The sequence below is a fragment of the Nuphar pumila genome, chromosome 14 (assembly GCF_984573655.1).
Source record: "Nuphar pumila chromosome 14, dmNupPumi1.hap1.1, whole genome shotgun sequence".
Lineage (NCBI taxonomy): Eukaryota > Viridiplantae > Streptophyta > Magnoliopsida > Nymphaeales > Nymphaeaceae > Nuphar > Nuphar pumila.
In genome coordinates this window covers 3,863,564-3,935,652 of record NC_143262.1, presented here as the reverse complement: position 1 = coordinate 3,935,652, position 72,089 = coordinate 3,863,564, and the positions used below count along the sequence as shown (strand labels likewise).

The 72,089-nt window shown below is 36.8% G+C and overlaps 4 protein-coding genes and 1 pseudogene across 6 annotated transcripts in view; 3 read left to right on the top strand and 2 right to left on the bottom strand.

The window, feature by feature from the left end:
• LOC149816114 (uncharacterized) overlaps positions 1-500 on the bottom strand; it is a 2,104-nt gene extending 1,604 nt beyond the window's left edge. The window contains exon 1 of the mRNA XM_089987363.1: positions 1-500. This exon is cut by the window's left edge and continues 1,604 nt beyond it. Within this exon, the coding sequence (XP_089843489.1) occupies positions 1-203 (203 nt within the window). The 5' untranslated portion in view covers positions 204-500.
• Positions 501-6,274: 5,774 nt separating this feature from the next.
• On the top strand, positions 6,275-22,000 carry LOC149816113 (wee1-like protein kinase; annotated as a pseudogene).
• A 1,491-nt stretch (positions 22,001-23,491) lies between these two features.
• On the top strand, positions 23,492-46,268 carry LOC149816112 (mitogen-activated protein kinase 9-like). Its single transcript, XM_089987155.1, has 11 exons — positions 23,492-23,638; positions 34,136-34,544; positions 34,638-34,765; positions 34,973-35,032; positions 36,679-36,828; positions 37,031-37,186; positions 37,297-37,434; positions 37,539-37,612; positions 45,280-45,381; positions 45,464-45,707; positions 46,000-46,268. The coding sequence occupies exons 1-11, from the start codon at positions 23,609-23,611 to the stop codon at positions 46,087-46,089; spliced, it is 1,581 nt and encodes a 526-aa protein (XP_089843281.1). The 5' UTR covers positions 23,492-23,608; the 3' UTR covers positions 46,090-46,268.
• A 1,604-nt stretch (positions 46,269-47,872) lies between these two features.
• LOC149816111 (uncharacterized) lies at positions 47,873-59,827 on the top strand. Of its 3 annotated transcripts, none has more exons than XR_016427609.1 (6): positions 47,873-48,091; positions 48,539-48,798; positions 49,942-50,161; positions 50,279-50,961; positions 51,444-51,528; positions 59,362-59,827. XR_016427609.1 is itself a non-coding variant. In XM_089987156.1 (5 exons), exons 1-4 carry the CDS (start codon positions 48,064-48,066, stop codon positions 50,959-50,961), a joined length of 1,191 nt encoding a protein of 396 aa, XP_089843282.1. In that variant the 5' UTR covers positions 47,873-48,063; the 3' UTR covers positions 59,362-59,827. The 3 variants fall into 3 exon arrangements, 1 of the variants encoding a protein (XP_089843282.1); XR_016427608.1 differs by having other exon boundaries at positions 51,314-51,528; XM_089987156.1 differs by lacking the exon at positions 51,444-51,528.
• An 8,186-nt stretch (positions 59,828-68,013) lies between these two features.
• On the bottom strand, positions 68,014-69,073 carry LOC149816110 (putative GPI-anchored protein At4g28100). The gene is made up of 2 exons (XM_089988044.1): positions 68,483-69,073; positions 68,014-68,361 (listed from the first exon to the last, which is right to left on the bottom strand). The coding sequence occupies exons 1-2, from the start codon at positions 69,071-69,073 to the stop codon at positions 68,014-68,016; spliced, it is 939 nt and encodes a 312-aa protein (XP_089844170.1).
• Positions 69,074-72,089: the final 3,016 nt, after the last annotated feature.

Below are 72,089 nucleotides of genomic sequence, written 5' to 3'. Positions count from 1 at the left end.
AGGTACGAAGTGAACGCCGGCTTCTTCCGCAGCAAGGTGGAGGCGGAGGGAGCGGCCGCCGCCGCGGGATTGAAGAGCCTGTTGGCGGGATCGAGCGAGGGAGAAGAGGCAGTCGCCAGAGATGAAGTGAGGGTTTTCTTGTACCCATCACGTCTCGAGAGCTCGTCTGAGAACGAACTAGAGTCCCTCTTTCTTACAGACATTATCTTTCTCGCGTTTACCAACAAAAATCGGGAAAATAACGCAAGAAAAAGAAAGCGGAAGAGAAAGAAAGACGGAGAAAATAGATAACCAAGAAACGATAACTACGTCAGATATTTCAACGATTCAGTAATTTGCAGGTTGAGATGAGAGAGGAAAACCATGAAAAAGGAATAACAAGAAGAAGAAGAACCCTAAGTGGTTGGGTATAAAGGTGAATAGGTCCGGCTTCCTAATGCTTACCTGTGCCGGAAAACCACTCTTACAGTCGATAGAAAACCACTTCTGGAGGGTCGGAGAGTCTGGTTCCCGGCGACGAGCGACGGTGACGATCCGGTACTGCTTGAGAATGAAAGCGAAGAGGCTAAGAACGCAGTTATATGACTATGGAACGGGCAGAGCCCAACGAGTCGCAAGTGGGCTCGGTTGTTGGCTCGTTCACTTGCTGGAGGCGCAAGTGGGCTCGGTCATTTGTAGTCACGAATCACATTATTAGGAAAAAATCTCGGCAAGAGAAAATCTCATTAGCTCGCAAACAGTTTTTATCTCTTAGACATTTGCGATTTGGGAGCTGCCGAACATGCCCTTAGATTTTTCATTTGGAGGGCCTTCCTCTCTAATGTCTGATTTGTTTATTGTCATCAATAACGTGAATAAATAGGTGGATTGGTGTCCACATTTGGGCATATCAAGTGGTACGGTGTTATAATTCATTGATTGTTTTTTTGGGGGAATTACCCTAGCAGTGTTAGAATAAAAAGAACAAAAAAAAAAACTCTTCACTCACCTTCATTATCTCTAAAGCCTTGGAGATTTTCGACTTTTGAAAAAACTATAAAAATTTATTAAAATTGCCAGCAAAAACATTTTTTAATAGGGATCAAACCCTTGATGGGTTACGTTGCACACAAAAAAGATTATACTAAATTTAAAATATGATAACATAACACAAATAAAATACTTTTGTTCAAAATAATGATAAATTATTTAAAATATTACAAAACTAATACAATGTTATGTAGCTGAATTCAGTGATCGATAAAGAAAAATGATTAGCTCGATCAATAACACTGCATTTGCTCTGCATCATAATCTTTACAAGCAATAATTTGCCCATAAAAAGGGTCAAACTTGTGACAGTCTAGTAGGTATATATCAATTCCAAATAACTCAAGATATTAAAAGCATATTCAAGTACCACAATTTATATCTATTTGTGCAACTCAGATGCCACAGTTGATCAACAGTTTTTACATAGATTTATTTCACAAAAAAGTGCATGTGTTACAATAATAATACTGATAATTACATGAAAGAACATATTTAAATAATTGCATTATGAGACATATTTTCATTTTATGCATAATATTATTTTTTGATGGACTAACTCATCGTCTGCAGCAGCTCTAGGCTCTACTATTGAGTTATGCAACTATTATTGTAAACTTCTATTCATATATTTTGTATCGTACGAATGTTCACTCAAGCATTTTAATCACCAATTAAGTATTTAATATAATATAAATGACCACCCATGCATTTGATATAATGCAAATGTTCACTCAAGCATATAATAAAGATGACCACTCATGCATTTAATATAATGCAAATGTTCACTCAAAGAATATAATATAGATGATCACTCATGCATTTGTTATAATGCAAATATTCACTCAAGCATTTTTTTATCAGGATATATTTTCGTATCAAAATTCGTGATTCAAAAGGTTTGTGTTTTGATATTTATTCTCTATGCAGGTATTCGCAAAGCTACTCATCGTCGTATTAGTGAAGATCATTCAAGTGTTTATTATGCCATGTATTTTCAATTATCCTAAATGACTAATTGAACAAATACTAAGAAAAATAGTTTGTAATCGAGAGAGAAATTCTGAAATGTCACTCACTTAATATGCATGCAACTTATACTATTGTAGTAGTTGATGATCTATCACCTAAGACACATTCATAGCTCGAGCCTCAAAAACCTACGTGTGAATTGAGACTACTAGGATGTCTTGTTACTAAAAACATATCAACATCGCTCGAGGCTTGCACCACCTACCATCTCCAAGGTAAACTCACTCTGAATGGGTATAAGAGTTGTATTTTTAACGAGATTCATCATTTCTTATGTCTCGAAACAATAGGCAGATATCAAAGTTGAGTAACCCAAGTGTCCATTCAAGGTAACCCCTCAATTTTGTTTCACTCATATGTACCCAACCCATGTGGTATTGTTCTGATGTCTTTAGCCTGTTTGAGCAACTTGTCTGTGAAGGTGAATAACCACTCATTTATTATGTATGTGTTTTTTATAGCTTAGTGCATGTTCGCACCTCATGGATTCTTATCGAACCCCCACTCATTATACCAGCATGTCTTGATATCTTACAGTACAATATCAATTATTAAAATGTCATATGCATAAATGAGTCTAATGACATTATCGATGTTCCTTGAGCCTCCAGGCTCCTACATGAGCCATACCAATTTATACATGTATGTTATGAAATTTCAACATGCTAACACAGTCAGTGGGGTGTTGTGACCCATCGCTTTATTGAGCAAAATTATTCATTGTATATATCAGTTATATGATGCAACATTTTAATAGAAAAACAAAATTATCACATAACTCAAAACATGCATATTTCAAAATGTGAAACATATAAACCTTTAGCATTCATAATTCCTACGCATTTGGAGTAATTTATATATGTTATGTCAAAAAGCTCATAAGCATACGTAAAAGCTTGTATACACGGGTAAAAGCTTATAATACATGTAAAAAAACTCGTAATATATATTGAAAACTTGTAGTACATGTCAAAAACTTGTAATATATATTAAGAGCTCACAGTGCATGTTGAAAGCTTTTAATACATGTTGAAAGCCTGTAATATAGGTTATAAAGCTCGTATTACAGGTTGAAAGTCTGTAATACAAGTCAAAAGTTTGTAATAAAGGTTGAAAGCCCGTAATATAGGTTGAAAACTCATAATATGAGTTAAAAGATTGTAATATTGGTTAAAAGCTCATAAAACAAGTTAAAAGCTCATAATATAGATTGAAAAGCTCATAATACAGGTTGCAAGTCTGTAATATAGTTTAAAAGCTCATAATACAGGTTGAAAGCCCGTAATACATTTTAAAATATCACAATATAGGTTAAAAGTTTATAATATTAGTTAAAAGCTTATAATACAGATTAGAAACTTATAATACAAGTTGAAATCTCATAATACAGGTTAAAAGCTCATAATACATATTCGAAGTCCATAATAGAGGTTAAAACTCATGTTAGAAGTTCATAATATCGATTAGAAACTTGTAATATAGGTTGAAAGCCTATAATACATTTTAAAAGTTTATAATACAAATTTAAAACTCTTAATAAAGTTTGTTGAAAGCTCATAATACATTGTGAAAACTTAGAATACAGGTTGAAAGTCCATAATACAATTAAAAAACTTATAATATAGATTGAAACTTTATAATACAGGTCAAAAGCTCGTACTATGTGTTGCATAAACTAAAACACGTGAATAAACTTATAATTTTATGTGTAGCGAAACAACGCAAGTACACATCCAATATATTTCTCCATAAATCAATGATAACATATTTTTTTGAGAAATATGAACATATAATGTATTTTCCAATGAAATTCATGTGTATATATTCCTATGAATATATATATTTTTACATATTTTTCCTAATATATATGTTATAAATATATATTTACTCATGTATTTTATATGAGAAAATATATATTATTTTATACAGCATATCGAACGCATGTAAAGTTATTGAAACATAAACAAATCATATATAAATATAAATGCAACAAGAATATTAATTTTAACATTGAACTATGAACATTTGGTATAGGAACATACTTCGTAGAGTGTGTCAGAAAGAGACAAAAAAAATCCAAAAATATCTTGAAGGAATTCTCCTAAAAAACCTAACTCTGACAAGTGTAATAGAATGGAGTCGAGCCACCAATGGCTATACCGATACGCAGAGTGATGCATGAGATGAATCAAAATGGACTCACTTTATGCGAAACAAGGCAAAGCCAATGAGTTAACTATGAATTTGGGTTTCTAAAAGGTTGAATCGGGTCAAAGAGGTGTGAACCGAGATAAGGTTATGGACACTGGTTTGGGTTGAAGTGGTGACTAAGAAGGAGCTAAGAGAAGGATGTAGTAAGGAGAGAGAGAGCACTTAGTAATAGAAGGGAGAGAGCTACTAATGAGTTAAAATAAAGGGAGTGAGGGTGCTCTTTAAATAGGGGAGGGAAAGAGCATTTAATTCTTAACACTTGTTAATATATTTTAAAAACATGGGTACACAAGCAAAACCCTGATACTTTTGAGCATTGAAATTGTGTATCTGGATCGTATGTAAGATCTAGATCTAATTGATATTGACCCAACCAGACCAAGTTCGGTCGGTTCAGCTTAGTTTAAGTTTGTTTGATTTTATCTAGGGGTCTAGTTTTTTCTAACTATATCCTTACACTTGCATAATTTCCTTTTAATTATAAAAAAATATAATTTTATTTATAAAAATGATGATTTTGTAAAGGTATGATTTGACATAATTCTTTTAAATAGATGATTGAGTTTAGTCAACAAAGGCTTGAACGACTATAATTCTAAGGCAGCTACCAACCTTGAAATCTATTCAAATTATTATTATGTCCTTAACTTGCCCAGCCTATTATGAAAGAATTTCAACTCTGATTTCAAAGAAATCAAAACCACTAATCTTAGATTTTTTATACAAATGTTTTCATGTGTTCAAAAATTATAAAATAAACACTAAAAATTATGATTTTGCCCTTCGTGTTATTAGGCACATTGAGGACTTGTACTTGAATTTCGATGAAATCACTTTTTTTTTTTGGATGCAACCACGCATTTTAAAAACATAAAATGGGTCATTAAAAGTATCCAAAATATAGATATTATGATCGATAAAAAATACCAAAAAAATTATAGGTTATTACATTAACATTAACTCTCTCTCTCTCTCTACGAATCTTACTCAACGACTATTGGTTAACCATGGAATGAAGTTGAGTTTTAAATAGAAAGTAGGTATGTTTTTGCAAATATGAAGATTCAAACTGTCTCACTGAAAACATATCTGGTCATAACGTAATATCGTGAAAATTTTAAACAGCCAATATCATATAAATGACGTCATCCTTTCAATTTTTTATCAGTGCCCCCAATATATCACGATAAAATTCCATTACTGAAGACGTGGGCGACATTTGTTGGACATCTTAAAAAAACAAGGGCGCTGGTAGAGCTATGGAAACTCGTTTCCCCAAAATATCCTTCATATGTTTCTCACTTCCCCAAACGCCCTTGCTCTAATACAAACGGAGGCATGAAAGCTGTGGCCTTGATTTATAAGTTTTATTTCCGGTCACCTTCTCACATATTTTTGAGTCCTCGCAAATCATCGAGCTTTCTTCTCTTCGGCCTGTTTGCAACCCACCCAAAACTCGAGCCAGGATCACCTGGCCGACTGCCCTCTATCTGTTACAAGTGACACTGTCAGTCAAAGATGGACGATACTAGGTGCAGCGGCACACTCAAAGTGAGCCATGTGATGGCACTTGATTCTGGCTCCCCAAAACCTCACAACCAAATTGGACTTTCAATCATAGCTGGATACTAAAAACGGTAAAATATCGAGAATTTCCCAGGATTTCCTGGTCTCTCGGTCACAGCCAAACACCTGAGTGGCAAAACGCTCCAATCCCCATTTACCATGAGAATTTCATTCCCATATTGCCCATGGTAAAAGGACACAAAGCAGCTGTACAAACTAGCGATGCTCAATTGCTCATGAGTAGGACATATCCGTAGCCTCGAGAACTATCAAAGGATAAATTCGGAAATACGGCATCTCGAAAGCGCGGGAATTTTGAAACGAAAAGGAGGAGAATTGCGAGCCTTTTCTCACTTCTCCCTGAAGAGAGAGAGAGAGAGAGAGAGGTATCATTTCTCAAGGCAGCATCTCTCTTTGCATCTAGAGGCCGTGGAAGATGACGAGCTCAGTGACCAGCAACCTGACCGAGAATCTCGGGCAGGTGTTCTTGCTGCCCGACGGCGACGACGCCGCGTTTCCGGCCGACGAAGACGACAAGGATTTCATCCTCAGCCAGGATTTCTTCTGGTAGCTTTCGCTTTCTTTGTATTCCGACATTTTTTTTTCGAAAATTTCTTTGATCCGATTGCGTAAACCTTCTCATCTCGGCCGCCTGATATCCTATTTTCAAAATCAATTATCGAAATGACTGTTTTCTAATCTAGGGTTTCTTATGTCCACAACGTTTGATTCTGCATTTTGTTACATCGACCGTGTTTGGATGCACCGAGTTATCCAGATAGATTGGGTAAGTTGGGATTTTTGTATTGTTACAGTATCCCCACTTACCAGATTTTCCTGGATGAGTGAATAGATTCAAATCCCCATTCCTTTGTCCCTCCGGGATAATAGTAGACAGGAGACCGACGAGTGGAAGAATGGAATGAAAAGAATTTCATTTATGCAAAAAAACGTGTTGAGATTTGGGACGGAAGGTAGGAAATGGGAACAGCTCGCTATAGTCATGCTATGCCGGTAAGAGTGTCTCTTTTGTGACATTTACCTTTAGTAGCGTTGTTGCCTTCTTAGGTGGAGGGAGCTCCTGCTCCCGACTCAGTAAGCAAGCTAGTGGTAGTGGGTAAGTCAGTCATGCCTGCCTTTCCTGTCGGTCAGTCAGTCAATCCTTTTCTTACCATTTTTTCAATCCAGAAATGATAAAGGGGTTTGATTTGGAATAGTATTGGAAAGTTTAGCATTTGTTCTTAATTGTTTTCTTTTTCAGGACACCGAATTATATCACCCCGGATGAATAACAAATCTGCCGGATCTCAGATTTTGATAAGGTATTTTCTAATCGGTTGTTTGAATCAAGAGCAGCACATACCTTTGTTTTCCTATCGTAGTTTCTATCGTTTGGTTTTCAGGAAAATGTTCCGTGCCCTAGATCACCTGTAAAATCAAGCATAAACAGAACCAAAAGACACCGAACTGGTATGATTTGCTTATCGTATACTTTTGTTTATTTATTTATTGTTTAATTTTCTTTTCCTTCCAGTTGAAAATGTGATGAATGGATGTATATCGAGGCATTCTAATAATTTTCATTATTTATTTATTTTTCGGGGTTAATTCTAGTGGTCTTCCCGAACAACAAATTTGAGTCCAAGATACAATGTCCTTCACGGGCAGCAGAACTTCACAGAGAAACTTCAACCCTAGAGGATTCAAAGTCAGCGAAGCAATCGATTCATGGAACACAGAGGAAGCAAAGTTATGTCTCCCGATCAGCGGTGGCTCTGCGGTTTCGACTGATGCCTCCCCTATGCATCAAGAACCCATAAGTGGAAACATGGGGGGTGAATCCGGACGTTCTTTGCACCCAGAAATATAAACCTGCAGCTGGAATTCTGAACCAGCTAGTACACATATCTTCAGTTAAAATGTGAAATATGCATAGTTCTGTCATACAATTGGGGGGTTGACTGGACTCACCCACTTATCCGCAAAAAAAACGGAGAATGCCTGCTTAATGCCCTATCATAATACCCCAATTCAACAAAAGCTACTAAATAGAAGTTTGACATCATTAGTCATCCGGGGCTCCGACCATATTATAGGAGCAGATTGTGCAAGTCACCATGTGACGTGATGCTGCAAGTTCGAACCCCACTGGTATATGGGTGGTTGGCTTAAAGGCTGTTTGTAAAAGGGAGGGGCCCTAATTCCCTCAGATCTGTTATCGAAAAGAAGAAGAAGCTTGGCATCATTCTTAATGATTTGTTATGGTTCTCCTTTGTGATGGTATCTAGTTTGAGCATTGTCGTTGTCGTTGCTATTATTTTTGTAGCGGTAATGCTTTTCTTGTTATTTTTTGTTTTCTACACATCTAACGATGCGGATTCTTACGTGAAGCAGCTTTGTTCCCCTCAGTTGTTGGTGGTGATGGTCTTTCACGGTATCATACTGACTTCCATGAGCTTGAGGTGTAATTGAATTCCCATCTGCAGCCTCTTGCTGTGATTAATAGTTACTCCTTTTATACTTTCTGGAGCTATACTATTGTGGCTTATAATTGTTCCTTCTTTCTTTCAGGAGATTGGATGCGGAAACTTTAGCCGTGTCTTTAAGGTATTGAAGAGAATTGATGGTTGTATGTATGCAGTGAAGCGCAGCATAAGGCAGCTGCACCAAGACACTGAAAGGTAGGCCTTTGAATCTCTTTCTGGTTGTTGCAGAAACACACACAACATACTCATTCACTAATTTGGCAGGAGGCATGCATTAATGGAAGTTCAAGCTCTAGCAACTATAGGTATGCGAATAGAAGTACCTTTTGAGATATAATATTATTCCAAAACTAGAAACAATGCGTTTTCTGCCATAAGAGCGTGAATAGTTTCTCACATGTGCTTTCTGTTTTTGCATGGGGAATCGTGTAGGGTTTCATCGTAACATAGTTGGGTACTACACTTCGTGGATTGAGAATGACCAACTCTATATCCAGATGGAGCTTTGTGACCACCGCCTATCATTAAGTAAAGCTGGATCGTTGTTGTCGTCAGAAGGGGATGTTATCAAAGCCATGCATCAGGTCCTTGACCATGTTTTTTCTTCACACCCAAGAGAAATATGTTATTGTTAGTGATAAACTTTTACTATATTTTTATTGATTTTATGTGTTAAGAGAACCTTGATCTTTCAATTTGATACTGATAAATAAGTAATTTGTTTCATAACCTCATTGTAGGTAAATTGTGTATATATTGTTGGGAAGCACACATTCTTTTAATATGACTCTCCATTTGGATTCAATCCTGTTTCCTTAATGACATGTTATGCATTGTCTTGTTAGATAGTTGCATGGTTCTGCACCTAAATAAATATCACAAACATTGTTTGTTCATAAGGTTACAAGGGCATTGTCCATGATGTTCCTCTAAATGCTGTTATTAGTGGTTGACCCTCTGTGTTGGGGTTTTATGACCTGCATCATTCTCAATGTTGTCTCCTTTCAGTCGATTTGATCTCTCATTCATCTGATCATTCTTAAATCTGTTGCTTCCTATCAGTCAATTCGATATCTCCATCTGATCGCTCTTAAAATCTTCCAAGATTTAGTTTGCTTACCTCAGGAATCAGAATAAAAGAAACACAAATAGCCATCTCTCTCTCTCTCTCTCTCCATGTGTCCTTGTCCATTGCTTGCGTGCATATGCATGCACATATGCTTGTGTGCTGAATCTTTAAAGTTTCCTGATGTGAGTGTTATAGATTGTCTGTTCTATGGTCAATGTTTAATGTGCAAATTGTGTCCTGTTACATTCACATATATCTGTCTTCTGTCATGCAGCAAGTGGGTATGTTAATCTTGTTAGAAATTACAGCTAAAACACGTATTGTCTATGTGTAGTGATGACGTTCATGTATCTTGCATTTTCCATCAATTTCTGCCCATTCTAGCATTATGTCGAGCATGTTGTGAAAATGAATGATAACCAGCTCCCATGTACGCCGTAAAAAGTATGTATGTGCTGTATCATGTCAAGGTTCCATGTGTGAGCAGTTGAACCCCACATATGATATCATGTGCTTCTTAAGTATCTTGTCTGAATCATGATTATGTGCAGAATGTAATCCTCTATTCCCAGGCAATCTGCTTACAGTCTCTCCCGTTAGAATTGCACTCTCATCATATGAAACTTGTGGAAGTTAATGCCACAACACAAAGTACGAGATATAAAAAAGGCATGGTATATCAACATTGTACACTGCAATTGAGCTTAAGATGAATGGAATTAATTATGATATAAGGAATAAGGCACATATGGTCACCATGTCCTTTGTGTAAGGGCTAAGCCTTGAGTCTTTGCAAATACAAGTTATAATTTATAAACTTTCTAAAGTTGATGGCTGCATTCCGTGCCCAATCATTTGGTAACTCGAGGCTTTTATCAGAACGAATTTGAAAGGACAGGTACCTGAGCTAGTGTTGATTATGGGCATATGTATGATTCTGGTGTATCTTGTCAAAATGCAACTTGCTCACTAACTCCTATTGCAACCTTGATTGCACCTGGCTGCTCAATATTAAGTTTGAATTTTGTTACATCTGGGTGTTTTTTCAACCCAAAAAACTTGTGATTTGAACTTTTTGGCTTAAAGGAGTGCTTGCAGTACTTGTAGTACACTGGTCTATCTTTGCCAAAGTAAGCAACTGTTTTCTTTTCCGCAAATTCATTTCATAATCCATGCAATCATGGTGCACTAGGAGTCTGGGGCATGCACACAACTTGTATAACCTCAAAAATTATTTCTTGTGTGGCAAAGACTTGGTATAATGTGTCATACAGCCTTATCCATGTTTGATATTTAATTGGTTATGTAGGAAAGCAGGAATATCTCATTGCAATGTTTGTATTTTGAAAATAGTTAAGTACATCAACAATTAGCGACTATGATATAACCATAGTCACAAATATCGCTGATATTTCCAAAACATCACAATATTATTGTTGTAAATTCAGCAAACGATAGTATAGGTAAAATATCATCAATTTGATGTTATCACGATATTATCATTATATTATCAATTAGTTTTACTGCTTTATTTATTTTTTACATTTTAAATATATTTTTTCTTTGTGTTAGATCAACTATGGAAGATATACATCTTCTTAGACAACTTATTGAGAGATATAGAGAGAGGAACAAAGATTTGCATATGTTTTTTATTGATTTGGAGAAGGCATACGATAGAGTACCTAGGGATGTTCTCTGGTGGACAATGATGAAGAAATGTGTTTCTCTAAGTACATTAGTATAATTAAAGATATGTACGAAGGAGTAGTAACCAATGTCCGGGGGTGACAACCAATTTTCCTATAACGGTTGAGTTACATCAAGGATTTGCATTAAGCCCTTTCCTATTTGCTATAGTGATGGATGGGCTTACGAGATTAATTCAAAAAAATGTGCCGTGGAGTATGTTGTTTGCTGATGATATTGTTTTGATTGATGAGTCTAGAGCTGGGGTTAATGCTAAGTTAGAATTATGGAGACAGACATTGGAAGCAAGAGGTTTTAAGTTGAGTAAGAGTAAGACAGAATATATGGAATGTCGGTTTAGTAAGCAACAAAGTAGTGATGGGAGTGTAGTGAAGCTTGGTGAGCAAGAAATATCGGTGGATGACTGTTTCAAATATTTGAGATCTATCATTCAAAAGTATGGAGAAATTGATGGAGATGTAAATCATAGGATAAAGGTTGGGTGGATGAAATGGAAAAATGCAACTGGAGTGTTGTGCGATCGTAGAATGCCATTGCGGTTGAAGGGAAAGTTTTATAGGACGACAATTAGGCCCGCTTTACTATATGGTACGGAATGTTGGGCTTCCAAGAGACATCATATTCAAAAAATGAGTGTAGCTGAGATGTGTATGCTTAGATGGATGTGTGAAAATACAATAAAAGATAAGATTCGAAATGAGGAGATACGTAAGAAGGTAGGCGTTACATCCATTGAAAATAAGATGAGAGAGAATCATTTACGGTGGCTTGAACATATTCGGCGAAGGCCTAATGATGCTCCAGTTAGAAGGATGGAGAAATGAGAAAATATATTAGTTAAAAGAGGTCGGGGTAGGCCTAAGAAGACTTGAATGGAGATGACAGGAAAGGATATGAATGCTTTGAACCTCACCGAGGACATGGCATTGGATAAAAATGATTGGAGGAGAAGGATTCATGTGGAAGACCTAGAATGATTTTCTTTTTTGGTTCATATCGCCGACCCCAATTGTTTTGGTATGAAGGCGTAGTTGTTATATTTTTACTTATTTATTTTATTATTTATGTATTTTTTGTCTAAATATGATATTTCTTACTTATTTTTGTTATTTTTTATATTTTTTAAGCCCCATGATTTTCCTGAGATTTATCACCAAATCTGTAATATCGTGAGAAATAGCCTCGCCGAGATATAGCCGATACCGATATTTGTGACTATGGATATAACATCAACCATATTCAATTTGCAACTAGTTGAAAATACTAGTGTTCAAAATTTGGAAATAAATTGTGCTCTTAAAAATCCACTTCTCATGTTATTGTTCAGAACTATTGATTCAAAACTGTGTAGTTTGGTTTTATTCATTTAAAGTAAATTCCCTTGATTTTGGGCTTGATAAATAACTATAATTTCCACATCTCTGGCTTTTTTACAGATCGCTGATGCCTTGCAATTTATACATGAGCGTGGAATTGTGCACTTGGACATAAAACCTGATAACATTTATGTCAAAGATGGTGTCTATAAGCTTGGGGATTTTGGATGTGCATCACTCAAAGATGGGAGCCTTCATTTTGAGGAAGGAGATGCACGTTACATGCCATTAGAGATACTAAATGACAAACATGAGTATTTGGACAGGGTTGATATCTTTTCATTGGAAGCCTCTATATACGAGCTTCTGAAAGGTTCTCCATTGCCAACTTCTGGCTCACAGTTTTCAATGCTTAGGGAGGAAAAATTATCTTTGCTTCCTGGCTACTCTCTGCAATTTTAAAATTTACTGAAGGTAAAATTTGTTCCTGCCTGATGCCTCGAGTATATTGTTGTCATTGTTGTTTCCTGGAAGTAAACATAAAACATATCAGTGTCAAATATTAGTGTGTGCTTCAGTTTTTTGTCAAATTGCCATGTGCAGAGAATGAATTTATGCAAATATACAAGGGTAATATAAATATGGGGAAAATTAAAGTTGTGATTAAATATGCATGCAGTGGGAATATGAACTATCATGCATTGTGTCAGCATATCCTTCGCGGTTATTAAGTCTTGCATGAGCATTGATCTGCAAATTTGTAATTAGCGTTACTTCTAAATAAAGAAGTCCCAAAGTCGCTAAAATGGGCTTGGAAATATGTAATAAATACCGATAGTTGTGCGTGTATGCGTTTTTTTTATGAAAAAAAACAGTAAAATTCAAGAAAAAAATAGAACTGCAAAATTCAAGAAGTCTCTACTCTCTTTGCCTTTCATTGTTGAGTTAGTAGTTTTCTTCTTGATCAAGGACTAATTTTCTCCCTATACAGTGATACTTAGAAATGCTCTTTGACTTAGACGTGCCTTAGCAAAATTTGGAAGCCATTTTAAGCTCTTGGTTTTGGTTCTTTGTAAAATATTTCTTGCAGGGACAACAAATTCATTAAAATATTTTTTTGATTCATCCATAATTGGCTCACACTTTTTGTTGAATCGTTTAAGCTGAACAAGCATTTACATTTTTTTTTGAATTATTAGGTTATGATGAACCCTCAGCCTATGAAGAGGCCTTCTGCTAAACAGTTGCTGGAGAACCCAAACTTAAAAGTTAATAAGGAATGCAAAGCTTCAAGGTTCAAGTAGTGTTCCGGTTGGGCATCTTTGAAGTTGCTCAGTTTTGACAGCAAAAGCAAAATTAGCGCACGCCGTTGCTGTCAATTTTGTATCAACAAGCCTACAGCAACTGCAGGGGACAAGCAGAGTTTGACGATTATGGGTCTTTCATTCAATTATAATGAGATCAAACGCAGATTGATCCATTTTGAGTATATGGGCTTTGCTTGGTGAGAGAAAATCTGCATATTTTGTAAAAAAGGCTTGTACCTCCCTATGTAAAGTTGTAAAAGTCTGTTCTTTTGTAGGATCAGGGTTTTGTTTATCCTGATACATTGTTATAAACATTATTATATCACGATTATGAGTAGTGGTCAGTTTCTGCCTTTCTGCTTTACTTTTTTGTTTATTTTTTATGATGAATGTCCCTGCCGAATCAGGGTAATCATTGAGTGGGGTCACCGACACTTAAGTCCTAAGTGAGCCTGCCAGTGAAAGCCACCTGCACGCCTGCTGAGAGGCAAACCTGAAACAAAGGGGTCAGCACCTTCTTCTCAGGGTTGGTACCACTCGCGGTGGTTGGTGGTGGGGGGGGGGGGGGGGGGCTTTGCAAGTGAAGTTAAATTTCTACACTGGGCCTCTTTATTGTATTGCATGGGCTCGATTTATTAGAAAACTATGTTTACTCTTAAGCACGAAAAAGTGAGAAAAATAAAAAATACTGAAAGAAATTGCATAAAGTCAACCAAATTAAGAATTTCATTCGTCAACTTTCAATTATCTGGTGTAATCTGAAAACTTTTTTGTATTTATAAAAGAAGAATTTTAATCCTAATAGACTCAATTTATCATTTTGATAAACACCAATTAAGAAAGAAATACTAATTCTACAAGGAGATATGGATCAATTATTAAAATCCAATATTCATTATAATAATCCAAAATAAAAATACTCAAACTAAACTATCATGGATCTCAAATGATCCATTAGACTGCACGGATCCAGATATGTGTTGCTCCGCTCCTGCATCACAATCCCTTACCGAGCCCAGCAATAACCCATAAGTTTTGGGAAAAACCGAGTTTTTCTGCACTTGGTGAACTGTTGGTGGTCGTTACTCATTTGAGTTACCGAGTTTGCCAAGAGGCAGGATGAGTTGCGACATAATGGCATACCTTCAGCGTGCTGCTTCACTTGATCACCGTCCATCATTATTTGACCCCACAGCTGGCAGAATGCATACCAAAGATAATGTGCGGTCATGTGCAGAAGCACCCTAAAAGTGTGCAATCACATTGCACCTGATCCTCCTTCGTTTGCCAGCCACGTAAGCAAGTGAAACATAAACAATGGGTGTATAGTAGGTCATAACTTGCTCCACTCGGCTTGTTTTCAAGTTGATTTGAACTGGCTTAGTTAGGATTTTAATAAGAAAAGGAAATGTTTCAAGTCAAGTGTATTCTAGTCTCCTGTTCTGGTCAATATCTTTCTTGCACCTTTCATTTCAGTATCAGTGCTTGCCAACTCTTTCTCTCTCTTTCTTTGTGGGAATGGTTTGGTAGGACCATAATTGACCCAACATAACCTGAATGGATTCCGTCGGTTAAATCTGTTACTGTCGGAAAAAAAAGAAGGCCAATTGAGCGAATTTTAGTGGCAAATTTTGAGGGGTACCACACCTGCCCGGGTTGCCCGAGTGGCTGTGGGCCTGGAGAGAAGATGCTCACCCCTTCGTACCAGGTTCGACTCCCACCAGGTGTGCGGGTGCCACTAACTAGTGGGCTCTGTAAGGGCTTGGGCGTCGGTGACTTACTCAGGGTTTGCCTCGAAGGGGCAAGCCCATTAAGCGACTCTGTTCTTGGCTAGGGTTCCTCGTCATTAAGAAAAAAAAACTTTGAGGTGTACCAATAGTCAGCCCTAATAAGATATATCATGGCTTCTATGATTGCTTTTGGTGAGAGTGTTTTTTTCTCCTTAATACATTTTTATTATTATTTTTCTTTCTGGTTGATAATCTTGTTATTTTAGTGCTTTAGATAACAAAAAATGACCACACAGAATAATTGACACGTTTTTTTAAAATGTCTTTCAAATTTTGAAATCCCCTTGATGTCCAAATTCACAACAAATTTTCTCTCAAATATGAGTATATGCCAACTTCATCCCAAATATGATATTTTCACTCATGACTTGTGAAGGTCCTCAAAATATGCACACATTTTTTAACTAAATACTTCCACATCATATGTACGCCCTTACACATTTGGGAACGTCCTTCCAACTGTGCCCCTTATACGATTTTGGTAAAAAGAGGCATCACTAAAGGCTTTAGCGATGCTTTTGAAGTACCACTAAAGGTGGCTTTTGTTAATCTTTAGCAATACTTTTGCAAATACTATAAATGCGGCCTTTTGCCTAACATGACGATTGCAAATACATTACGACATTTACAACCATGAGTTGCAAAGGTTATCAAAATGTGTGAACTTCTTTTACTAAAATCACATAAAGGCACAAAGAGGACATTTGCAAATGTAGGAAGAGTAATGTTGGGAACATTCACAATCATTAGAAAAATCACATATTTGAGAGAAAATTCATATATTCTCGTATTTGAGTAAAAGTTTATATATTTGAAAAAATATATATTTTATAGCAAATTCACATATTCTCGTGATTGAAAGAAAATTCACATATGTGGAGGAAATTCCTTCGTTCAAAAGGTAAAAAGGTATTTTTATAATTAAAAATTTGAGAATTTGGGAATGAAAGAGATTTTGAAAATTGCAAGGTATTTCATAAAACTCATCATTTTTGTCATTACACTCATTTTCCGTTTAGCTAATACCCATCTTTCTTTTTTTCTTGTTTAGTTTGAATACTCATTGTCAATTTTTTGCTTAATTTTTCTTTTGGTTTTTCCTTTTGGAATATTGAATATGTTTTATTTTAGTCATATTTTAGTATTTAGATACGGCTACTTCATTGCCATTATTGTTTTTCAGTGGATTCTGTAAATTTAGTTCCTAGGTGGCACTTGCTAACTTTTTGGGGGTTGGTTTCATCTTTTTCAGTTTCTTCTTCAATCATAATTCTATTTTATTTTTATAAACGATTTTATGTATTTTTATATTTAAGTTCATTATATTAAAAAAATCCCGAGTCATTTTGCCTTGACTCGTTGAGTCAAATGGGCTGCAGCTTAAAACGGTTATCAGGTCATTGGGTTGGTCAACTGAGAGAGAGACGGGGGCGCACAAATTGGTCACAGGATAAACACGTGTCTGTCACCGAGTCTTCCTTTCTTTGGGCTCAATTAAAATCAGGTGCTTTCTTTGGTGGTCCCCTAGGGCTGCACATTGACCCGAGCTAGGTCGAGTTTGACCGGTTTAAGCTCGGCTCGTACTCATCTAAAATTTTTAACTAGCCGAGCTTGAACAGTGGTCTAGGCTCGACATAGATAAATGAGTTGAGCTAGAATATGCAGTCTAACTTGGTAAAGCTCGATTAGCACGATTAAGCTCGGTTCATATATATAGGTATATGATGCCTTAACTCAGTATATGTACCATTTTTGTTGAGAAAACTAATAAAAAACAAACGTCCTTACCCTTCTGGGTTAGACTGTGGGCTTTATTGAGCGAATCCCAGCACGTATCTGCTGATTACACAAATTTTTTGTTAAATAAAAATGATTAATTTGAGCCGAGCGGACCATGTACATTTGCTTTTTAAGCTCGGCTCATGTGCCACCCTAGGTCCCTCTTATATCAAATCTATCTTAGGTGACTTGATGCGAGAATTTAGTTGGTCATACCACTGTTGTCAATATCGGTTTCAGACTTGAATCGATTAAGAGAATCGATCCCTTCTCGGTTTGAGTCTGAATCTAGCTGAATCAGCCATTTTTACTTTTTTTTTAATGTAAAAAAACATTCAAAATTAAAATGTATATTAAAATATTTAAAATTTATTAATTTTTTAATATTAATATATTAAAAATCAATTAATTGAGAGCTGAATTGGCCCTTATAGAATCGATTTTGGGCCGATACTATTCGATTCAGGCTAGATACTGGCAACACTTGGGTCATACAAATTTCTATCTATTTCAAAGGATATGGATACATTTGCAATTAAAAGTGAAAGTGCTCCATGACGAAATGGTTTTCTAGGTATTTTCTATCAACACTTCTGGCATGTCATACATTAGGATGTTTGTAATGCAGTTAAGAACTTCTTTCGTACGGGTAGATTGCTGAAGCGTATCAATGCTACCAACATTGTTTTGATTCCTAAATTTCCTGGTGCGAACAAGCTTAAAGATTTTAGGCAGATTAGCCTCTGCAATTGTGTTTACAAAATAATTTCTAATATTACTGTTAACAGAATGCACACGCGACCAAAAGTAATTTCTCAGAGGCAGAAGTATACAAGAAAGTATTAGATTTCACGAGTTGGGACGTTATTTCCATAATAGTTCTAAATGTCATGTGCTCCTTAAATACGATATGTCGAAAGCATGTGATAGGTTTCACTGGCCATTTCTTTGTAGCTCGCTTAATTTGTTGAGTTTTAATGATAATTGCTCTTATTATGACATGTGTACAAACTCCAAGCTTTTCTATTTTCAAGAATAACCGGCCTGAGAGGTTTTACATAATACTTGGGGGCATTAGACATGGTGTTGTCATGGGCATAGAATTTTTTGCAAACCTGCAATATGTCAGATTGTCTAGTTTGACCAGCCTAACAGCCAGCCAAAGGTCGCGCACTTTTTTATATGCTAAATTATTTCATTAGCCCTACACACTATCTAGTTTGCAGCTGCGTAACAAAAGCTAATCAAGCACATCTCCAAATGTGTATTCTATATAGTCCATGCCACTTTGTGTATAGTCGTCTCATACTAACTATCACTTCCTAAAAGGGTATATAACCTTGCGTACCATGAAGCGTATTGCGATTTCATGCGCACGCTATAACAAAACATCGCCACTAAAGGGACAAGTCCTTACGACCCCCAATTCGAAGACCAGTTGATGATTGAACACAATAACAAAGAGCACCACCCGAGCTTAATCACTGATGCCTAAGCATTTACTCGTCTAGCCTGAGTCACTTAAGGTAAACCTTGGAGAAATTAGCCCTAACCCACACGCACCCCGTGCATCCAAACACTATGCATGAAAAACTTCTCAAAGTCAAGATGTGCTTAACCAAATCTCCAAAGGAAACATCCTCTGATCCGCTAGCACTGCATAACCAAACAACACTCTATGTTTGTGCAGTCATACAACAATGCAATAACGTTGATATTGTTACCTATCGCGTGCCATGCTATCACCATACATCACTGATCAAGCCAACCCATACTACACGTTTCAACACTTGATGAGTTTTTCACTCAGTAGAGCTCTGCATTATACATGCCCCATTCTGAAGGCTCAATCCGAGACATTCTCCCCCACTGAAACTATTGTCATCCTCAACAATGCTGGTGTAGGTAAGAATACAGTCTTAACTGATATGTCAATTTTTCTTTGCCCTTATCTTTGGTCTACTTATTTTCTTCACCCTACTCAACTTGTTATGGTTTTTATCCGCCATCACCATAACATTTAATCTGCCAAGTCTCTTTCCTTAATGCACCTTCAATCACTTAAACAATGGTTTTTCGCAACATCAACATCGAGCATTCTTTGTTTGTGAGACTCCAGTACAGTTCCATACACAAGCAGATCATTCTCGTCCGAACAACAAACTTGTTATCTTCATGCTCATGGTTGGGGTGCCTTCTGATCCCAAGAAGAGCAATTATAAACCTTTCGTGGTTCTCGCAGAGAAAGACAACTACCAACACGTGCCACAGGGATATCAACTCCCTTAAGGCACCAAATTACGGTTTTCCAACAGTCCAAACTAGTCTTCAAGTAGAAGACGCCTACTTGCGTATCACTCCAAAGCAGTCATTCAAAGCTTTTTCCTGGGCACTCGTCCACACAAGGGGAAACACAACCCAACACTACAACTCTCATCCGGAGCCAGCATGCTGTAACTATCATCCAGAGCTAGTAAAATGTTCCCACAGGAACTAAACGATGAGCCACAAAGAACAACTTTTTCAGCATAGATAATCTATAGAGAAACCTCCAACTCAAGGAACCAAAACAACGAGTATTCTGCTTAAGATGAACACTCCGCTAACCCACAATCTTGTGAGAGAATATAGAAGTTCAATTGAGTCTCCCATACCCAAAGATGCAAATCCATCAAACTGAATATAATGTGCATTCTCTGCATGCATAAGGCAAATGTCATGCTCAACTTGCGAGCTTAACACATAACTTGTTGAAATCTTTGGATCATCCACATTCCCTTAGTCAACTGAATAACAACTTTACACTTATTCTTGCCATCGACAAGATGACCCATACCACCCTACCGATATTTTGCTTTTGTGCTCGGTCAACAACACTTTAGCTGCACAAATTTGCGCAACCAGGATAAACCATCACTATCGCCTTCAGTGTCACACTCAATGAACAATAAAGTCTCCGTGAATCCTTTTGATCTAATGTCAATTTGTTATGAGTATAATTTTTTTTTTCAAACCTGCGATATGCCAGACTACCCAGTCTGACAAGCCTAATGGTGACCAAAGGCCGCACACCAACACTTTTTCATGTGCTGAATCATTTCATTGGCCCTACGTACCATCTCGTACGCAGCTAGCTAGCAAAAGTCGATCAATCATATATTCAAATGCATATTCTATCTAGTCCATGCCACTTTATGCATAGTTGTCTCATACCAGCTATCACTTTCGAAAAGAGCACAAACTTGTGTTAGCCTTGTGCTATGGAGTGTATTGCGGTTCCATGCGCACGCTACAATAAAACCTCGTCACTAAAAAAATAAGACCTTGCGGCCCCCAGTCTGAAGACCAGTTGATGATTGAACTTTATACTGAAGAACACTACCCAGACTCATTTGCTGGCTCCTAGGCATTCACTTGTCTAGCTCCAAGTCAGCATACTCGGTTGAAATCACCTAAGGTGATCTCTGAGAAAATTAGCCATAACCTACATGCACTCCGTGCGTCCAAACGCTACGCATGAGAAACTCCTCCAAGGAGAAGTGCTTAACCAAATCTCTAAAGGCAACATCCTCTGTTCTGCTGGAACTGCTTAACTAAACAACACTCTATGTTTGTGCTGCCACACAACGATGCACTAATGATGATACTGTTGCCTATCGCGTGTAGTGCTATCACTGCACGTCACTGATCAAGTCAACACATACTACACGTTTCTACACTCGATGCATTTTTTGCTCAGTAGAGTTTAGCACTGCACATGCCCCGTTCCGAAGGCAGGGTTTGGGACACTTAGTTTTCTTTATTATTTCTCATAATTATAGAACATTTATCTAGGAGATTGGTTACAGCAGGGCAGCAAAAACAAATGTTATTGGCGTCAATAAAAGACTTTTCTTAGAGTCAATTTTTTATGCGGATGGTGACCGCTTTTTTTATAAGGGATAAAGGTGATAGTGTGCGCAATTTCTTATTGATCTTGCATGAATTTCAGATTCAGGTCTCCTTGTTAGCACTGAGAAATCATCTTTTCTCACCTTTGGTTGTTCTCTAGATAGAGTTAACTATATTCATTGCATTTATGCTTAGCATCAGGAGTATTTACCTTTAAAGTATCTTGGAGCTCCTGTTTTCACTGGTAGATTAAAGCATATTTTTGCAGTGGTTTGTTTTCTAAAATGAAGCAAAATCTTCAATCGTGGAGTGGTAAACTGCTTTTAATGGCAGACAAAGTTATTTTAATCATTTCAGTTCTCTCATCCATGCCTATTTATCTTATGTTATGCTTCAAGATCCCTAAAACTAACATTAAAAATTTGGAAACAATCATGAGCAAGTTCCTTTGGTAGGAATCTGAACATAAACAAGTGCCTCACTTAATTGGGAGCTTCTTTGTAGCCCAAGAGACGAAGGCGGCTTTGGTATTAACACACTTTCTCAGGTAAATATTGCTTTATTAGTTAAGTTCTACTAGATACATTCCTTATTTCAAACATTTTCTCCCTATTTGTTTTATCCTAAAACTACTCTTCAAATCTAATTGCCCATTTTATTTTGCAGGCAATCCTACATGGTTCAGACCAGGTCCGGCAAGAAGACCGCATCTATCCAGCATATCTATCACTCTTCCGCATCTGAACAGGAAATGTCGTCTCCACGAACTCCGCGGAGTCAGAGTCAGCGAGACAGTGATGATGTGGATCCTTAGATGTATGCATTGTTTTAGAAAATGATAAAAAAGATGTTGACTGAGCAAGCAAAGGCTAGTTCAGGTAAAGTCAAAAAAAAGGATAAGGGTCGGACAATGAAAAAGCATATAAAGATATAAAAAAGCAGAGTCACCATGAAGACACCTCTGATGAAGCCGAATCAGTGGGTGACACCGATGAAGAGTATGATATTCAATAGACACTTCGAAAGTAGACTCAGGGGCAAGGGTCGGCCTATAAGTCCAATGATCAATCTGTTAATGACTCTGATCAGCCACAGCTCAAAGACGTGGTCAAAATGGTTAAGGATTTGCAAGCTCGTGATAAGAGCAAGAAGGTCTTCACGAGTGAAGACTTTTATGATGGACTAGACGGCGATTACAGTCTTGACAATCTTCTCAGGAAGTTCAAGCGAGACAATCGAGCCTTATTCCTTTGCTTCCCTCACAGTATGGAGGAAATAATGGTCAAATGGTATTCGAAGCACATCAATCCCATTGAGTTGAAGGAATTCGACAATGTCGTTAATTTTTTCATTAAGCGATTTTTGTTCAACACAGAGGCGCTACCAACCCTCGATCAAATCCGGATATTCATGAGATTCAGTTGTAAAAAATAAAAAAAACGAGTATGGTTTAGGCTTACCGAATTGAACTGAGCAAAGTTGGGTTCGATCAAACATCAAGTAAAATCCAATCCAAGTTGGGTTAGATCAGACATCGAGTAAAATCCAATCCATTGACATCTCTAGTTGGAGTTTACGACTCTACTCGTCAATAATATCAGATTCCTCACCAACCAAGGAAGCCCAAACCCCGGTCACGAAAACTCGATACCAACAGCCCGTTAGGAATGACAGTGGATCCAGAGGAAACGGGACTCCGTCCCACTTCGCCCTGTTTGGACTGGAGATGGAAGACATGAAACGAGGATAAAGGCAGGAATGAAGGTTAAAAATCAAAATCCGTGCTTGCCCCGCCCGTCTCCCTCCCTCCCTTGCTTCGCCTCGTTCCCAATCTTTCTTTAAGGATGACAATGAACCGAGGAGAAAAGGCGCCCGGCCCTGATAGCTCTGTTTGGATCGGAGATGTAGACATGAAATGATGATGGAAGCGGGGATGGAAGTTAAAATCAAAACCGGGATGAAGGGCAGGATTTTGAGGCGCCCCGATCCACTGCCATCCCTACAGCCCGTGATTTTCAGTCCCGCCTCAAAAACGGTGACGAACGTCAAACCGCGTTGCCTGGCCGAATATAATAGCGAGACTGCGAGAGCCAGTTGACCGAACGACGAGCTTCCCTTGTTTTTAAAGAATCTGAAGAAACGGTTGCGCGTTCTCACCCAATAACACGCGCAAGACGAGCAACCGGAGCCCAGAGGCGTCGCGTGGTGCTTGGCGGTGGCGGTGGCGGTGGTGGTGGCGATGGGAGGTGCGTAGGAGGAGAGGTGGGTTGGGGTTGCTCAGCATATGGGGGGGGCTTTAGTGGAAGGCATTCGTCGATGGTTGCAACGCCGTCTGAACCACAAGGGCGACCCTCGCTTGCGATCGCAGACCCACGACTCTCGCGCCGCCCTTAAGCCCATCCTTGTCGCCGAGCGCGTCCGGATGGCGGGGATCGGGTCCCTTCAGAAAAAGGTACGGGGGTCGGAGTAATATTCTCTGTCTCGTTTGGTTGGCCATGATTTTAGGGGATCAGTCGGTGAAATGTTTTCGTCTTTACGTGTGTGTGTGTGTGTGTGTGTGTGTGGTGGGGTGGTGGTGGTGTGGTGGTGGTGTGGTGGTGGTGTGGTGGTGGTGTGTGGACTCTCTTATTTCGTGAAAAATTTTGGGTTCTTTTTTTTTCAAGGGCACCGGTAAAAGTTGGGGGAAATAGAAAGAGAAAAATGTTCGGAATTTATGCTGATTTCGTGATTCCATTTTTCTTTTCTTTTTTTTTTTCTGATATTTTTTGTGATTTTTTTTGCCTCTTTTGGGGATAGCCTTTTTTTGTCTTTTTTTCTAATGTTGGTGGTCGATTGCTATCTCTTTAAGAACACAAGATCTTGGTTTTGTCTGTTTTGAGACTTCATGAATTGGTATGGGTCGTCGACCATATGATTTTGGTTCAGCTGGTTTTGATCTCAACAAGAAATAGATTTCGACCATAGTGACGGCAATTTCTCGGTTGTGCATTTATCGTGAGATTTTCAACTTTCTGAATATTTATCAAGTTGTTTTTTGGAAAAATCTTGAGAAAAATATAAAAAAATCAAATAATTTCTCAAATATTCTAAAAAAATAAAAAAATCAAATAGAAATAACACAATTAATTTTACATGAAAAAAATCTATTTTCAATTCCACTAACCATATCTAGGAAGTGTCAAACATCAAATAAGTAATAAGTATCAACTAAACTATCAAACATAAAATATATCAAATATATAGCAACTAGCAAGTATTAACTAAACCAACAAACATCGTAAAACTAAACCATCAAACATTAAATATGTAAGTATCAACTAAACCGTCAAACATCAAATATGTAACAACTAAACCAACACACATCATATATATATATATATATATATATATATATATATATATATATATATATATATATAAAAGTATCAACTAAACCAACAAACATCAAGTATCAACTAAACCAATAAACTTATATATGGAATTATCAACTAAACCATCAGACATCAAATATGTAAGAAGTATCAACTAAACCAATAAACTTATATATGTAAGTAACAACTAAACCATCAATCATCAAATATGAAAGAAGTATCAACTGAACCATCAAAATAAAATATGTAAGAAGCATCAACTAAACCATCAAACATTAAGTATCAATAATCAAGTATCAAACAAAAGTAAAATGATCACACGTTCATAAGAAAAAAAAACATTATAAAGTTTCAAGTTTATACAAAAAGACCATTCACTTACTATTAGATAAGAAATCAAAATTGTAATAAAAAGTGTTTTCATCCATTTCTTGGCCTTCAATGTTTTCATCCTCCTCCTCCTCATCTTCTATTTCCTCTTTTTCATTCATTTTTTCAATTGATCCATATACAAATGCTTCAATGTCTTTATACACAATAGGGCGAGAATCTTTTGCTTCTTTTTTTTTTAAAAGGAAAGCTCAGGTTAGGCAGACCCCCACCAGTTCTTATTCAACATATCTTTAGGGTTTGAACCTGCAATGTCCCACCACAAGGAGACAGTGACTGTCAATTCCTACCAACCACGCTGAGCCCTTTGGTAATCTTTTGTTTCTTTTCCAACTGAAGTCTTTTGCATGTGCATGTTCATGCACACAGACACTAAATCAGTATGAGTTGTTGGCTAAAGATGATTCCTCTTTTTTGTATGTGCCGCATCAAGGATTGTGATTTGTACATGAAATTTACAATCATTTTTACATCCAATAATGTACGAAAAAAATTAGGCAATCTATCACAATCCTCAAGCATTAGATCAACATAGTGTGCAACACGAGATGATGTAAAAATATAAGGCTATCTTACCTCAACAACAATTCTTGATTTTACGTAATTTGACCCATTATCTGTCACAAACTGAACCACTTTGTCTGATCTAATTTCTTTAATAGTAGATGATATATACTCCTCAATATATTTAGCAGTTTTTAGCCCTTTAACACATTTAGATTTCAAAAAGACAGTGTATTTAGGGCATGAGGCTAAAATATTTGTGTGGACGATTTTTCTTGTCAGTCCATATATCATACATTAAAGTGCATCCTGATATAGATTAAGGTTTTTTTACCTCATCAACAAATTTTACAACCACCTCATCAACAAATTTTACGACTTGCCCTTTTAGGTCTTAAAGTTATTTTTCTCTAATTGTTTAACTACTAGGAGATGTATAACTAAGTCCAGAATTTGCAATGACATTAACCATCTCCTTAAATGCATCATCTGTAGCTAACATAAAGGGCAAATTGTTCATGACAATACATTTTGCAACACATATTTGCATGTGCTTTTTCCTTCTTTATCAAAGCATTTATGATATGTTGTTGATCTAATGCACCGAACCTTGACATATGTACCATACCTACAGCTGGAGAAGTAGAAGAAGTGCCTACTCTGAGCCCTATGTCACAGGGATTCGGCTAGCAGGGTGCTGCACCCGCGTCAACGCGACTCGACGCCGGTGCGGGTGCGGCACCGGTTGTGGTCAACCTGACCCTAGGTGCGGTCAATGCACCCAGGGTCATTTTGGTCCAATTCTCGGACTTAAAAAAAAATTTGCCAAGATTTTTTTTTGCCCTATATGTCACAAGGATTCTCCAACTAGGTGCCGCACCCATGTCGCACCCGCACCCGATGCGGTCAACCTGACCCTGGGTGCAGCCAATGCACCTAAGGTCATTTATGTTCAACTTTTGGACTATATATATATATATATATATATATATATATATATATATATATATATATATATATATATATATATATATATAATTTTTTATATTTTTGCCGCACCCTCGCACCCAGGTTTTTTGAAAGTGCCGCACCCGCACCCATGTGACAGTCTGAGCCGCTTCTAGTAGGAGACAAATAACTTGTGATCTTTGATTTATTTCCTGATGGCTTGGACTCAAATTTATGAATTGAAGCTAATGCTAGATGTTTCACGTCTGACTTTAAGTGCTCACATACAACATCTCTATTTGGTATGCCCGCAATATGATACTTAAATTGTGTTATTCTACCATAAAATTCTATGTTACAAGTGACAACGTAATCAACCATCTGATAGTAGTGTAGCATGGGTCCATAATGCATCTTTAGGTCTCCCTATCCTTTTGCCTACATAGAACGACCGGTGTAAAATATATGATATGAATAAATATCAAAAAATAGATAGAGAAAATTGTCAATACTAATAAATCATAGACAAAAACCATAATGATTAAACATTTGTTACTATGCACACAATAACACAGACAAAACATGTATGAAGAAAGAATTCAAATATATATATATATATATAAAAGTCTGGAGACATTTGCTGGTTTCACCCAATCAAAATTATCAACTTTCAGCTCCAGCTCAGCAAGGTGAGTGTATTCCTAAATTCCATCAAGCTAAAACCAAATGTATTTTGCCTGTAACTTAAAGAAGTACTATCTGCTCAAAATTAGCAAGATAGTAGCAATCATCTTATAAATGTGAATGGATACATCTAAAAAATGTCTAAATTTACTATTCTAAAAAAGTAGATATTTCTCATACAAAAGAGTTTCCCAAAACATAACAACGGGAATGTAAAAAAACTAGGTCATTAGAGAATAAAAATCACCTACATGCAATTTTGTCAATTTCTGGAGTATTTGGGTGAAAGATGCTCAGTGATCTGATAAATTCTCCAAACTCAATTACCCCATTATGCTTGACATCAAACAAATCAAATACCAGCAATTATTAAAGAGGATTAAACACAGAACCAGCAGGTGAAAAATTGTAAATACAAAATGCTGGTATCATGTCAATATGAAGTATGAAAATGGAAAAAATATAAAATCATCTACTCTGTAGAAGCCTACTCGCCAGAAAATTTTACATGTAAAAAGTTACCAGCAGTAATAAAATACATTTCTTCAATTTATATTTACGAAAATATATGAACCAAGAGCAGCAACGGAGTCATCTTGACAGAAACATTAACAGGAAATAGAACTACAGCTACATGTGGTCATGGGTCAGACAGTGCAAATCTCAATATGTTCAAAGACCCACAACCTTAGGGATCAAATAAGATGGATGGATGGCAAGATCACACTATCATAACCCACATGGGCTATCCCAGATCTCCTTCAAAGGGGGGAAAAACAGAGCGACAACTATAACCATGCTACCATGAAATCTTCCTTTACTCACCCAAAAAAGGGCCATAAAACAAGATGGCACCCCAAAAAGGGCCCAGCCTGAAGCCCTTTTCTTGCTGATGCACAAAATAGGACGGAGAAGTCTGTTTCCTTTCCCAGCCATAGAAGAAGAAGATGATGATGAGAAGAAGTAGGCGAAAATGTGGAGAGGAGAATGAAAAAGATGAGAGAGAGAGAGAGTCACCGTCACCACGATGGCACACTTGCAGCTGCAGATTGTCTTCTCTTGTGCGAATCTGAGACAGAGAGAGCTGTGAGAATCTGAGAGAGAAAGAGGTTAGGGACTTAGGGTAACTGGGTAACTTAGTGCTCGGCTCAGTCAGCAGCTGTGGGGGCTTTTGGTTAAAACGAAATACAAAAAAATTGTTACAAAATGACCTGCGATATCTCACGATATTTGGTTACAAATGATAAAATCACGAGATTATACCGTTTTTAACTTTTGGAATATATATCACAAAACACACACTAGATTTTCATAAATCTCGCGATATTTGTCACTATGATTTCTACGAGTTTTTTCTTGCAATTTTAGGCACAGGTGTGATCTTGTATGTGTTTCCTGACCCTTTTTTTATCATTTTTTGCTTTAATGATGAATGTGAAAAAAGGTGGGTACATTTCATTTCAATTGATCATTGAGCTGGATTTTGATTGTTATAAGATGTTATCTTCGTCTGTCGGATTGTTGAGAATATTGCCAAGCTACTTGAAAGCTGAAATTATAGTCATTTCCCGATTTTTCTTTGGATCCTTAGCACATGATTGCGACACCCAATTTCTTTCTGTTGCCTCTTTCAGAAAACTGTGTTTTTCTTGTTGAAGTCTTGGACTTTATGCTCATCAGCCTCACTCGTTTTCGGTTTCGTCTGATCTTTTTTGCATGTTGTTCTTGGTAGTTGGGGTTGTTAGAAAGTGACTTGGAATACCTTGGGTTCAATAATGAACCCATACTTATGCACGTAAAGTGCAAATATACCCATTAAAGGGAAACAACACATGCACATAATGTGCCAATACATAAAACCCATAAAAAGGGAAAAATATGACTTAAAGTCATAAGTTACATATCATTGAAGAATAATGGAGAAGGGGTGAAAACCCCATTACAATGGAGCATAAGCTCCCTCAAGAATTCAAAATACAAAGGGGAAATCCCCTATTTATAAGCATGAAAAGGGACCACCTTGGGGGCTCCCAAAGGGGACGTTGGAGAGCCCCCAACGGTCACATTTGTGACCGTTGGGGGCTCCCAACGTCTCCATTGGGAGGCCCCCAATGTGGTACGAAACCCAAAAATATAAAAAACAAAAAACTAAAAATAAGACAAAAATTACAATGCATATTCCAATTGGAATATGCGTAAAATGCTAAATTACAAGAATACCCTTGAGGGTATTTTAGGAAGATAAAAAATATATATTTATATATATATATATATAAATAGAGATATGTATACATATATATATATATATGTATATGTATCTTTATATATATATATATATAAATATATATATGTATATTCAAGGATCAACATATTTTAACACCTCAATCTTTGCGGGGAAACGAAAAGATTGAAAAAAGGGCAAGACTCCATGAGGCTTCGGCGACTCCAAGAGGCTTCGGCAAGGATGCAATGAAACTTGAAATAGCCTTCCTCTAATTGTCTTCAAATGATGAACCCATTTCCCGAACCATCCAGGGTACTTCCCTTTGTCCTATTGCCAAGATCCTGAGAAAAGAAAACAACAAAGAACAAGTAAAAAATATCTTTGCACTTTACTCAAAAAGGAATATTCCTAACAAGATGCAAAATTTATGCATAATATGATAGTTACTTTATCATGGAACCAAAGTTTCTAAATCATACATCATGTTAAAACAAAATGAGCGGAAGCAAAATTATGCAAAAATAAATTGCAAGGATGCATAATGCATTCATAAGGTCCACCATTGGACAAATATAACCCCATAATGGGGAATAAAAAAATGATCCACTAAGGGATACCACAAGAAGTCTACGAAGAGGCATAACATACATATGCTTTATTGAATGAGAGCCCAAAAAAGGGCATAAAGAGCATATGCATATACTTATCATTAATACTCAAAGAACTCATTAATGATCATGCTTTAAACATGTAATGAAGTGCCAAACAAGAGAAACGAAGTCTCCAAGCATACTTTAGGCAAAATAAACCCAAGAGTTCACAAGGTTTTAAAATCATTTATGAAAGTCATACTTAATTGACAAAAAACACATTTTGTATATAAGGGTGGCAAAAGCCATAAGCACTTAATATATAGATTAAATGCTAAGAGATCAACTTGATATGCATATCAAAGATATGATTTACTTGAAAAACACAAGTCATGAATGAAATTTTGCAAATTTCAATAATAATTTATCCATTACAAACAACTTCCTCATTAGTCCTCCAAAACCCATAAATCAAGTGTATAAGCTACTAGATCAAGAATATAAAGCCATTAAAGGCCAAAGACACACACAAAGGTATGTAAAAGATCCTCTTGTCTACATATAATAATACTTGAAATAAGTGCATCTACGATAAGAACAAGAGAATACATGCCAACATGGACTAAAAAGTATCTCTTGTCTACGTAAAAAATACACTTAAAACCAAGTATGTTCAGCTACTAGAACAAGAGAAATAAGCCAACCATGGGCTAAAACATAATACATCTTTTGTCTACATATGATGACACTTGAAATGAGTGAAATAAGCCAACCATGGGCATACATCTAAGCGACTAGAACAAGGACACAAACGCCAACATAGGCTAAAAATCACACACCATGGTGTGAATCAACGTGCCTTGTCTACATATAAAAACACTCAAGACAAGTTTGTTCAGCTACTAGACCAAGAGAGCAAAAGCCAACAAAGGGCTAAAAACACACGAAGGTGTAATAAAATTCTTGTCTACATATGATGACACTTAGATAATGGGCATACAAGAAAAAGACTTTTGAGGCAATAAACTTGTATTGAAAATAAACCTCGAATGAAACAATATTCCTTTTAAAACATGAATACTCATAACAATAACATTTTGGAATAATGCATGTAAAAGTATCTTCAACAAGATGATAAAATAATATTCTTTTAGAACAAATGTGTGAACATACACACACCAAGAACACTTGTGAAAAAACACAAGAACACATGTGCACAATAAGCACAACATTCGGAATCACAAATGTGCAAATGCACTCATAAGATTCATAAATAAAAGGTTGGGCTATAATCCCAAAACACCTTGATTTTAAATATACCTTAAAGCATTTAAGGTTTCAAACACCATATGTCCATCACATTTACATAGAAGCATCCATAATATCAATGGCCACAAGAGAAAAAATGAGTGACACACTCATAATTAGAGATCAAATAACAACTCATTTTAGAGTCCCAAGGTGCCCATAACTCACCTCAACAACCATCTATAATATGGAAGGTGGACAATCTAAAATGATACAACACGAGGTGCCCATAACTCACCTCGACAAACATCTCTAATATGACAATAATAAGGCCAAATAAATGATGCATTAAATAACATGTGATGGACAAATATAAATGCCACAAAAGGGCAATAAACACATAAGGAATCATTTTCCAAAAAGTTTTTACAAAGAGGACCGATTAACAAATTGAATCAAAGGTCCAATATAATCCATCAAAAACAATTTTGCATAAACACGAATTATGCCTAATCTTTAAAAGAAGTCTTGTATCAAAAAAACCACAACATAAAGAATTCATCAAGACAATCAAGCTTTTAATCAAAGAAATCATAATAACCGTAATGGTTCACAAAGAAGGCTTTAACACAATACTCAAGGAAAAAGTACTTGAAAATTTATAGATTTGGGATTAAATCCCATACAACAAGTTTTAAATATTCTTTGATTGAGATGAGATATGCGGAAACGTACAAAGTGCTATAAGCACTTACAATGATTTAAAAAGGACTCAATATCTAAATTCATTATGTTTTTCACAATAAGAAATGTGCATAAATGCTCCATAATGCAAAAATGTCTACGAAGAGACAATACACATGTAAGCACACAAGGCTTTATAAAAGATGTGCACGAAAGCACTCATACAATACTTGAACAAATACACACCAAGGTGTAAACAAACATGCACTAAGGCATGTATATCATAAAAAAGAGGGAATGCATACAAGCGCAAATATTTTGAGAAGCAAATGTGCACAAAATACAAAAATACACAAAAGTGAGCAAGTATGCACTTTATAAAAAGAGCAATGCTTGAAATTCTCAAGTTTTAATTATGTAATTAAATGCTTGACAAGTGCAATTGAGGACAACTAAAACTATATTATGGCCAATGTAGGCATTTTTAAAGATATTATTAAGAGATTTCGAAACCTTATGAAAAATACAAACCAACAAGTTTATAAGGATGAAAAATGAAATCATTTATACCAAAAAAGGATGCAATAGATGAACTATGCATTCTATGTGGGAAATTCCTTTTTAAAAACAATCTTTCCTAATGGTTTATCATAAATAATTTTTCAAAAAAGAAACATTGAAAAACTTTTTAGGAGTTCTTATAAGTTATCATTAACAAGAACTACTTTAGGATTCAACAAAGATTTTAGATGTGAGAGATTCTCATATAATGATTATATCGAATTTTTCAAAAATGCACTAAAATCCATAATCAAGAGAGGAACTCAAATCAAATTAGGGTTCATATGAGAGTTAAGAAATTTTAAGCAAAGATCATTATTTTAGCAAGAGATCATATATAATTTTAAAAGTTAACTTATAGGTCAATCATGAAATACTTATTTAAGAACTATAAATCTCACATAATTGAAGGTAATTTTTAAAAACATAAATTACTATTATATGCTATGAGTAGTTCGATAAATAGACACGAATTTTATATTTGGACAACAAACGATTTCACCAAATTTAGGAGATATTTTCAAAATATATGAGCACACGAAATGTGAAAAGAAATAATTCAACTATCATGACCATCAAACAAACAAACTATATGCAAGAAACATACTTTCAAATGCATAATACTTTTTGAGAAAAGGGATACATACCGAATAACTTCAAAAGCATAATACTTTAGGAAGAGCAATATGTGCGTGTGTGGTATCAGAGCAATGAATACTTCACCATTTCTTGAGCGACACGCTTTCCGTTGCACCAAGAGACAACCCCATCGTGACCTTGCTTTGATACCATGTTAGAAAGTGACTTGGAATACCTTGGGTTCAATAATGAACCCATACTTATGCACGTAAAGTGCAAATATACCCATTAAAGGGAAACAACACATGCACATAATGTGCCAATACATAAAACCCATAAAAAGGGAAAAATATGACTTAAAGTCATAAGTTACATATCATTGAAGAATAATGGAGAAGGGGTGAAAACCCCATTACAATGGAGCATAAGCTCCCTCAAGAATTCAAAATACAAAGGGGAAATCCCCTATTTATAAGCATGAAAAGGGACCACCTTGGGGGCTCCCAAAGGGGACGTTGGAGAGCCCCCAACGGTCACATTTGTGACCGTTGGGGGCTCCCAACGTCTCCATTGGGAGGCCCCCAATGTGGTACGAAACCCAAAATATAAAAAACAAAAAACTAAAAATAAGACAAAAATTACAATGCATATTCCAATTGGAATATGCGTAAAATGCTAAATTACAAGAATACCCTTGAGGGTATTTTAGGAAGATAAAATATATATATTTATATATATATAAATAGAGATATGTATACATATATATATATATGTATACGTATCTTTATATATATATATAAATATATATATAAATATATATATGTACATTCAAGGATCAACATATTTTAACAGGGGTATATGATATATCTCTTCTTTAATTTGCCAAAATTTGCTATTTTTGTTTTTTTCATTCATAGGAATTGCTTTCACTGTGTAATGTGTAAAATTTTGTTTACTGTTGCTGCTTATAGGTATAAATAGGGGCCCTGCAAATTGTATTTAGCATTGCCAAAATAACTATTTAAAAAGTTTAATATGATACTGCACCATTTCAATTGCATTCTTTTCTGTGATTATTGATAATTTGATTGTTAGAGTAATTTATGGTTTGTTGGTATTTGATGTCACATAACTGGCCTCCAATGATTCATTATTTTTGGTATCAGAGCATGCAAGACACAGACTTCTTCACAGAGTACGGTGAGGCGAGCAGATACCATATACAGGAGGTTATTGGCAAGGGAAGCTATGGTGTTGTGGCATCTGCAATTGACACCCATACTGGGGAGAGGGTAGCTATAAAAAAGATAAATGATGTTTTCGAGCATGTTTCTGATGCCACTCGCATTCTGCGTGAAATCAAGCTCCTTCGGTTGCTTCGACATCCTGATATTGTTGAAATAAAGCACATCATGCTTCCTCCATCACGCCGAGAATTTAGAGACATATATGTGGTGTTCGAATTGATGGAGTCTGATCTCCACCAAGTAATCAAAGCGAATGATGATCTTACCCCTGAACATTATCAGTTTTTCTTGTACCAACTTCTTCGAGCGTTGAAGTATATTCATACAGGTTACTATGAGCCTTGGCAAACATATGTTTTTTCGTATGTAGACATTTTACTAGGATGGAAAGTTTGATGGTTGCTATATTCACTGTTTTCAGCAAATGTGTTCCATCGGGATCTAAAACCAAAGAACATACTCGCCAATGCTGATTGCAAGCTAAAAATTTGTGATTTTGGCCTAGCTCGCGTGTCATTTAATGATGCCCCATCAGCTATTTTCTGGACAGTAGGTTCCTTCTTCATGCAACCTATATCTATTTGCTGTTTCTTGTCATGGCAGAATTCATGATGTTGGATTCTGATATGGTCATTATCATCAGTGCTGTTATTATTGCTTTCTGTTGTTTTGGTCATCCAGTTTATTTTTTTATTTTGTTGCTCAATTGAGTTTACATTTGTTTGTAGGTGCTGACATATTTTTAATGTTTTGTAGGATTATGTGGCAACCAGATGGTACCGAGCTCCCGAACTTTGTGGTTCATTTTTCTCCAAAGTAAGGGGGTTACCCTTGATGTGCAGTTTTAATATACGGTTCCTTTATCTCTTTCACTGGCTTTTCCAATGGCTAATTGGCTGTGTATTTTGCTTGTCAGTCGCATAACCATCACTATTTGTTCTTAGTGATGCCAGCTACGACTTAGCTGTAAATTTTTTTATGCTAGTCTTCTTGTTCAAGTGCATGTTGGATTCATGATACCAGTGGCTGGCAAATTTCTTATTTTATAGTGCAACCTATCCTGTAGCAATTTGCAATCATAAATCTGGTGTTCTGTGTATCTTTGAATTTGCAAGTGCTAAATGTCTCATGCTTACATACAAGATAAAAAAACAATTTAGATTCCTTAAACAGGATATACAAATTGTTATGTGAGTAATACTATCCGCTTTGTCATGCTTAAACCAAAATGAGGAAATTCAACTCACTAGAAGAGATCGCATTGTACAAGAGTGATGATCACATTTCTGGAGAGTTGATGCTGAACTTCTCTCTCTCTCTCTCTCTATATATATATATCTATATATATCTATATATATAATATATATCTGTGTTTATGCATGCATGTGTGTGTCGGTGTGATTGTGCACTTGGTTAGGATATCAAGGGTTCAGATTCTGGTTGGATATCTCACTGAATTGAATCAATTTAATTGGGCTTGATAAGGTCTTTCAGATCTAATTAGTGGAATGTAATTCTATTTTCAATTTTCCCATTAAATTATTTTTTAAGTTGAACCCAGTTGCGTGTGAAAACAATTAAGGCAAATGGCTAGTAGTTCATGTCAGAATCTGACTCCAAGCATGGTTTGGCCATGTCTGATTGTTTAGGATTCTGCATTTCCTGCATCGAACTGGGTTACATCCATGTGTTATGTGCATTTTTGAGCCTATGGCTGAAGCAGTCACAACAACTTTCATGCTATTACTTGATAAGTATTATTTCTTGCTGCCAGTTTATGATGCTTGTATTACTTGATGGATTATGTTTGGTGCTCTTGTTCTTAGATTGACTTCACTTCACTTTTTCTTTTTGGTGGACATGAGAAACTGTGCAAGGTACTTCTGCACATGTTTTTGTCATGAAATTGCATGGAACCCGATACACATGAAACACGAAAATGACAACATAAATGGAGTCCAAATGCATTATTAAAATGAATTTGACTAGATACAATAAACCATGTACAACCATGAAGAAAAACAAGACATAAAAAATTAAATATTTTATTAATGAAAAATGTACAAAAAATTAGACAATATCACCTTACTGACCTCCCTCCAACTAGCCGTTAGGCACAGTCCTAACGGCTCGTTTTGGTCAACCTGATTTGACCAAAAAAAGGAAAAATAATAAAAACAAAACAAAAAATACAAAAATCAGTCATTTTAATAATGACTGAAAATACATGCAACAAATGAGAAATACCTATTCTACCCCTATTAAGTCTACTTACACTACTAAGGACAAAAGCCAATAGGTATACCAAAAGTATACCTTAAGTACAAAAGAAAAAAATACAAAAGAATAAGAATACAAAAAGAAATACCAATAAGTATACCTAAGTATACTTAGGTACATACAACAAATACAATATGATATTATATATCTTAACAATTTTAACATCTCCTGTTATTTTACAGTATACCCCTGCAATTGACATCTGGAGCATAGGATGCATATTTGCAGAAATGCTGACAGGGAAACCATTATTTCCTGGAAAGAATGTTGTGCATCAACTGGATCTCATGACTGATCTGCTTGGCACTCCTTCTGCAGAATCCATTGCTAGGGTTGGTTCTCTCATCTTAAGATTTTTTGGCTAACAGCATTCAAGTTTGTCTATCCAGTCACTATTTTCTGCAATATACAATTGGACTTTATTTTTACTTGTTTTAACCTATCTAGGGGACATTTCCCATTTTTATTTTTCCATCTTGATCTTAATTTTCAAAATCTCTAACACATGGTCTGTTTATTTGATGAAATCTACAGATTCGAAATGAGAAGGCAAGAAGATACCTAAGCACCCTGAGAAAAAAACCACCAGTTCCTTTCACGCAAAAGTTTCCTAATGCTGATCCTTTGGCTCTTCGTTTACTTGAACGATTGCTTGCATTTGATCCTAAGGATCGGCTTACAGCTGAAGAGGTCAGATTTAGTTGCTGAAATCCTTGTAGAACACAGTGGTCTATCACTGAATTTAATGACACTGCAGCCATCTTGAGTTTTTTTTCTTTTCTTTTCATCTGCTTCTTTAGGCACTGGCAGATCCATATTTTCGTGGATTAGCAAACGTGGAACGTGAACCTTCAACACAGCCAATCTCGAAACTTGAATTTGAATTTGAAAGGAGAAAGTTAACAAAGGATGATGTTAGAGAGCTGATTTATCGAGAGGTATGGAAATGCATACAGCTTGGAACTAGTATTCTATACTGCAGTTTAACCTTATGAAAATATGCTTCTGCTCAATTACAACGGTTTCCTTGTAAAGCATACAGATCCTAGAGTACCATCCTCAGATGTTTCAGGAATATCTTCGTGGTGCAGATCAGATTAGTTTCATGTATCCAAGGTTGGGGCCTTTTTCCATTTACCTGATAAAGTTGGCACTGGATTTAGCTTTGACAAAAAAAGGATTAAATTCATATGCTGATAATTTTGTTGTATTAGATTTGTTTGATCAATTAGGAAATTGCTTGTTTTAGTATTGGTGGGTTAGCTAGTTGATTACCTCTAATTGAGCTTATTTAGTATAGGAGTTGTTTTAGATCCTTACATTAACTTGACACTGAAGCTCGTTAACAAGTGTATTGCTACTGAGAATATTTAAAGGGGGGTGGGGGGGTGGGGGGGGGGTGGGGTCAGGCCTCAGGGGGCGTGGTGGGGGGAGCTTATGCTTCCTTTATGGTTTTCGCTTTATTATGGTTGATTTCTTTTGAATTTGATTCTAGGAAATTGAAAATCCTTTCGTCTCACTTAATGCACTTTCTGGTAGCGGATATTGAAGTTGTTCTTGTTAAGACTATCAAGATGGATCCAGATCCAAAACCTGTATTCTTTGTATTTACTTCATACTCTAAAGGGTAATAGTGTAATCTGATGTAAGTATTCTTTATATAAAAGAAAGGACGTCACCCTAGAGTCGGTGAGACGTCTATTCAGCCTCCAACATTGCTTTTCTTCTCTTCTTTTTGTCTTGTATATTTATTGTGCAGGATCAAGCTTCCAAGGGTTATTTCACATGGTATCGCCAGCCTAGAAGAGGTAAGTCTCATCTATCCTGGCTACTCCCTTCTTCCTATTCCTAAATCAAAATCCTTCCTTCAGGTAAAAAAAAAAAATTTAACAGACCTAAAAGTATTTCTTCTACTTTATTTTTGTGTCAGATTTGAAACAAATCAGATCTACTTCCATTCTAGCTTGTTAGATCAAATAAATCTAGATTTGACAATTCATCACGTTAGATCTGATCAGATCTAACGACCTTAATAAAAAAAAATATTTTTCCCAAAGTCTATCGATCTTCCTAAATAAAAAAATTCTTTTCTTACCCATCATGTCAGATCAAATCTGACATGATTTCTTCTGTCTTGTTCATCACGTCAGATCAGCTCTGTCGTGATTCATTCCCTTTTTCTCTTATATATATATGTTTGCATTTCTGGATCAATAAAAACGAGCGCCAATATCTCTCTGATTTGTAGTTTCTGATCATCTGCAAAAAAAAAAAAACTGCATTAATCACTCAGATCAGAATAACCAGAAATACAAAATCATTAGAAAGATTCAGCACGTCTGACTGATCATTCTTTCCCTTCCTTTCTTTTCATCATATCCTAATGCCCGCCACCAATGCCTCTTTTCTTAGTCATTTAGTCATTGAGAAACTTGATTCTTCTGGTTTCATCACCCGAAAGAAACATATTATTCGTTTTCTTTGCCACCATGATCTGATGGGTCACCTTGATGGGTCGATTCTTGTGCCTTTGAAACTTGTTTCCCAAACAATTTCAGTGCAGGATGGAAGCACAAAGAAAGCCTCGAAGATCATGATCAGAAACCCAGAGTTTATTGCGTGGCAAAAGAATGATCAATCAGTTGTAGCATTTATTACAACTACTCTTTCCCGTGGGGTCTTTTTACACATCCCATCTGGAGTTCCAGCGCGAAAGAGTTATGAGATACCTATGAGTGGTGCGAGGAGATTTCTACTCCTAGGATATATCAACTAAAAGTAGAGTTTCTTGCCTCGTTTTCTGTGGCAAGCTTGCAAAGATGTTTTTATCACCTTGGTTGGGGTTTTTAACGCCTCTTTTGAAGGAAGGAGAGAAAAGAAAGGCTCGTTGCATCAAAATATCGTGTTTGCTTTCTCTTACCCTCTCTTTCTTTATTTTTTTTCTCCTTGTTTTATCACCTTTGTAAACGATGGATAATCAAGATAAAATCACCATCATACCCATGAAGCTAAACAACACAAATTATGTAATGTAGGCTTTAATAATGAAGCACCACATATGAGGAAAAGAGTTGTGGGGCATAGTAGATGGTTCCGATTCGGAACCTAAACTTGTTCTCACCAAAATAGAAGGTGATAAAGAAGTTCCCTTGACCCAAGGTGAAAAAAAGCAAAGCCTTAGCCAACTATGAAAAGTGTTGGAAAGAATGGAGAATAGGGCATGCTAAAATTATGTTATGGCTAATCAATAGCGTTGACATAAAAAAATGTTCTAATCTTGCCAAGTTTGAGCATGCCGACAAGGCATGGGAATATCTAAAAAATATGTATTCCCTAAAAGATATTGCACATGTGTGCAATCTTCAAGAAATGGTTAGATTAATGACCCAAGGTGACAAAACTATACGAGAATACTATAATGAATTATCCGAACTTTGGGGTGAGTTGGCTATTCTAGAGCCAAAATGGCATTGTCCAGAAGATATTGAGCTCCGACAAAAACAACTTGATATGGAGCATTTTTATCAATTTGTAAACGATCTAGGACCGAAATTCGAGTCAACGAAATCGACTCTTCTTCATCGAGGAAAAGTTTCCTCTATTGTCAACACTATAGAGGAGTTAACTATGGAGGAAAACAGAATCAATAAATATACTCCAAAGGCTGAAGATGATTATGTTCTTGCTGTATCCAGACTAGGGAATCATGTACGATCATATAGACCACCCCATTTTAACCGCCAAGGTAGTGATTATGACAAGAAAAAGGTTATCTGCCATCATTGTCGTGAACCGGGACACTACAGGCCTCAGTGTCCTAAGCTTAAGGAGCTTATAGAAAAGAGAGCTGCGATTGCTGGATCAGAGCCCAAAGATCAAGATCTACCAGTCTCTATGGCCTAGTTAATGGAGATTCTCCAACCTCTCATCAAAGGAGCTTTCTCCTCATCAGAAGCTTTGACTGGGGTAGCTGCTTCATCTTTTTTCGATCCAGGTAACTTCCCTTGGCTTCTTGACTCTGGTGCTTCATTTCATATGACCATAAATGATAAAAGTTTATTCGAATGTGTTAAAAATAAAACAAGTGTGTCAAAAGTTTTTACAGTTGATGGAACTTCTCTTGAAATAGAAGGAATATAAAATTTTGAAAAAATCTATAAAACTGATAATTTTTTTGTTCCAGAAGTAAGATTTATTCCTAAACTAAATTTGAATCTATTATCCGTTTCTCAAATATCTGACCATGGTGTAATATTTCTTTTTCTTCACATGGTTGTTGGGTACAAGATCGCCGGTCAGGAAAGCTGATTGGGGAAGGCCTTAGAGAAGGAGGACTCTATTACATGAATTTTTTAGAAATGCCAAAGAAATCTTTTTGTTATAACATTCAGAAAAATGAGTTGGAGTTATGGCACAAAAGACTCGGTCATTCTCATATTGCCAAAATCCAACATTTTCCAAATCTAGGAAAATTTTGTAATTCTGAAACATTTACTTGTAAAGATTGTATTCTTGGTAAAATGAAAAGATTATCATTTCAGAATAGAACTTTTGTCTCGTCAAGACCACTTGACTTAGTTCACTCGGATGTTTGGGGTCCTGCACCAATAATTTCTAAAAGAGGATTTGCTTATTATGTTATCTTTGTTGGTGATTATTACAGACATACATGAATTTACTTTCTAAAACATAAGTCTGAAGTATTTTCATACTTTCAAACATTTCATAATATGGTTAAAAACAAGTTTCAAAATGAAATTCCCATCTTTTGCACATATTCGAGGGGAGAATTTTTGTCTACAGATTTTAAAAATTACCTTAACTTGCATGGAATCACACATCAAAGGTCTTGTCCATATACACCTCAACAAAATGGGCTGGTAGAATGAAAACATTGTCATATTATGGAAACCACTAGGACTCTATTAATAGCAAATCAAATCCCAAAAGATTTCTGGGCAAAAGCTGCCTTGACTGCCACCTATCTGATTAATCAAATGCCTTCTTCTTCTTTGCAAAATATAACACCAATCGAAAAACTTGTGAACCTTTCTCCAAATTACTCTAGACTGAGAGTATTTGGATGCAAATGTTTCATATTTACGGACAAAAATGATAAACTTTTTCTCCGTGCGATTCCTTGTGCCTTTTTAGGATATGCTGAAAATAAAAAAAGATATAGGTGTTTTGACTTCAAAAATAATAAGTTATATGTATCAATAAATGTTTTTTTTTCTAGAAAAAGAGCGCTTCTTTGATTTTGAAAAAACCAAAGGAAGTCATATATTACTCCTTTTTGTTAGATCTAACATGAAAATCTGATGAATAGGATCATGACTATAACTTTGATGATGATCAAGGTATTATTGACCTTGATTACAATGTTGACAATGAAGAAGTTCATAGAGATACTAGTATACAATATTCAAGACGACGAGAGCCTAATCTTCCATATGCACTTGAAAGATATTTTGAAATTCCAACCAGAAGGTCATCTCGAGTCTCAAGGCCTCTAGAAAAATTTGTGTCATACGAATCTTTCTCTCCCACGTACAAGACAACTATTGCATTAATTCACTCATATGAAGAACCATCTTCATACTATCAAGCAAAGAATGATGTCAAATAGGTAGAAGCCATGAAAACTGAGTTAGATGCACTTGAAAAACAAGACCTTCTACTTGGGAAGAAACCCATAGGATGTCGATGGGTTTACAAGGTTAAAAGTAAGAGTGATGGTACTCTTGAAAGATATAAAACCCGTCTTGTGGCCAAAGGTTATGCCCAAGAATATGACATTGACTACGAAGAAACCTTTGCACTGTTGCTCGTATGACAACAGTCAGAACCTTAATTGCCTTAGCTTCTATCAAGAAATGATCCATATTTCAGATGAACGTAAAAAATGCATTACTAAATGGAAACCTAGTTGAAGAAGTGTACATGGAAGGCCCTCCCGATCTCAATATTCCTAAGGGTAAAGTTCTTCTCTTGGAAAAAACTCTTTATGACCTTAAGCAAGCACCCAAAGCATGGTATGACAGGTTTAGTCATGTTATGATTGATATTGGTTTTCACTTCTGCTTGACTGACACTGCTTTGTTTATTAAGAGTTCTGATGCATGGATCATTGTGCTTCTTCTATACGTGGATGATATGATCATCACTGAAAGCGATAAACAGAGAGTTGAAAACATAAAAAACCTTCTTAAATTTCATTTTGAAATGACTGATTTAGGTTTATTAAGACATTTCTTAGGTATTGAAGTTGCTTACTCTCCTAGGGGTTATCTACTATCTCAAACTAAATTTGCTTCTGATATTGTTTTCAGGTCTGACATTATCGATGATAAGAAAGTAGATACTCTAGAAGTTGTCAATGTAAAAATGAAGATTGATGATAGAGAACTCCTTGAAGACCCTACTCTTTACAGACAACTAGTCAAAGCTCTTTTCTATCTATCCATTATCAAACATAGCACATGCTGTGCACACAGCAAACCAGTTTCAGCATGCCCCCACATCTGTTCATATGGGAGCAGTTTTGCGTATCATCAGATACTTCAAGACCTCTATTTCGAGAGAGTTCTTTTTGTCTTCTACTTCCTCACTTGATTTAATTGCATACATTGATGCTGATTGGAGAGGTGATCCCAACAACCGACACTCAACCACTAGTTTTTGTATCTTTTTAGGTGAATCTTTGATATCGTGGAGATGAAAAAACAGTAGAAGGTCTCTCTCTCGTTCACAGAAGCTGAATATCGTGCCATGACAACCACGACCATAAAAGTAGTTTGGCTCAGACACCTGCTTGCTGATATGGGAGCAGAAGCAACACAAGCTTCACGTATGTGCTGCAACAACAAAAGTGCGATCTATATTGCAAGCAACAAAACATTTCATGAATGCACCAAGCACATTGAAATGGATTGTCACTACGTCAGAGAGGAATATCTACATGGGACAATTGATCTGCCATATGTTACTTCAGAATATCAGTTAGCAGATTTCTTTACAAAGCCTCTCGCTGCTCCCAGATTTCACTTCCTCTTCAACAAACTTTTGCTCATTGTACCGTAAGTTTGAGGGAGAGCGTTAAAATGTAAAATATATATAATAATAATATTCATATTATTATATATATATATTTATGTAATTTTATTTTTATTTTTATGTATTTTTTTGCTGTTTTCTTTTTAGCTTTTTGAGAGTCTAGTTCTAATAGAACTAGACTTACATTATTAGTTAAGTTCCACTTGGAACTTAACTAATAATGTAACCGTACGGTTACATTTATAACCGTTGGACTAATCCAACGGTTACAAGGAGAGCTCCTTAAGAGCTCTCCTCTCCCACTTGTATATAAAGGGGTGCATCCCCTCGTGTATTTTATTCCAATGCTTCTTAAGCATTTGGTGTTTCATATCAATAAAGAATAATTTTTATTTCCCATTATACCCTTTTTAAAGGTTATGCTTTAGTGTCTTTTTAGACACCTTCTCATGCGGATCTAAGTTCGTGTTTGGAAGATCCTCATTTCATTTCAACCTTCACACCCCTAAACTTGGTCTTTTCAATGAATCAAGTATCACAGATTGTGCATAAGCCCCAGGTGAAGCATATGAAAACTGTAAAAAGAATTCTTAGATATATTAAAAGAACCCTTTTAGATGGCCTTATATGTCAGACCTGTTTCGATGAGCACTCAAGTATCTATTAAAGTGATTGTATATTCCAATGCCGATTGGGCACATGATCCTTTTACAAGACGCTCTGTCACTGGTTATGAGGTTTATCTGGGTTCACACCTAGTATCTTGAGTTAGTCGAAAGCAGAAAACGGTGGCTCGTTCAAACACTGAAGCAGAATATCGGGCTGTGGCAACACTTACTATAGAAGTTGCGTAGATTAAACATATCTTATTCAGCTTACATCAACATATATTGTGATAACCCAAGTGCAGTGGCCATCTTTACCAATCCTGTTCAACATGGTAAGATGAAACATGTAGAGAGAAGCCAAAGAAATCCAACATGTTTTTATTCGAGAAAAGGACCTGGTAGCTGATATTTTTACTAAAGTACTTACTTTGCATCGCCACTGACACTTGAAATCCAAACTGTCCATGGTTGTTAACAATGCTCGGTTTGAGGGGGTGTGTTAAGACTATCAAGATGGATCCAGATTCAAAATCTGTATTTTTGTATTTACTTTATATTCTAAAGGGTAATAGTGTAATCTACTGTAAGTATTCTTTATATAAAAGAAAGGACATCACCCTAGAGTTTGGATCAAGCGTCCAAGGGTTATTTCACAGTTCTCGGTGCAAGATGTATTCAAGAGCCTGCAATTTATTGCCTGAGATTTGTATTGCTGTATGATGTGTTTTCTGCTGTGCATTTTTGTAGGCAAGCTTGACAGTGCCATTTCCACCAACGTAAAATTTATATTGAGTGGTGGAGAGTTGTAATGTTCATGTGATCAGGGCATGACTAATACTCGGAACATATTGCTGCCTCGTCTGTTATGTATATATATATATTGTCCATCTGCTTGCCCCATATCATAAACCTTTTGTTCTGAGACTACTAGTTGGTGAAAAATTGCTACTCTATCATGAGTTTGAATAAGATTGCGTTTATGCTGTCATGGTTTTTGTTGAAAATTTCCAGTAAATGCATGTGCCATACTAGCAAAGTTTTTTGAGGCATTCTATTGTTTAGATGAATATCTACTAAAATAAGTGGGGCGTGTTTCCATTTCTTTGTCCGTCTTAACAGTGGTGTTGATCGCTTCAAGAGGCAATTTGCACAATTAGAGGATCATTATGGCAAGGGCGAAAGAAGCACTCCACTACAGAGGCAACATGCATCATTGCCTCGGTACATTTCGGATCCTAGTAAAGTTATTGACCCTTATGTACAAGGTTCTTTTTAATCTTGACTATTCTCCTGTTCCTCCTAGAGAGCGCGTGTGCATACCCAGAGATGGTAGTTCCAATGACGACAATGAAAATGAAAAGCGAACCACTGAATCTGTTGCTCACACAACCCTTGGAAGCCCTCCAGGTCCCCATCAAGGTGAAGGTGCAGGAATGGCAGTAGCAAATGGCTCGATAAAAGCAAACCACAGCACAAGGAACTTGTTGAAGAGTGCCAGCATCAGTGCATCAAAGTGTGTGACTGTGAAGCCTAAGAATGAACGAGAGGTTTGTGAAATATCATGGTTCCATCAAATTGACAATTTCCTTGAACTTCTTTTGTCTAGATAATTTACTTTTGGCTAAACATGAAAATTTGTAAGTTCCAATGTGTCATTAGCTTGCAGATTCATTACTTTTAGGGCACATTGAGAAGTGAGAAAAATATCATAGGGAAAGAAAATTTTATGTATGAAAAGTTTTCCTATGAGAACTTTGTATGAAAAGTTTTCTCTTGTTTGTGTGAGAGCTACATGTTTGTTGTAAATAGTTTCTAAATTTGAATATCTCTGATGCGCAGGAGGAGCTCATTAATGAGAACATGGATGAGATGGTTGATGGTCTGTCGCAGAAAGTATCAGCAATGTATTCTGGCTATGCTCATCCGTGAATCATCTTGGGGTACCATTTGGAGTTGTTGCTGCCCCCCTCCTTTGTCTAGGGGATGCTTCATGTTGCAGATGATCATCCTAAACACCATTGTACTATTTTCTCCCCCAACTGCAATACTGACCCACAAATCTAATCAATATTGGAACCTTAACGTCATCATGGATTCATGATAGTTAACGAGAGAGAGAGAGAGAGAGAGAGAGAGAGAGAGAGAGAGAGAGAGATCACAATTCTATACCGTTAATTTTTTGTATGCACTACCTAGAGAGAGATCACAAATCTGTACCTTTAATTTTTTGTATGCACTACCTCAATATCTAAATAGCTTGATATGAGGAAGGTTAAGTTATTTGATCTTCAAGACCTGCTTGTATTTCTTATGTTTAACAGAAGGAGAATATGTTTTCCTCTGTTATGTAAAGTTTGTGATAGAAAACATCAGTATCGTTTAGGGCACAACTTTCTAAAGTGGTTCATTTTCACAGCTTGAAAGAAGGTGCTTGCAAACGTGCCCTTAAGTTGTTATATGACGTGGATATAGAGATGCATAAGGTATCGACTCAGGAAACTGATACTTGATTTTTATAAAAGCTAAGACAGAGGTGTATCTTTTAATTTTTGTTTTTTGGTTCATTATACGGAGAAACTGATACGTGATATATCCCATCAATTTGGTGATATTCACAAGTCACCCCTACCGATGAGCAAAGCCCTTGTGATAAGCCAACACATTTGTGTAAGGATGGCATCCGGTTTAGGATGGACCCTCTATCAACCCTGGCCTTGCCCTGCAAGCCATAAAGAAGGTACAGGTCACATGGGCTTAATCTAGTACCAGGTTGGCTCAGGCTAGGTCAAACCTAGACTATGGAGTTTGTGACATGATGGAATTCGTGTCCAAAGGATAAAAGCATAGGTAGGTCCCGGACAACCCATGGTGAGTGAAAAACAAAGCTTACTGCAAAGGATCCAGTACAGTAATTCTGCGCATGCATCTTTGAGATCAACGGTTTGCAGGGATCAGAGTTGTGACCTCAGCTGTCTCACATTTGAGACCATCTATCTCTATGATCAACATTTACGGGAGATCAAATATGGTTAGGACTGGTAAACGAGTCGAGCGAACCCAACAGGGCATGTTTGGTCTTGGCTCGTTTACCAATGGGCTCTGCTTGTCCCTGAATGAGACGACCCAAACATGAGCTGGCTCGTGTAAAAACATTTTATTGCTCTTTATATATTATACTAAATATATATATATATTATACTTAATATTTTATATTTTTAGTATATATTTTTTATACTTAAGATATAAATAAATAAAAGTATATATAGGCTCTCTGGAACTGAACAGCCTGTGTTCGGGCTCGACTCGTTTAAGCTAGACCAGCTGCTCGTGGCTCGGCTCACCAGCTATACGAACCGACCGTGAACGAGTTCACGACGAGCTGCTCGGTTCGTTTACCAACGCTGAATATGGTGATATGTTTTACCAACCCACGAATCAGAATACTGTCATCGTAGTACCGTACGGCCTCTGCAGCGATAAAAGCGACGACTGCAGAAAATTCGTTCAGGATCTTCCCTTTCCCTTTCCTTCTGCTTCTCTTCAGAAACTCGTCTTTTTTTTTTTCGCACGATGCAAAGGCGCTTCGAGGGAAATGCACGAGAGGGCATCCTCGTCATATCGCTCCTTTTAACTGGATACATTCGTAATTTTCCAATACTGGGATTTTGTCCATCGTTCGGAAGGGTTAAAAATAACGAGGGAAAGAAAATAAGAGGGCGGAGAAAAACTCCGGTGGCTTCGTCGTGCTCCTTGCAAAACTTCCGACGGCCAGAGCCGGTAAATCCGTGAGCCTTCCTCCGGCAGACGCTCTTCTCGTTCTTCACAGAAACCCTAAATCGTACATCAACGCCGGTTTCTCTCCCTCTCCGCTCGTCCTTCTGCTCCGGTCCTCAATCTGCGGCGATGGCCGCGCCGGCACCGTCGAGCTCTGGTGAGATCGCTTTGTTTTTCCTTTTTTCCCTTCTTTTTTCTCTCTCTTTTTGTTGTTTTTTTTTCCTTCGGAAAATGAACTCATCACATATAAACCCTTGTACATCCATTTCCCGTAAGGGTTTTGTGATCCAAACAAGGAAACAAAATCCCTGATTTCACCGATTTTGGCAATTTTCATCCAAACGCCTCCTTAATGGTTCCTCACGTTGTAACTGTATCAGAAGTTCCGGTTTTTGGTGACCTAGATGCCCGTTGTCAGCTTTAAAGTGACAGTAGTGTAGCTTTTCTAGATTTTGTTTTAGTTCTTTGTCTTCTATATGACCTAGTATATTCTGGATTTTGTATGATATGCTTATATTTTGTATGTGTATTTTCTATGCAAACTCTCAACTTCCTTTTTTTTTTTGTGAAAAGTTGGCATTTATCCTGTTTGAATCATGTTTAGGTGCTCCTGTGCCCGCCATGTTCAAAAATCGCTTGCAAGAATATACTCAAAAGTTGGGTCTTCCGCTTCCTGTATATCAAACGGTTAATCAAGGGTTTCACCACGCGCCTCTGTTTGTAGCTACTGTGACTGTTGATGGAGAAACCTACCAGTCACACCAAGGTTTCAACCATCGAAAGGATGCTGAACAGGATGTTGCAAGGGTTGCACTTGAGTTTATATCGAAGAAGATGCAGGATGAAAGCATAATCATAGTTCCTGTGTGTCAAACTCTTCTAAGGCATTGATTATGTAGATTGTTGCTTTGCTTTGTGTTACCTTGAACTAATTAAGTGTATGTTCTTAAGCATAAATATTGAAGTAAAAGTTTTCCATCCCACTTTATGCTTATTATCCTCATTACCTCCTTTTTTCTTTTAGGGTTTATATCATGATGATCAAGTAAAAATTCATAGTCATTTTTGTTTGTGTTTTCTTTTTCAAACATTATTTTCATTTGTTTGTGTTGGCATACTAATTTTCTTTATGATTATGTCAACCGTTATTGTGTTTTAAGGAGGTTTTATGATGTTCTTTTTTTGAAACCACCTATTTAAGCGCCTACTGTGATTTTTATCTAAAATTATTATTAACTAATTGATTTGTATGTGCTTTACCAAGGTCGCCTGGTAAGATCTGATAGTTGAATTGGTCAACTCATGATATAGCTTAGGTGTTTTGATGTCATATACCATTAGAGGTTACCTCTCAGCTTGACTTAATAGATATATCTGTGATTTTCTAGTCATTTATTATCGTCATTGTTATCAAGCTTTGTCCTGATTACGTAGGCGATCTGGTTACTGGTATTCATTCCTACATTACATAGATATGAATGTAAGATCTAGGCACAACATGGAATCACTTGGTACACCACACTAATTTTGTAAACTGAAGTACACATTGAACCCTTTATATTAACAATAGCAACATTCGACTGATAGAGATTACCAAAATACACTTTAGAGTTTAGACCCAATTTCATTAGAAATAATCTAACCATATGATTGATACTATTTTGGTGTTGGTTGGCCATAAATAGGCATGGCCAGAAATTGGTCAAGTCAGCACCATCTTGGAGAGCACCATTCCTCCTATCAATATGTGGCTTTGGCACAGGTTAGAACTGGTGGTTGGATGTTTATTTGAATGAATGCTCTTAAGCCCAATAATTGGGTCAGCTTTAGGCCAAATTAGATAAGAAATAACCCATCTCCAAATTTTTATCTGATTTAGATATGCTGACAGAAAAACGCAAGCTGGTGATGGAATAAAATTTTGTTGATGTGCAAAACATAATATTGCATTCTAATTTCTTTATTGAATCATTTGGTTATGTTTGTGTTTTTTATATTTTGCTTCAGGATACAATATTCTGCAAATCTATCCTTAATGAGTTCATGGTCAAGATGAACATGGAGAAGCCATCATACTCCACAGTCCAAACTGAAGGTCTGATTTCAGCTTTTGTCTCTTCCGTGGTGTTTGATGGGGTGACATACACTGGTGATGCAGCAAAGAGCAAGAAAGAAGCAGAACAAATGGCTGCACGAAAAATTATTCAAATTGTCCTTGGACTAGCTTGTAATGCTTTAAATGTTATCATTTATGAAGAGCTTTTACATTTTATTTGGAAACAATTTTTTTTTCTACTTCTGAGCCATAAACTTTATTTTAAGCATTTTCAAATGACCTATGCAGGTAACTCTGATCACAGGAAACTATTCTCAGAAATTATAAAATCCAAGGTTAAGCTTTATGCTCCCTTGAACAAAAATGCTACCCCTAAAGGAAATCAGGAAAGTGTTTCAGTGGCTTCAGCAAAGATTTCTTCTCAAATCAGTAGTTTGCCAGTGGCATGTTCAGAAGGTTTACCTGCAGAGCAGGGGATGGGACCACTTCCTTTACAGCCCATTGCGAAACTTAAGAAACCTAAAGTTGAATTTTCAGGTGAAGTGACTTCTGGATCAACTGTCATGGGATTAGCTAGTAATGGAATGGATGTACTGAATCAAGCAACTAATGATGCATTAGCAAAATCAGCAAACCAAGAATGCATGGTTCCAATTGAATCTGTGCCTGCATGTGAAACTAACACGGCTTTAGATATGAGCGATTTGCAGAAAAAAGCATCTAATTCAGCTGGTAATCGAAATCAAGGATCCAATCAAGCATTGGGTGCTTTTGTTTTAAAAGTCGATCAAGCATTAGGTGCTGTGTCAGCAAAACCATCAACCCAGGGAAGCAAGGTGCCATTGGAGGTGGTGCATGCACGTGGACCCCTTGACAGTGCTTTAGTTACTGGTGATTCAAAGAGAAGTCTAAGCATAGAAAGTAGCAGACCTGGAAAAAAATCAAAGAAATCGAAAGGACGCACATCATAGGTGTCTTTTCCTTTTCTCTTGTTGCCTTTACTTTTTCCTTTTCAAGTACCAATTTCTATTGTTCTTTTGCTTGTTTGATTTTTTTTTCTTTCACGGGCTGTCATTTCTCATGAGTGAACGCTTCTGTTGCTTTCCTTTCCTTTATTGCTAATTCCATTTCTCTAGTAGCATACTGTCTTCTGAAGTAGTATATTACATAACCTGGCATGGACTGAAATCTGGAATTAAATATTTCAGATGCCTAGCTGTTGATTTCACAATAGTTGTCTTGGCATTATGGTGTTGTATAATCTTTGATTGTGAATGAGTCTTTTAAGCATTTGAGCCTGCTAAAGTTGTTGCTGTCATGTAGGTGCTACAATTAGCATGGGCTGAGATATGCGGTTGCTAATGAACATCCTTTTGAATGGGCATCATCTTGTAGCTTTTGCCTGAATTTATAGATCTTACCTGAAAATTTAGTTGGAAATTGGAATTTGCAGTAGCTTGATATGAGGGTCATGAGCAGGCTATGGTCTATTGAAGCTTTATAGGTTGCAATTTAAGAGGATCTTCTAGATTATTAAGGTATCGGCTTGATGGTCTGTGCTTGCAATTTTACAGTCTCTGATATTCTGAATGCTTTGTCAGTTTACCTATTAACAGATATCATTTTCTATCATTATGACTGTACTGTCTCTTTACTATTTCACTTTGTTTCTTGGTTTTGATGTGGGATGTAGGTTGGAGTAGAGATTCATTATTCACATTTTTGTTACTGTTTGAGTAACTTGAGTTGATTGAAGTTGAGGCACTGACCCTTTTACATAGAATTCAGGAAAAACTTGGGTAGGTTTATGGAGTTGCTGGCAACTTTATAACGGTTTTATCAACCCATTTAGTCAACTTGGTAGGTACTGATTTTTTAATACATTTTGGATCAGGGAATCAATCACTTGGATTGACAATAAGTGTCAAAACAATGTGCATTTTGCTTAGTTGAATGGTTGCAATGTTTGGTAGCTTATCATAGCGGTAACTTATCCAAGTCCCAGAGTCCTATATATTCATAGATATCTCCTTATTTTCTTTTTGCTTATGTCACATTGTTTCTCCATTTTTAATCCTATTCCAGTGCCTTCTATATAATAGTCATATTGAAAAACTTCATAAAAATGACCATCTTGCCATATCTACATCTGTATCCATGTGACATGGGTGCTTTTGTTTCTATTTCTTGTGTAGAATAGATATGCGCACTCCATTCCTTCTACCATTCTTGTTGATCTCATTTTTGTCTTTCCTTGCTTTATTTTGAAGTTGAAATCAATCCCTCTCTGTTCCTTCCTCAAGAAACAAATAAAACTGCTCTGAGAAATCTTTTTAATTTCATAGACTAATGTACTAAACTTGTAATAATATCACATACAGAAACTTGTATAATTTCCCATCTTGATTACCCTTGGGCTCTGTTGGAGAAATGGGAGCATCCACTTCCGGCGTGCCACAAATATCTGTTCTTCATGAGAGTTTTGCGAATCAGTTTTTGTACTGACAAAGGCATAAATCCTGCAACTACCTCTTTCAACTTCCGACCACCTTCGGTGGCATGATTCTCCTGAACATCCTTATTCCTAAGAGTTTGACCCAACTCCTTCAAAGGTCTATAACCCCTAAGCAACTGCCATCATCAAGATGCGCCTTAGAGCACAACGAATGATCTGTTGCACCCTACATTATCCACATTTTCATAGCACCGTGAAGATTGTTTTATGAATGGTCCGTTACACCCTGCATGATCCACATTTTCATGGCACTGAAGATTGTTTTAGATCTATACCAAGGAACTATAGCAAATGTTATGTATATACGCCCCCCTTTAGTTATCTGTTGTGTATTTTCAAATCAAAATGATAGATGCCTATTTTCTGAATTATTCTCACAATTGTCATAACTAGTAAAAAAAACCATACTTCAGCACATTTTGAATTTACACTCAACCCAAATCATGCTTTAAAATTTCGTATATTGCAATTACACTTGTCATTCACCTTGTATCAAATAACAATCACCGAACTCTTACTCAAAGGCCAAGACATCAAATTTTTTTGATAGGAAACTTTGGAGATAACCCCGCGGGATTCGAACCCAAGGCCCCTCTGTTATGAAGTGCGAGTTTGCAACCTTGCTGTCCTACTAGGATACTAGCTCATTCAACCCTAAAGCCATCATATTAATGTTAAAATATGTGTACTCGTACACATATATGTATGTTGAAATATAATCCTTAAATGTACATATATATATATATATATATATATATATATATATATATATTTATATAAAGATACGTATACATATATATGTATACGTATCTCTATTTATATATATATAAATATATATATATATATATATATATATATATATATATATATATATATATATATATATATATATATATATATATATATATTTTCTCTTCCTAAAATACCCTCAAGGGTATTCTTGTAATTTGTCATTTTACGCATATTCCAATTGGAATATGCATTGTCATATTTCTTTTATTTTCTGTTTTTTTATTTTTGATTTTCGTACCATATTGGGGGCCTCCCAATAGAGACGTTGGGAGCCCCCAACGGTCACAAATGTGACCGTTGGGGGCTCTCCAACGTCTCCTTTGGGAGCCCCCAAGGTGGTCCCTTTGAGTGTGTATAAATAGGGGCTCTCCCCTTTGTATTTACCACTTGTTGGAGGAGCTTTTGCTCCATGTAATGGGTGTTACATCCTTATTTTCTTCAATGATATTAACTTATGCCTTATAGGCATTTTCGCCCCTTTGTGGGTTTATGTGTTAGCACATTATGTGCTTGTGGTTTCCCTTTAGTGGGTATATTCGCACTTCATGTGCATGTGTATTGGTTCATTATTGAACCTAATATATTCAAAGCCGCTTCTTTTCATGGTATCAAAGCAAGGTTGGGATCGAGTTGCTCTTTGTTGCATTGGGAAGCGTGCTATTCAAAAAACTTTAAAAAAGAATGGTGAAGTTCTCGTTTCTCTCTTTTGCTTATTAAAATTATTTGGTATGCATTATTGTGCATTATGAAGAATTAGATATGTTTTTGCATATGTGTTTCTCTCTTTTAAATATTTGGTATGCATTATATTTCTTTAAGTATTGTGCATTATAAAGAATTAGATATTGTTTTGCATGTGTTTTCCTTGTCATTATGAGTTTGGATTCTTAACATTCCATTAAACCTTTTATATTATTCTCTCTCGTATGTCTTTTCTTGAAAAATAAGTTTTGTTTTAAAAAGGGAAGGTTATGTTAAAAGTAAAATGTTTGTGAGTTATGTAGCATTGCTCATAATTATTTCATATTAAAAGTATGTGTTTATCCTCTAAAATGTCCTATATGAGGTTTTTTTATAATAACATGTGTTTTTTGAAAAATGATGTCTTATTTTTCTACCTAATGAGTTCTTTTTCATACGAGCAATGTTTGATTAAGGCATTTTTATAATATCGGTTGAATTAAGTTTTAAAAATGATCTCTTGAAATATGATTATTCTCTTATCATTCTTCAAGAATATGTTTTATTATAAGGAGTTGGTTATAATCTATTAAGTCATATAATATTATGAATTTTTGTTTATAGATTTATGCCATAACGCAATTCTAGTATTCTCTTTGGGATTTTCTCCACTTTAATAAAGTTTTCCCTCTTCTTTTCGTATGTACCCTCATTTGAGAATTTTGTTTGTTGGATCTCTCTTTGAGAGGCTTTTTTGATCCTTGTGAGTCTTCTTATGAGTATATGCTCTTTGAGAAGACTTCATGATTGTTATAAATCTTTTTTTAATTTCGGTTTTTATGAGACTTTTTAAATATTATCATTTTTGAAAGCTTGAGGGACTCAAGCATTTGCTTCTTTTATGGAATACATGCATTATTGCATGTTTGCCTTTATTACGCTTTTTGCATATTTTGTTCAAGTGATTGTGAGAGTGTCTTCGTACACTTCTTTTATAAAATATTTATGCTTATATGCGTATTATCTATTCATAGACATTTTCACATGGTACTCTCTTTTCAATAAAGAGATATTTTTTGCCTTCTTTAGGGTTTGTGTTTGTTTTTACCCCTTAATGGACTTGTAAGATTGTTTCTTTTATCATTATAAATGCTTCCGCAATATCTTGGTACATGTTGTCCTAAATTTGCACATTTAAGATTATTGCCATTTTACATATTGGTATACATATAATTGCAAATTATAAAGGCTTGATTTGTTTCTTGGATTATTCTAAATCCTTTCTCACACATGACATAACTTAAAAATTTTATGTTGTGTTTATTAAGTCTTTTTATAATGATCATGATTGAACATAATTTCGTATATATGCAACATTATTGTTATATGGCATATTGTTGTGATTAATTATGTTGGACCTTTGAATCGACCTTCTTTGTAAAATCACATATTTGGAAAATGTTTTCCCTAAGAGTTCATTGCCTTTTTATGGCATTTTATCTTCTATCCATCACATGTTATATGATGCATCAATCCTTTTTTTATGGCCCTATTGTTATATTAGAGATGGTTGTTGAGGTGAGTTATTTGCACCTTGTGTTATGTCATTTTAGATTGTCCACTTGCCATATTATAGATGGTGGTTGAGGTGAGTTATGGGCACCTTGGGACTCTAGAATGATTTGGTATATGATCTCTAATTATGAGTGTGTCACTCGTTTAATTTTGGCCATTGATCTTATGGATGCTCTCATTTATATATAAATGTGATGGATATATGATGTTTGAAACCTTAAATGTTTTAAGGTATATTAAGATCATGGGTGTTGGGGATTATTGCCCAAGCTTTTTAGTGCTTATGAAACTTATGAGTGCATTTGCACTTTTGTGATTTCGTGTTTTGAGCTTTTTGTGCACAAGTGCTCCAAGTGTTCTTGGTGTGTGTGTATGTTCACACATTTATTCTCCAGGCTATCGATTATAATATCTTGTTGAAGATATTTTTACACGGTTGTAGTGTCTTGTTGAAGATACTTTTACATAAGTTTATTCCAAAATGTTATTTTTATGGGTATTATTTTTGAAGAATATTGTTCTATTGATTCAAGGTTTTATTTATATATATGTTTGTCATTAAAAGTTTTATTGCCTCAAAAGTCTTCTCCTTTTATAACTCTTATCTAAGTGTCATCATATGTAGACAAGAATTTTATTACACCTTTGTGTGTTGGTAGCCCTTTGTTGGCTTTGTTCTCTTGGTTTAGTAGCTGAACACACTTGTCTTGAGTGTTATTATTATGTAGACAAGGACGTTGATTTACACCACGGTGTGTGATTTTAGTCCATGTTGGCATTTGTGTCCTTGTTCTAGTCGCTAAGATGTATGCCCATGGTTAGCTTCTTTCACTCATTTCAAGTGCCATTTTATGTAGACAAGAGATGTATTGTGTTTTAGCCCATGGTTGACTTGATACTCTTGTTCTAGTAGCTGAACATACTTGGTCTTGAGTGTATTTTTACGTAGACAAAAGATGCTTTTGGTCCATGTTGGTGTGTATTCTCTTGTTCTTATTGTTGATGCAGTCATTTCAAGTATTATTACATGTAGACAAAAGGTTCTTTTACATACCTTTGTGTGTGTCATTTGGCCTTTAATGGCATTATATTTATATTCTTGATCTAGTAGCTTATAAACTTGATTTATGAGTTTTGAAGGACTAATGAGGTAGTTGCTTGTAGTAGATAAACTATTGTTGAAAGTTATGAAATTTCATTCATACTTTGCTTTCTTTTAGATACAAGTGAATCATATCTTTGATCTGCATATTTTAAAATCAAATCAATATTTTGGCATTTAATCTATATATTAAGTGCTTATGGTTGTTTTGGCCACTTTTTGATATGCAAAATGAGTCTTTTTGTCATTTGAGTGAGATTTTCCTAAAAGTGTGAGGTTCTCTACTCAAATAACACTCATTATTTTGCCTCTTAAATGGATTTAGAATCTTTTTGAAATCTTGTGCTTCATTCACTCTTTTTATGCTCTTGAAGCATTTCCCTCTTGAAATCGCTTTCAAAGGAATTGCTAAAATCAATAACCCTTGTCTTTCTATATGTTTGGAGCATGTTCATTAATGTTTCTTTTAAGTATTGATTCATTTCATGATAGTATATGCATATGCTCATTATTGCCTCTTAGGCCCTCATTCAATAAAGCATATGTAGCTTATGCCTTTTCGTATGCTTATTGTGGTGTCCCTTAGTGGACCATTTTGTTATTCCCCATTATGAGGTTGTGTTTGTCCAATGATGGACCTTATGAATGCATTATGCATTTTTGCATTTCGTTTCCGCTCACTCTTTAACATGACATATGATTTTGAAACTTTGGTTTTCTAAATTTTCTTTTCATGCTAAAGTAATTATCCTATCATGTGTTTTAAATTCCTATGCACAAGTTATAATTTTGCACATTGTTAGGAATGATCCATTTGAGTAAAGTGCAAAGGTATTTTTTACTTGTTCTTTGTTGTTATTCCACAGGATCTTGGAGATAGGATAAAAGGAAGTACCCTGGATGGATCGGGAAATGTGTTCACCATTAGAAGGCTTTTGGAGGAAGGCATTTACAAGTTTCAATAGCATCCTTACCGAATCCTCTTGGAGTCTTGCGACTTTTTTATTCTTTTCGTTTCCCCGCAAAGATTGAGGGGGGGTGTTAAAATATGTGTACTCGTACACATATATGTATGTTGAAATATAATCCTTAAATGTACATATATATATATATAAAGATACGTATACATATATATGTATACGTATCTCTATTTATATATATATATATATAAATATATATATTTTTTATTCCTAAAATACTCTCAAGGGTATTCTTGTAATTTGTCATTTTACGCATATTCCAATTGGAATATGCATTGTCATATTTCTTTTATTTTCTGTTTTTTTATTTTTTATTTTCGTACCATATTGGGGGCCTCCCAATAGAGACGTTGGGAGCCCCCAACGGTCACAAATGTGACCGTTGGGGGCTCTCCAACGTCTCCTTTGGGAGCCTTGTGACCGTTGGGGGCTCTCCAACGTCTCCTTTGGGAGCCCCCAAGGTGGTCCCTTTGAGTGTGTATAAATAGGGGCTCTCCCCTTTGTATTTACCACTTGTTGGAGGAGCTTTTGCTCCATGTAATGGGTGTTACACCCTTATTTTCTTCAATGATATTAACTTATGCCTTATAGGCATTTTTGCCCCTTTGTGGGTTGGTATATTCGCACTTCATGTGCATGTGTATTGGTTCATTATTGAACCTAATATATTCAAAGCTGCTTCTTTTCAATTAATCATGTGAAAATATAAAAAATATCAACTGGAGTTTATGTTCCTGCAAGATATCAATGGAAGAGATCAAACAAACAAGAGAGAGAGACTACAAGGAATAAGGTTACTGTCCCTAACCAATTATACCAACCCGAATTTAATAGACATGAGTTCGGATTGGGTCTTGGGTATTATAAATGAAGACCCGAACACGCTTGGATCCAGACTGCATTTTATACTCTGCCCAAATGGTTTCACATAATGTAAAACTGAACTGACCCAAACCCGAATCTGTATTACAATTGAACCGTACCGAACCCAAACCTGCTTCGTATCCAAACTGACCCGAACCCGAACCGATTATATACCCAAAATCATTTATACATGAACCGACTCGTACTGAACTCGTTGAAACCCGATCTGTTATTGTTTAGAATAGTTAATAAGCTTCTCTTTGTTAACACATAACCTTCTTAATTAATAGCTGATTCCATTAATTTACATATTGAGACCATAGTTGAAATCCGAATCTGTTTACTCATATGGGTCTTTTCAGCCATACCCAGACCCGAGTCAAAATGGGTAGGGTCTGGGTCTTATTCTTATACTGATTATGCTCAACCCGATACATACCCAAACCCTTTAACCCATATGGGTCCACAATTTCCAGCCACACCTAGACCCAAACCCGAACCCAAACCCGAACCCCGAATTAGATTGGGCTGAGCCGACCCGAACAGACCCTGTTACACCCCTAACAATGAAATTGCATGCTGTATCTCAATGTCAACTATCTGCTTTCTTGACATATTTTGTACATAAACTCTATTACCTTTCACAGTTAACTTACAATATGTGATTGCAGGTGAACGCAACAAAACTTTTTTGCCTTCTCATATTTTTCGTCCTGTTTTCATTCATTTTTTTTGGTTGAGTCTTATTTTAGATCACATTTTCCACTTCAATATGTTTGTTCATGTAGTTTGATCTAGCAAACAATTTACAGTTTAGTCTTTTCAAGATGTTAGTCTTATCTATTTACCTTGGCAATTTCAGGTAATGTCATGCTGCTGATTTTTGTAAAAGAACAAATTGTTGTCATGGATCGAGGAAGGGGATATAGAGGCAACATATCCTTGTTAATAGTGGAATTTGCTAACAAACCCATTCGTGCACTGGTATATGTCTCTAAGGTTACTAAGTAGTACCCAACTTTTTTCTGTGGTTTTCTGTTTTCTTGCAATGTTTTTTGCTGGATGAATGCAATTGCTTGAGGGCTTGTTTTCATTTTGTTGCTCTTACTAAGGGTTTATTCACTGCATTACTTCCAGAGTGTTTTCCTTTGATGTCATAACTAGCTGTAACTTTTAGGATACTGTTTCATCATAAGATGGCAAGCTGAAATGGGTTTTGGCTTTAGAGCAATGATGTCACTGTATATATTCATTTTCGAGATGATGATAGGCTTGGGGGAGTTGCATTTTTTTTTCTTTCCAATGTATAAAATGGACGTTATTTTCCATTAATTGCGTTACTCTTATTTCTTTATTTCCTATTTTGCATGAAACATTAACTAAGAAGGTTCACTATTTTGTTGCTGATAGTTTGTAGATAGAAAGAATTTCCATGTAAGGTGTGTTGGGCGTCTCTTTGTGTGAGAGTGAGACTTGGGTTTCATCTATTCTTTTTTTTTTTGGATAATCCAAGGGAAAACCAACACTATCCAACACCGACCAAGACCGATTGCACATTGGCTGGCCTCCTGTTGGTAAAACCCTTGAGGTCCCCTTCCCACCCAGGAGTACACCCAGCTTCGACCTTTTGGCAAGGGATGCCACCCATGGGTTTCGATCTTGTGATGTCCCATCAACTTGGTGACATTCACAAGTTGCCCCTACCAGATGAGCGGAGCCCTTGTGGGCATCTATTGATTCTTAATGAGATCTGGATTTCGTGGTGAGGATTTGTATGCATTCATCCAAGAAAAACCATGAGATTTTGGATACACCGATCCATTGTGGTTGCTATTTTGACTTGAATTTGATTCTTATTGGGTCATTAATTAGTTTGGATTATCTGATTCTATTGGGATATAATTTGGATTGTATCTTTTGAGTTTGGGCCCTTCATCATAACCTAGTTTCATTCCTGGAACGTTCCTTTTGAGCTAGACTAGGTTCTTATTAGAACCTGTTGCTTCATCTGAATTGACCATTTTTACATGTAGTTAATTAGACTATTAGGCTGGAGTCAACCGGGCTGGCTTGAAATAAGCCAATCTTGTCTCTAACCCAAAAACAAGCAGTGCAGCGGATTGGTTAATTCTGGAGAAAATGATGTTAAGAACCCTTTACATATTCAATTCATACAAAGTGGAAGGCATCATCTGTCTTAAAGACAGTCTTCGAAAAAAATGGGGTCTTTGAGAGCTCGATCCTGCTTTGAAGTGACCTTGTAAGATTTTTAAAAGATCTCGATTCCTGTGAAACATCTTTGATCGAGATCTATCTAGATCTGGTTTGGATATTATACCATGAAAATTTAAAATCCCAATTATTACTTGGCTTGACTATATGCCTTTAGGTCCCAACACGTTCTGCAACTTCGTGGAATTGTGCCACTGAATCCATCGGATACAAATACCCAAGGTCTGCACAACAGCCTCTATTGTATCTATCTACAGCAAGCTTTTCACATAGCTTGTGTGAAGAATTTGCTTCTTCAAATCAAAAGACGGTCCAACTTCACTAAAATCTTCACTCCCATCTCCCAATTCTGAGCTCTCAAAGGGCTGCCAGGGTGGGGATTCAGTGAATCCCCATTCCTCCCCTACACTTCAAATCCTGCTCCCAAACACTTGTATATCCTCTTAGTATCCATATCACACGTGAGTAAAACCCAAAACGTCAAGTGACTCAACCAAGGTATGCGAGCAGATGTGTTTCATAACCCAGGCCCCTGAAATATGGGTTAGCACCATCGAGATACACACAGCCCCCAATTCCTGCATGATGTGGACAACATATCTGACTAAGATTCCCAATAAGATACTCGATCATAATTGGCTGCCATCATGCTTGTACGTAGAACAGAAAAAAAATAGGCATCAATGGGTTGGGTTTAACCCGGACCTGACCTGTACCAAACCCCATATGGTCAGGGTTTGGTGATAAATAAGAAGGCTCGATTAGAATCCAGGTCGGACAGGTCCGATTAATATACAGAGCCCGGTATGGTTTGTGAAATTGCATACCAGACCCGAGCCCAATTAAGATCCTCAAATTTTTAATGTAAAAATGATAAAAAATATTATTTTATCAGGTATGGTCCGGGTCTGGTTCATGTAATCCTTATAAGATCCGGTCATGGTTTCTCTTATGGTGTGTCCGATTAGGCCTTGAGTCTGGACCCGGTACCATCATCTCAAATCAGATTTGGGTCTGGTTCCACCTGAGTCTAAACCAAACCTGACTGATTGACACCTTTAAAAAGTACATTAGGGAAAAATGAAATGTGAGAAGACGTTCAGGTTTTCACATAAAAAGTGACAAATCAACGCTATGGTTCTGTTAAACTGCGTCCCGAAGCAATAGGTAACTTAAGAGAAAAATATCTTCCGTTTGAATGAGACTGGAATACGTAGCAGGAAATCAAGGAGATGGGACCAGGTCAGAGTAATGCCATTGATCTCAAGATGAATTGCATCCAAATGACCGAACCTGTATGAATGAGAGGCCCATCTCATGTTTCGGATGGACGGCATCTGAATGATTTAAAATGAATGGCTCACAATGAGCCTTCTTTACTGTTTGATGGGTGCCATTCATTTTTAAGATGGACATCCAAGGCATGAACTGATCCTCTCATGAAATCAAGTACCAGCATAATTATGATAGAAAGGAACACATACATAAGCATAGAATAGAACGACAAAGGCCAACAAAAACTATCCATAGTGATCCTATTGGTAGGAGAAAGTAATGGAGAAGGCCATCTTTGGAAGTTCGAACCCAAATTTGATAAGAAAAGGAAGCCATTAAAGAGATATACTGCTTGGAAGTGGTTGTATGTATCAAGATAATGACTACCACACAGTTTTGCTACCGCTCTATAAAGTTGTTTAAATTGCATACAATAAAAAACGACAGCCACAGTTTGAAATGTTGCATTCAACAACAATTTCTACATTGCTCTGTCACTCCAAGAAAATCAACCGTGTGAGCCACTCCCATCAAGCTGTCCATGAGAAATAAGATGAACCATGTATTGCTGGATATATATAGAAAACAACCACTTCAAATAGGAGCCTATATGTTCAACAATCAAACAATGCATCCAAACAAGACTCCACTTTACTTCACTTGAGAGTTTCCAAACAAAAGCACGTATAATGGGTTCTAGATTTCAGATTCTGTTCATTATAAGAACAAAAGGAAGATAGATGTCCAAGTAAAGATTTTACTATCAATGATAAGGAAGATCACACAATTGTGATCATCTGACAAAAACACCTTTTTTTTGATATAAAAGATTTTTGCACCGTTCAGGCTAAAAAGACCTCTAATGCAAGCCATAGTTTCCAGAGATGGGTATGGGTACATAAGGGCCTCAAAAGTTTCGGGTATATTTTCATTGTAACATGTATCTAAAAATTTTAGTATGAGTTTCTAATAGACATTGATACGAGGTTATGGTTCGTGGTTTCTTTAATGATGATACATATTTCTAATAAAACTGATGCGAGTTTACGAAAATTAGACCTCAACATTTGTGTTGTAAGAATAATGACATCATATATGTTGAGATAAAAGAAATGCTAAGAATAAAAGGAAAAGCACAAACTTTAAAAATCAAATATCACATAATTTCACATCTATAGCTATATCAATGAGCCAATGTATCGTAAAAGCAAAATGTTTTTAACTTTTAAGACAATAATCAAACAAGCTCAAGATAATTTGTTAACGACGTAAAGGCTGCCTCTTACAAGATTTTGTGCAAAGTACATGCAATTATGAGCAAGATATCTTGTGTGTATTCTCAAATCTCAAGCAAAAAATTATTATAAAAGTACAAAAATCAGGTTTAGATTAAAAAAAAAGAAATATACTCTCATGACAGCCTTAATGAAAGTGAGAAGCCAATGTTGGACATTTGGGTTTGGGTCCAACACATAGTTTGACCCGGTTTCACATTAACGAAAAGTTAGTGGACAATTAGTGGGATTTAGTAGGGTAAGGGTTACATGAATGTCAAGAAGTTCACATTTTATAACACCTCCTATCCTCCACTATATACAGAGGGAAGGCTGGAGCCTGTGTGTCTCCCTGTAATTTTCATTTGGGTTTAGGATCCTGCTCACCATCGACTTGAAGGCTTGGGCTCATCATGGGCGTTGATAGGCTGAGGAGAATCGAGCACCCTCACATCATTTCGTCCATGACGTCTACCTGTATTTGTCAATTTTTGCATTTCGGTTCCAATTTTAATATATATGCCAAAAGCCAAATGATGGTTTTAATGAAAGTAAGATAGATCTACATATATAATAATAGTTTATGAGAGGTTGTGGAGGTCTTATTTTCATATGAAAAACTCTGCTAGGTAGATGAAAAATAGGCCGACGTCCTTTCCTGCATCAGATGAAAAATTAATACAAAGACACCATCAATCTCTGTTGCTCCAAATCTACATCGTCTCCTAACCAAATCAAAATAAAAATAAAAATAGACCATCAAAGAAGAACACCAAGAAACCAAAGCCAGTAAATTCAATAAAAAAAATAAAAAATGCCCCAATCCAACCAGATCAAAATCATGTTCAATATAAACAAAAATAAGTAAATGAAAACCCATAAAGCACATACCAACAAATATGCTATTTGATCTCTTTGGTGTCTACTTTTTTTTTTTGAAATATTTTAAAAGATATTTTCAATAAAAATCAAGTATAAATCGCACACCAAATTTAAATAACTGGCTCACACAAAAGTGGTAAAGTTTGGGTCGAACCACATGGAACAGGATAAAAACAAGTATTCCAAGAAAATCATACTCTTTATTGCCTCAAAAATAAAAAAAATATGATTGCAAACGTGTATAAAGCCTATTACAAAATTATGAGTGAAAATAAAATTTAAATGGATTACAACTCAAAGATGATAGAAATGACGTAATGCCATAACTATAAAAATTCTAAATATAACCACGAGCTAGCTTTCTTCAACTTATGTGCAATGAACTTTAGTGCATCCACTTCAATCACCTTGTCCACCTTGGTGTTTGTCGAGGCCACTACATGCAATCACACAAAATGAAAACCCAAAAGACAAAACTATTTCTATACTATAATAGTAACCCGACAAAGACTCAACTAGACTTAACTTAAGCACTCAAAACTTAACTTTAGGTTTTGATTTTTTGACAAAAACCAACACATGACATATATAAAACAACTCAATTAAGATACCAAACACTCATCAAATACACTCCAAGATACTTAATTAAAAAATAAAAATAAAAATAATTTTCAAAATTCACTGCAACTAAAATCGGAAGTCAGATTTCTGCGGAGCCAAAAAACTAGCTTCAGTATAATGGTCGTAAAATCCCAACCCCTAGTCGGATTGAGCTGAAATTTGAAGATAATACTCTAGACACGTACAACTAACACATATTAAAATTTTAGCCTTAAACGCCTTCTGGATCGGCCAAAATAATCTGTTTATCAGACCAAAAAATTCAGGTTTTACACAGAAAATCAAGCCGGTGAAGAAAAGAGTTTTTTAGCCAAAAAAAATTCTAAAATTTAAAATAATGAATCTAAGCGATCCTAAACAATCATAATACACAAAAATAATAGAGTAGATCTAAAAATGTAAGAAGAATAAAACAAAATCTGATCTATATGCAAGAAACTCTAAAAATCTAAAGAAAAGGTAAAAAAAGGAACATACCGGTAGTAGTTCCCGATTTTGGATTGGGTTGAGAAAAAAACAGATTTTTTCTATGATGGTGCTGCATCTCAGAAATTGCCCACAACGTGAGGAGTGATGCCAAATAGCTGTTGCACATGAAACTCACGTGGAGAGGAAGAATGAAAGAAGAAAGAAAAAATGAAGAAAGAAAAAATGAAGAAAGAAGAAGAAAGAGGGAGAGAGAGAGTTTCCCACGATGGGAAGGAAGAGTTGGAAAAAAAGTGTGTGTGTGTGTGTGTGGGGTGGGGGGTGTGGGGGGGCAGCTCCTAAGGAGAAGAACCTCTCTTCTTAGGTTTCCTAATCTATTTATAATGATAACCTAAAAAGAATAATTTCTAAATTTTTAAAAACACTTATAATATTCTTATTATAAAAAACACTCAAAAGTAATCTTATTTCTAAAACTATAATGCAAATACCATTATTTCATAATAATTCTAAGGTTGCGTCCCCTATGGAGGGCAATTTGGGACTTTTTAACCTTTGCCTAGATGAATTTGAGATTAAAGCATGTAAGATTTGGATCTTGACTCTGGATCTTCGCTCCAACTACTTTGAAATAACTCAAGAATGCTCGAATTGCACCTGATTTGGATGAAATTCACATAAAAAATGAATATTTTAACATTAAAATTAATAAAATTCATGCATATATTGGGTCCTTTAGACTCAAATAAAATGAGAACAATCTCTCTAAAGAAAGGAAAGCTCTTTGAGCTGTAGTACTCTTGGTAAGGCTCAACTGAACCCATGAAAACATGAGGCAAGCTTGTCTTGAGGAGTTTAGAGGACCATGAGAAGTCCTCCATGAAAGAGCTAATCTTTTTCTTCCTAGCCCACTTGCTAAGTTTGGGTGTGCCGTCCCTGCAGTTAGGGTTTAAGGAGAGAGAGAGGGAGTAGCCCTCGATTGTGTGTAAGAGAGAGAGAGAGAGAGGGAAAAGGATGCACTTGACGAGGTGGAGGAGCTCGACGATGGTGAGAAAGCAAGGAAGGAGAGCTAGAGGGAGAGAAGAAAGAAAGGGAGGGGAGCGAGGACAGCCAGTGAATATGTCGGATTGTTAAATAACATGAGCTCCAAGGGCCAAGACCCATGCATAATGTGTAGGCTCCAAACAATTACGAAGGGACCACTTACTCTCTCTCTCTCTCTCTCAATATATATATATATATATATAATAATGGGTATGTGTTAAATGAAATATGCTAAATGATTCTTTTAGTTTTTTTTTTTGTTTTTTTTTTAAAATTTGGTCGTACATATGTAATATATGTACTTGATTTTATAGGGATCAGATCTTGAAGTGTTCTATTTAGACACATGGGTGAGGTTTTATAACATTTGAAAAATCAACGGTCCAAAATCTTTATAAACTTTTGAGGCTCTAAATATCAGTTTTTTTTTTTTATCAAAAACACATGATCAAGGTGTGGATTCCTTGTAAATCGATCAGCTCAACACTTTTATGGGGTCGAAACTGCAAAAAAACAACAACCGAAGAGCAGAAAAACCCATTTTGCATGTACCCATTTCTCTCTTTATGTATATATAGTTTAAAGTTAAACAATTCTTTTCTTATCAAAATAACTAGTCCAAGAACTGACAATTAATTATATTTTGCTACTAGGTAGATTAACATTGTTATATATGGACAATTTTTTATTTTTTTGAAGCTATGAAATAATTTTCCTTCAAAAATAAAACAGTCCATATATAACCAAAAAGTTCCGACATGCTAAAATGCTAACAAAGAGAATGAAATGTAGGGGCGCAAATAGTGGAGACTCGGTTTCTGCTGCAATGCCATTGCTATCTGAGTGATTAGTGACGCCATATTTAACAGTTATAACTTAGAATACCAACACAACTCATTGGTTTTCCTTTCCACAAATGTGCCACACCAAGATATTTGTGAGGTCTGGTTAGCCTATGGAACCTGTTTATGATTCATAAAATATCATATCGAGCTTTGGTCCGATTCGAGTTCAATTAAGCCTTGAAAATTTTCCAATGTAAACAAATCATAAAAAAAAAAAAATTTTATTTCACTGGTTGTAGACTAGATTTGGTTTATGTAATTTGTATCGGACTCGGGTCTTTTATTTGACCGCACCCAAATCACCTCTTAGTCGAATTCAGATCCGAATCCACCTAATTCTGGCGGATGACCGACCCCAAGTCATCAACCAATGCATGTTGCTATTTTTTCTTGATAAGTCCGCACTTCAACGTGTCTCGATCCTTGCAAAATTCATGTATGCAACCAAAACGCCAACTAGGGATGTCAACGGGCAGGATTTGAATGAAAAAAAACCCAATTCGGATCCAACCTAATTGATTTCTATTCAGATTCAGAGTGTGATGGAAAATGTTAAGACCGAATCCGGATCCGACTAACTTAAAACCCGATATTTACACTTAATTGAGTTTAGGTTTCAGTCCAATTCAGATTTTAGTCGGATTAGGGTTGGGTTTCAATGACAAACTCAATACTGAACCTGAATCTAATTTCTAATCGGATCTGGATTTGGCTACCGAATCCTACTAATTGGATTCAGATTCGGGTCGGATGTCATGTGGGGTTAACAGTATCCGACCCGTTGACATCCCTAACCTCAACCAAGAGCCAAATTAAAGAGGGGGGAAGATCCATCTGTGCTTCGTTATTTACGTACTAGTGTCCACGACCAAAATTTCCCACATCATCAAACATAAAACCGGACACGAAATCAGTCTAAAATAGGAGGAACCAAAAGAAGAGAAAATTAAAGGAGCAGAGGAAGGCGAGCGACTGGCACGCGAAGCGCGTCGGACGGCGAATGGCGTCCGACGAGACCAGCTCAGCAGAATCGACGGCCCGGGGCATTCCGTCGGGGTCCAAGATGCAGGTCTGCGGGCCCCGCCCTTCGTCATCGACCCGCGTGTCGTTCATGAACGCGCGCAGCACCGCCGCGACGGTTGGGACGTACTTGATGGCGTTCCCGGCGAGGAGCCAATCGAACCCCGCCATCTCGCACTCCCAGATCTGCCTCCTCCAGTTCCCCACCCTCCCTCCCTGTTCCTCATCCTCGTCCCCGTTGAACTAAAAAGAAGAAGAAGAAGAAGAAAAAAAAAGGAAACCACCATCAAATTTCCCATCAATAGTAAGGAAAGGAAATTAATTAACCATGCCAATGGTTGAGTGAGTGATCATCTCTGTTAACCTTGTAGAGCCTCTGCAAGCACTTTGTGCAGCCAGCGAAGCTGTAGCTGGAGCAGTCATTCTCCAGCCAGGCCGCTTCAGGGCCCGCCTCGAGATTGCCATCTTCCGAAACAGAGAACACGTCGGGGCACTCCGTCGGCCTGTGAAGCCTGATCCCGCAGTAACAGAAGTAGGCGTCGCACGTCGCATTGGGCTGCTCGATCTCGATCCCGCGCCGCTTGAGCGCCCTTTGGAGGTTTTCCACGCACGCCTCCGAGTCGTCGGGAAGGACGGGCATGTCTTCGTTGCCGAGCGACGACTGCCGCACGGTCCGGGCCAGCGCCGTTCGAGCGTAGGCTGCGTAGAGCCACGCTGCGAGGACCGGGCAGCAGCGGGTGCGGTCCGGGTGGCTGCCGTCTCCGCAGGCCGAACCGATGCCCGTGAAGAGCTCCTCCGGCAGGTCGAGCGGGCACCCTTCCGCGCCCGGATGCTCCGGCAGCGACGGTACCGTGGCAGGCATTGTGGCTCGTAGGAAGGGCTCTGCAGAAGGGGAGAATGGCTCGGCCAGAAAGACCTGCGAGAAGAAGTAGAGCAGTAAACACACAGTCACCATCTCGTGCTGACTCTATCCTTCGCTCCCTAAAAAGAGAAAACGAGGGGGGATGGAGATGTTTTTCTTGGTGTCTGAGGAGAAGAGCTCGGCTTAAAAGGGGAAGCGAAAAGCCAATCGCGGTGATCGTGGGGTGTGACTGCCATCAGCTGATATTCCGAAGCACGAACTTTTTGTGCTTTTGACATTGAAGGCCGTCATTCTAGCAATCATCGCAAGCTAGCAAGGCTTCTGATGACTATACCATCATTATAGGCACTGTTTGTTTGCAAAATTATGAGGACGCCAAAACACCCATGAATCGGCATATCACGCGATTCATCCCAGAACTGATTTGGCAATTCATGTTTTATATATATCCTAGCATTTTGTAGGTAACGGCGACATGAACAAATATTAATTATTTATAGGACCAAGCAGGGATTTTATTTTTCGAAGAAGACCAAGACGGGATTTTTTTTTTGAAGAAGAAAATTCATTAAATATCAACAAAAAATAAAATAGAAAGATTAGCCTCATCAAACTAATGAAACAACAAAAGAAGTTTACTATTATATGATAATGCTCAATATTATACAGGTTGAACATCCCCCAATAAACCACGACGCACCAAAGACCCTATTAGCTGGTGGCCCAACAACAAAAAATCTAAATCCTTCAATTAAGCTTGCCATATCTTTTTCACCGTAGTGACAAAAGTTCAATTAAAATAACAAGCTATCAACAAAAGAGTAAATTAAAAGATTATAATGTGTAAAAATACACACACACACACATATATATATATATATATATATATATATATATAAAAGAATGAAACAAAACATTTTTCTCAAGAAATACTTTTTTATAACTAAGGAACCATCACCAAGAACTGGGTCACTTAATGGGCCCGCCACCTTGCAAGGTAAAAACTCTAGGTTGAGGACACTGCCACCCAGTCCCATGTGCCAGTGGAATTCGATACTGGGTCTTCAGCTTGACACAGGACCCCGTTGACCACATGGGTAACCACCACCATGGTCTTTTTCTCAGGAAATTAATCACTGTATATGTTTCTTTAAATGAATAATATCATGAGATTTTAATATGATATCATTTTGACAGTTGAAATTGGCAAACAAAATATCGAGTTCTTTTTGTGATATTTTAAAAAATATCACTCGTAATTGTCGCTGTGCAGGCCTTTCATCAAACAGGATCAGGTGATCTTGAATGCGGTTGGATGCTTAAGTGATTTTGATGATCATGCCCGATCACACGATCCAATCTTTCAATATGAGAACGGGGCAGCAGTAGGTTCTATTAATCTCTTCTTTTTTATGCATCATGAAGAAACCGCTGTTATCACCACCGAGGTGGTATCCCATGCGGTAAGCGGGGTCCTGTGCTAAGCTGATGGCCAAGGGTTCGAAACCCTTTGCCACATGGAGCTTAAGAGTTATCTGGTAGGGGTCCGCCTAACCCTAGCTTGCCTTTAAAAAAAAAAAAGAAACCGCTGTTATGGGTTGGATGTTCTATACGAGCAGAGATGTGTCACGCTGACCATGGATTGCAGTCGGTACATTGAACTCTTCTGTGCCATGTGATTGGCTGTGCACGTATAGGAGATAAGAGAACAATTGATCTTGGTTGAAAGCACACGAGCACCGAGAGAGGGACCGTGCTGAGTTCCATCTCTCTATCTCTTTTCTCTCTCTCTCTCCCCCAACAGCCATAAATCATCAGTAAACATCATAGACAAGTTGGTCAGAGATTCTTTCATTGTGCAATTTCCACACGCCGGACACAGGCTGTGAAAGGTGGACAGGGTTGGTCCCGTGGCAGGACAGCAGATCACATTAAAGTGTACCGCTGCATCTGATCTGCCCTCCATCTTCTATTGGGCTTCACAGCTGGCAGGCTTACCCCCAGATATGGAGCGTGGTCAGGTGCAGCGGGACACTCAAAGTGTGCAATGTGACTGCACCCGATAGGAATGACAATGGACTTGGGAAAACAGGGCTCCATCCCGCCTCGCTCCGTTTGAACCAAGGATGAAGGACATAAAATGGAGATGAAGGCGGGGATGAAGGTTAAAATCAAAACTCGTGCGGGGATGAAGGCAAGGATAGACTTACGCTTTCTCCCACCCCGCTCTGTTCCCGATCTCGTTAGTAAAATACCTTTAAGGATGACACTGGACCGGGGAGAAATGGGGCTCCACCCCGCCTTACCCCGTTTGGACCAGAGATGGAGGTTAAAACCAAAACCCGTGTGAGGATGAAGGCAGGGATGGAAGGCAGAATTTTGAGACGAGACGAGGGTGGAGACCTTATCTTCCACATTCACTCTGGTCTGCTACCATCCCTAACACCTAATCAGCCCTTCCATGGCATAGAAGTTCTGATTTAAGTGAAATCTAATCACATGTTCCAATGGGAAAGTAAAGAGTAGGTAGGATTAAGTGATTTTCCTAAAACACAAAGTTTTTTGTGTTTTGAAGTTTTGTGGGAGCGGGCCTTGACTGGCACACCATCAATTGAGGTTTGATTTCAGCGGGTGCTACCCCCCTTGCATAAACTGAAACTCATCCTAGGCCTTAGGGGAGAGGGTCCTAACCACGGGAAGCAGATCAGGTCATGCTGAACATGAGCTTTTTTGCTCATGCCAACATCGTGGCCGTTCGTTTTGTATTTTGAAAAAGTTAAAAAGTCAACACAACAGTTATATGCTACGTGGCATTCATCCAAAATGCAAACAGACGGCCATGATGTTGGTATGAGCAAAAAGCTCATGTTCAGCATGACCTGATCTGCTTCCCCTAACCACGGCATTTTAGGCCTTCGGACCCACTACAAAGTGATGGTGTTGTCATTACACAAATTAAGATGAAAGCCATACAACCGAGGTGATATCCCATGTGGTAAGTGGAGGTCCTGTGTCAAGCTGAAGTCCTAGGATCGAATCCCTCTGTCACATGGGGGTGGCTGTTGTTCTGGTAGCAGTCCGCTTAACCCCAGCTTGCCTTTCAAAAAAA

Bases quoted from the DNA above. Each gene is read 5' to 3' on its own strand.
- LOC149816110 (XM_089988044.1), bottom strand. From the start codon at position 69,073: ATGGTGACTGTGTGTTTACTGCTCTACTTCTTCTCGCAGGTCTTTCTG. The intron at 68,362-68,482 runs GTTAACAGAGAT...TCTTCTTTTTAG, and splicing joins GCTTGCAGAGGCTCTACAAG to TTCAACGGGGACGAGGATGA.
- LOC149816111 (XM_089987156.1), top strand. From the start codon at position 48,064: ATGGCCGCGCCGGCACCGTCGAGCTCTG. The intron at 48,092-48,538 runs GTGAGATCGCTT...AATCATGTTTAG, and splicing joins GCCGGCACCGTCGAGCTCTG to GTGCTCCTGTGCCCGCCATG. The intron at 48,799-49,941 runs GTGTGTCAAACT...ATTTTGCTTCAG, and splicing joins AAAGCATAATCATAGTTCCT to GATACAATATTCTGCAAATC.
- LOC149816112 (XM_089987155.1), top strand. From the start codon at position 23,609: ATGGCGGGGATCGGGTCCCTTCAGAAAAAG. The intron at 34,545-34,637 runs GTTACTATGAGC...CACTGTTTTCAG, and splicing joins GTTGAAGTATATTCATACAG to CAAATGTGTTCCATCGGGAT. The intron at 37,613-45,279 runs GTTGGGGCCTTT...CCGTCTTAACAG, and splicing joins ATTAGTTTCATGTATCCAAG to TGGTGTTGATCGCTTCAAGA.